The 68,060-nt window shown below is 51.4% G+C and overlaps 4 protein-coding genes across 9 annotated transcripts; 2 read left to right on the forward strand and 2 right to left on the reverse strand.

The window, feature by feature from the left end:
* The first annotated feature begins 3,779 nt into the window (after positions 1-3,779).
* On the forward strand, positions 3,780-12,044 carry EFEMP2 (EGF containing fibulin extracellular matrix protein 2). The gene is made up of 12 exons (XM_064364729.1): positions 3,780-4,312; positions 4,600-4,659; positions 4,980-5,097; positions 5,318-5,366; positions 5,963-6,169; positions 6,667-6,789; positions 7,075-7,191; positions 7,333-7,452; positions 8,672-8,791; positions 8,880-9,006; positions 9,260-9,455; positions 10,555-12,044. Exons 3-12 carry the CDS (start codon positions 4,987-4,989, stop codon positions 10,714-10,716), a joined length of 1,332 nt encoding a protein of 443 aa, XP_064220799.1. The 5' UTR covers positions 3,780-4,312; positions 4,600-4,659; positions 4,980-4,986; the 3' UTR covers positions 10,717-12,044.
* On the reverse strand, positions 11,197-17,440 carry MUS81 (MUS81 structure-specific endonuclease subunit). 3 transcript variants are annotated; one of them, XM_012462948.3, is made up of 16 exons: positions 16,997-17,440; positions 16,783-16,912; positions 16,450-16,535; positions 15,537-15,635; positions 15,303-15,371; positions 15,053-15,138; positions 14,383-14,523; positions 14,111-14,203; positions 13,890-14,011; positions 13,702-13,799; positions 12,991-13,107; positions 12,793-12,888; positions 12,496-12,624; positions 12,318-12,421; positions 11,755-11,838; positions 11,197-11,664 (listed from the first exon to the last, which is right to left on the reverse strand). In XM_012462948.3, exons 1-16 carry the CDS (start codon positions 17,129-17,131, stop codon positions 11,598-11,600), a joined length of 1,656 nt encoding a protein of 551 aa, XP_012318371.1. In that variant the 5' UTR covers positions 17,132-17,440; the 3' UTR covers positions 11,197-11,597. The 3 variants fall into 3 exon arrangements, with proteins under 3 accessions (XP_012318371.1, XP_012318370.1, XP_021528735.1); XM_012462947.3 differs by having other exon boundaries at positions 13,702-13,802; XM_021673060.2 differs by lacking the exon at positions 16,997-17,440 and having other exon boundaries at positions 13,702-13,802; positions 15,303-15,635; positions 16,450-16,605; positions 16,783-16,860.
* On the forward strand, positions 16,513-22,983 carry CFL1 (cofilin 1). 2 transcript variants are annotated; one of them, XM_064364730.1, is made up of 4 exons: positions 16,513-16,719; positions 21,564-21,871; positions 22,057-22,133; positions 22,338-22,983. In XM_064364730.1, exons 1-4 carry the CDS (start codon positions 16,528-16,530, stop codon positions 22,448-22,450), a joined length of 690 nt encoding a protein of 229 aa, XP_064220800.1. In that variant the 5' UTR covers positions 16,513-16,527; the 3' UTR covers positions 22,451-22,983. The 2 variants fall into 2 exon arrangements, with proteins under 2 accessions (XP_064220800.1, XP_012318375.1); XM_012462952.3 differs by lacking the exon at positions 16,513-16,719 and adding an exon at positions 19,623-19,729.
* Positions 22,984-23,895: 912 nt separating this feature from the next.
* Positions 23,896-45,715, reverse strand: SNX32 (sorting nexin 32). Of its 3 annotated transcripts, none has more exons than XM_012462955.3 (13): positions 45,551-45,715; positions 28,156-28,260; positions 27,693-27,803; positions 27,453-27,574; positions 27,169-27,292; positions 26,858-26,962; positions 26,553-26,658; positions 26,329-26,404; positions 26,057-26,096; positions 25,195-25,281; positions 24,957-25,116; positions 24,794-24,879; positions 23,896-24,027 (listed from the first exon to the last, which is right to left on the reverse strand). In XM_012462955.3, exons 1-13 carry the CDS (start codon positions 45,584-45,586, stop codon positions 23,986-23,988), a joined length of 1,200 nt encoding a protein of 399 aa, XP_012318378.1. In that variant the 5' UTR covers positions 45,587-45,715; the 3' UTR covers positions 23,896-23,985. The 3 variants fall into 3 exon arrangements, with proteins under 3 accessions (XP_012318378.1, XP_012318379.1, XP_012318377.1); XM_012462956.2 differs by lacking the exon at positions 23,896-24,027 and adding an exon at positions 24,060-24,479 and having other exon boundaries at positions 45,581-45,715; XM_012462954.3 differs by lacking the exon at positions 23,896-24,027 and adding an exon at positions 24,060-24,479.
* Between the last annotated feature and the right edge of the window lie 22,345 nt (positions 45,716-68,060).

Raw genomic sequence — 68,060 nt, forward strand, 5'->3', positions numbered from 1 at the left:
GTGGGTCACGTCTGTAATCCCAGCATTTCGGGAGGCCGAGGCAGGTGGATCACCAGAGTTCAGAAGTTCAAGACCAGCCTGGCCAACATGGTGAACTCCCCATCTCTATTAAAAATACAAAAAAAAAAAAAAAAAATCAGCTGGGCATGGTGGCAGGTCCCTGTAATCCCAGTTACTCGGGAGGCTGAGGCAGGAGAATCACTTGAACCCAGGAGGCTGAGGTTGCAGTGAGCCGAGATTGCCCCACTGCACTCCAGCCTGGACGACAAGAGCAAAACTCCATCTTAAAAACAAAAACAAAAATAAAAACAAAACAAAAAAACCCAGGAAATTGCAGAGTTCAGGAGCAGCAAGTGGCAGCTAGTGCCTCCCGTTCCTCATCCCTCGCATGGTCTAGGGATGCGGATGAGGGGGCTGAGGAGCCAGAAAGATAACAGGGTAAGCATCACAGACAGAGGGAGGTCAAAACCTGACTTGAGGTCAAGGGCTGGGCAGCGGCATTGACACTCATTCCTGCTGCCTTTGTTCTAAGTGGGTCCTTGGGCTAGGGACCTCCCCTATAGGCCTCCAAGCTGAGAACTGGTGACCAAGAGAAGGGTGTGAGAAGCTGGCTTTCTAGGATTCCATGGGGTGGGAGACAGAGGACAACTTTGATCCTGGGATTTATTCACTCATGTGCTCACTACCTCGTTTATTTATTAGGATTCCTCCTAGAGTCATAAGGCTCCACTTTGTCACCCTGCCCGCAGAATAAGCCAAGGGGCCTCTCTATTTGAAAAACGTGGTGCTGCCTTTATTGAAAGGCTGTGGACAGACCATCCACAGAGTGGTTCCTGGCCCTGTGGTTCCAGAGCCCAGTTATGGGCCCCAGTCAGTCTTGTCCTGTGTGTGGCTGATGGTTAAGGCTCCATGTCAGCCCTCAGAGACGGAGGTCCCAGTGTGGGCCTCTTGTGGTGGAAGAGGATGGTGGGAGGCCAAGGGGAGAAAGGACTGTAGGTGTGGGACTCAGCAGCCTTCCTCCTTGATCCTTTCCTTCCTTCCCGTGATCGAGAGCTCCCCGAAGCCAGGAGGTTTGGGTTTGGTTTGGGTCAGTGCTGTGTCCCTGGTGCCTAGCACAGCACCTGGTTCACAGTGGCCACTCAGTAAACGTTTGTTGAGTGAATCAGTGAACTTCGTCCACCTGCTCACTCATTTGTTCATTCACCTGCCTACCCTGCAGATCCCGGCTGGCACTCAGTAAGGGCTGGGCCATGGGTACGGAATGTCACCGGGGTTGCAGAGGCTAGGGGAGGAATCCTGAGGAGGCAGCTGACTCGGGCCGGATGGTGCAAAGATGGAGTTTCGGGTCCAGGTGTGTGGTAGCTGTGCATTACGTCATCCCCCCTGGGCCTCAGCTCTTCATCTCTAATTGGCAATGACAATTCTCAGGCTGAGGCTTGAGTGGAATGATACTCGGTGGAGCACGCACCACTGTGGCTAGCACAGAGTAGGTGTTCGCAGGGTGGGTTCTTAACGCTCTAATACGGGGCAAAGAGCCCAGAGGGTCACGAAGCCTGTGAGACTTGACTTGAGTGCAGGTCCATCCTTACTACTCTGGCTGCACCTGGGACAAGTCTCTCAGCCTCCTTGCCTGTGAAATGGGGTGGTAGCAGCACTCCTTTCCTGCCTTGTGGGTTTTTTTGTTTGTTTTTTTTTTGAGACAGGGACTTGCTCTGTCATCCAGGCTGGAGTGTAGGGCCACAATCTCTGCTTACTGCAACCTCCACCTCTCAGGTTCAACTGATTCTCCTGCCTCAGACTCCTGAGTAGCTGAGACTACAGGCGTTCACCACCACACCCAGCTCATTTTTGTGTTTTTAGTAGATATGGGTTTTCGCCATGTTGGGCAGGCTGATCTCAAATTCCTGACCTCAGGTGATCTACCCACCTTGGCCTCCTAAAGTGCTGGGATTACGGGCGTGAGCCACGGTGCCCGGCCTCTTGTGGTATTATTTACATACTATAAAATTCACCTTTTGGAAGTATACAATTCAGTGAGTTTTAGTATATTTGCACAGTTGTGTGACCATCACTACTATCTAATTTTAGAACATTTTCATTATCTCAAAAGAAATCTCAGAACCATTAGCAGTCACTCCCCATTTCCCACCTTCCTCTGGCAACCATTAATCCACTTTCTGTCTTTCTGGGTTTGCCTATTCTGGTTATTTCATATAAATGGAATGTGTGGCTTTTTGTATCTGGCTTCTTTCACTTCACATAATATTTTCAAGAATTCACCTATATTGCGGCATGCGTCTGTACTCCATTCCTTTTTATGGCTGAATAATGTTCCACTCTTTGGATGTCCTGCATCTTGTTATTCTTCAGTTGACAGACTTTGGATTGTTTCTGCATTTGGCTCTTATATACAGTGCTGCTATAAACATGTACAGATTTGTGTGTGTGTACATACCTTTTTTTTTTTTTTAAGAGACAGGGTTTCACCATGTTGGTCAGGCTGCTCTCGAACTCCCGACCTCAGGTGATCCGCCTGCCTCAGCCTCCCAAAGTGCTGGGATTACAGGCGTGAACCACCGCGCCCGGCTGTACATATCTGTTTAATTATCCTAGGTATGTATACTGAGGAATGAGATTGCCGGGTCATGTGATAACATTTTGAGGAACTGCCAGACCCTTTTCCAAAGCCACTGCACTATCTTACTTTCCCACCAACGGTGCATGAGAGCTCCATTTCTCCATATGTTTGTTAACATTTGTTATTGTCTGTCTTTCTCATTTTAAAGAGCTATTAATATTAGTAGTAGTAGTAATAGTATTTTGAGACGGAGTTTTGCTCTTGTTGCCCAGGCTAGAGTGCAGTGGAGCAATCTTGGCTCACTGCAACCTCCGCCTCCCAGGTTCAAGTGATTCTCCTGCCCCAGCCTACTGAGTAGCTGGGATTACAGGAGCGCGCCACCACACCTGGCTAATTTTGTATTTTTAGTAGAGACAGGATTTCTCCATGGGCTGGTCTCAAACTCCCGACATCAGGTGATTCGCCACCCTCGGCCTCCCAAAGTGCTGGAATTACAGTCGTGAGACACTTTGCCCTGCCTTATTATTTTTAAAGCTGGAGTCTCACACTGTCACCCAGGCTGGAGTGCAGTGGTGTGATCTGGGCTCACCGCAACCTCCATCTCCCGGGTTCAAGCGATTCTCCTGGCTCCTGAGTAGTTGCGACTACAGGCGCCACGACCCCTGGCTAATTTTTGTATTTTTAGTAGAGACCGGGTTTCACCATGTTGTTCAGACTGGTCTCGAACTCTTGACCTCAAGTGATCCACCTGTCTCGGCCTCCCAAAGTGCTGGGATTACAGGCGTGAGCCACTGCGCCCGGTCCCTTAAAGAGCTATTATTTAACCCCCTGGGCCCAGCGGCTGGGAAGGATGATGGTGGCAGAGTGGCGAGGAGGGGGCACTGCGCAGTTCACCTGAACCCCAGGCGCTCACCTCGGCACCCACCAGCAAGTTCCCTCCTGGGCAGGTTCCCTTCCCGGGATCACGTTGAGGGCAACTGCGGGGATTAGCGTGGATGGGAAGGGCAAAGGAGGAGCAAGTACCCAGGCGGGGGATCCCCCGGACACGCAGTGCCTTCCTGCCTGGCCCCGCCCAGAGACGTGGGCAAACAGTGACCACGCCCCTTCCTGGGAGCCAGCCCCGCCCAGACTCCGCCCCTGGGACACGCCCCCACTTGGGGCGGAGGCGGAAACCGGGCGGGGGACGCGGGTGGGAGGAGGTTGGGGAGGTGCGTGGACACCCGACCTTGGCATCCTGCACGTCCGACATCAGCCCTGCCCTCCTTCTCAGGGGCTTCCATTCATTTTGTGCCAAAAGGGAACTGGCGCCCCCGCCCCAAAACTTGTAGCTTTGTGGGTGGAGGGTGTGGGGAAGGCAGTGCGCAGTGAACGGACCACCGGAGTGAAGATGGTCCCCGGGATGGAGGGCAGGAGGGAGCGAGAAGGACAGTTTCTCTCCTGGGAGCCTCTCGTTCCTGGGCAAGGGTCTGCGGACGCTGGATGAAGTTTTAAGATATTTTAGAATGACGGTCTGGGGCAGAGAATAAAATTCTGCAGGGAGTAGATTGAGGGTCTGTCTAGAGGACTGGTTAGGTGGGCTCTGGGTACCAAGGGCGATCTCAGGAGGCGCAGAATGTGAATCTGAGGGCTCCAACATTACGGTGTGGGTGCACAGGATGGAATTCTGGGGGTGCAGATTAGGTAGGATCTAGGTGCGCAGGATGACATTTTTGGTGAGCGTCTGGGGGACCCCGGGTGAGTCTGGGGTCCTGGCATCAAGGTCGAGCGCTGGGGGACCCTGGACTGGCTCTGGGAGGAGGCTCCGGGCGGCGCCGCGGGGGACCGGGTGGGGGCCTGTGGCTGGCCGGGGGCGGAGAAGCTGGGGGTCGGGGTCCCTCCCCCTGGCGCGGGCTCAGGAATCCGCCGAAGGGCGGGCGGAGGCGCCGGGGTGGGCCGCGCCGCGGCAGGCGGGCGGGCGGGGGGCGCTTCCTGGGGCCGCGCGTCCAGGGAGCTGTGCCGTCCGCCCGTCCGTCTGCCCGCAGGCATTGCCGGAGCCAACCGAGCCGCCAGAGCCTTGGGCCGCGGGGGCGTCGCGGGCCCAAGTGAGTGGCCGTGGCCGTCTGTGGGGGAGGGCGCGGGCCGGAGTTTCGGCCGAGTCCGCGGCAGCGTAGCGTCCAGAAACCAGCGTTCCTCGGCCTTCTCCGCAGGGGCACAGGGCGGGGGTGGGGTGGCTGGGGTGAGTGGGCCTGAGACCCGGGCCGGGGACCTGGGGCTGCGAGAGGAGTCGGCCCCCAGCCCTTGGAGGCCCCGGGGCCCAACCACGGTCCTGAGCGGGCCACGGCGGGGGCTGGGCTCGGGCTCCCGGTATAGGGAGTGGGGGTGCCGCGGCAGAGGCCCCTGACCCGTGTCCACCACCTCGCAGCCCCAGGATGCTCCCCTGCGCCTCCTGCCTCCCGGGGTCTCTACTGCTCTGGGCGCTGCTGCTGCTGCTCTCCGGGCCAGCGTCTCCTCAGGATTCCGAAGAGCCCGACAGCTACACGGTGGGGACAGTGGAGGCCAGTGGCCTGGGACGGGATAGGCAGGGAGGAAGAGACCGGGACCCCGGGGTGTCTACTGTCGGGGAAGAGTCTCCCTCCGTGGCTGGTGGAGGGCTGGGGGCCATTGTTGGAGCGGGTGGAGGGTGGCCAGGCTCAGGCCCTAGTCTTGGCTGGCCAGTTGGAGATCTGGGGTGACCACTGGCCACTTCTGATTCCCTTCCAGGAATGCACAGATGGCTATGAGTGGGACCCAGACAGCCAGCACTGCCGGGGTGTGTGTGCCTGGGGGACCAAACACCCCCAGGAACGGGGAAAGGGATTGATAGCTGCTTTCCAAGGGACAGCCCCACCTCCAAGAGCTGCAGCGGGTCCTGTGCCCAGCTCTGCTGCACTGAGGCCAGCTCTGGTTCTCTGGAGGCCAGTTCAGCTAGGGGTGGCCTCGCCCTCTCCCAGAAACCCAGGAAACCTTGCCCCATCCCTCAGAGGAGCTGGATCCTGTACGCCTTCTCTGAACTACTCTCCTGTCCCAGCTCTTTTCTCATCACAACCTGGGAGGGCAGTGTCCCCAGGGGTGGGTAAGGAGGTCCCCCTCTTGGGCTGAGCTAGGGCCAGGGCTGTGGGGAGGGATAGAGACCCACTTGCAGGCCAAAAATGAGGGCAACAGTGGGAACTGCCGCCCCACTCCAGCCCTGGCCGACCCTGGGGAGGGGTCCTGGGCAGGCAGCCTCAGCTTGCTGAGTAGAGTGGGAAGGCTTTGCTGGGGCCACGCATCTCAACATCTCAGAGAAGGCCAAGCTGGGCTCCTGCCTCCACTCCCTCCAGGGCCAGCCCAGGAGACGGGCTGTGCCCAGCAGGCCCCTCTCTGCAGATGTCAACGAGTGTCTGACCATCCCTGAGGCCTGCAAGGGGGAAATGAAGTGCATCAACCACTACGGGGGCTACTTGTGCCTGCCCCGCTCCGCTGCCGTCATCAATGACCTACACGGCGAGGGACCCCCGCCACCAGTGCCTCCCGCTCAACACCCCAACCCCTGCCCACCAGGCTATGGGCCTGACGATCAGGAGAGCTGTGTGGGTGAGTGGGGCCTGCTCTGGCGCCTGGCTTCCAGTCCTCTCATGAAGCTTCTTAAACTCAGACCTCATGTTCCTTCCCGGCTCAAAAGGGCCACTAGTGATGTCCACACCCTCATCCAGACACTCAGGTTGTTTGGGACCTGCCACAGGTGCCCCCAGCTCATGTGCCACTGTTCCAGCCAGCTCCGGGCCTCTCCTCTCAGTTGCTGTAGAGACACTGCAGGAACTCTGCCTTCCTGTGTCTGTCCCCTGGGAGCCTCAGGCCTTGGAGGAAGGAGGGTGCAGGAATCGGTCTTGCTGGGGGTGTGTGGACAGGACCTTACCCCTATGCAACCCCCAACATGCGGTGTTGGAGGTTAGGGGTGCCTTTGCTGTTGGCTCACGGGTACTGAACTCTTACGTGTGCTGCTGAGAGGACTGAATCCAAGTGTGGGATTTATCTGTCACACTGGGTGGTGTGCAGGATCCCAGGCAGGGGCTGAGTGGTGTCTCTCACAGATGTGGATGAGTGTGCGCAGGCCCTGCACGACTGTCGCCCCAGCCAGGACTGCCATAACTTGCCTGGCTCCTATCAGTGCACCTGCCCTGATGGTTACCGCAAGATCGGGCCCGAGTGTGTGGGTGAGTCCAGGGAGCGGCTTCTCTAGTCCCGGCTCTGTGCCCCTGGTCTGGCCCTTGCCCTAGCACCTGACCCCCATTCAACCCAGGCTTCACCCCCACCCCTGTCACCTCTACCCTCCTGTCATCAGACACAGAGGATTGTATGGGGGTGTGTTTGGGAGGTGTCCTGGCTGACCCTGCCCAATTCAGCTCCCCGGCCACAGGCAGGATCATGGGTGGTGAAGCCTTGAGTCCCGGCTGGCTTGGGCCCACCTGCTCTCTGCCCTCTTTCTGCCTCTATCCCAGACATAGACGAGTGCCGCTACCGCTACTGCCAGCACCGCTGTGTGAACCTGCCTGGCTCCTTCCGCTGCCAGTGCGAGCCGGGCTTCCAGCTGGGGCCTAACAACCGCTCCTGTGTGGGTGAGGTGGGGCCGGGCCAGGCTCCTGGGTCCTGCGCAGGGAGGTGTGAGATGGGGGTGCCCCCTTCCTGACCAGCCCAGGTAGAGTGGGGGCTCTGGGCCGCTCCTCGGCTTTCACACCTGTTTCTCCTGGCACCCCCAGATGTGAACGAGTGTGACATGGGGGCCCCATGTGAGCAGCGCTGCTTCAACTCCTACGGGACCTTCCTGTGTCGCTGCCACCAGGGCTATGAGCTGCACCGGGACGGCTTCTCCTGCAGCGGTGAGGGCTGTACCCCTGCTGTGTGCTCCTCTGTGGGTCCCCAGGCCCTACCTATGCTGTGCCTCCTGCCACACAGTCTCCATCTGAGGCCTCCGAGTCGAGCCACTGTGCATCCAGCTGCCTCCTGGGTACTCCACCCTGCCGGCTGTGGAGCACTCCCAGGCTGGTGGGGAAGGCACAGGGAGAGGCAGTGAGGTCCCTACTGAAGCCTACTGGGGAGAAAGGATGTGGGCACCACTCTTCCCACATGTCAGGCTCACCTGCATTTGAATTTTGCAGTAGGACAAGTCACTCTTCTCTGAGCCTGTTCTTCTTCTATAAAATGGGGTGTCTTGAGGGTTAGATGAGACAGTGTGATAGAGGGGCTCCAGCAAGTCTCAAGCTGCAGTGCTTGAAAGTGAATGAACTGCCACTTAATGAGACCCTCCCCTCTCGGTGTATTCCCTGACATACTTGGCCTCCTTCCTCTCAAGAATCCTAGGAGGTATGGTTTTTTCCTTCCTCTACAAAATGAGGACATTAATATCTCCCTCCACATTTGTTGAGAGGATTACATAAAAATAAGCACAAAATCCTGGGTAAATGGTGACTTTCACTATTCAGCTAAGAGAAGTTAATGACCTGGCAAAGTTCATACACCCAGGATGAGATGGGGCCAGGGCTCCATCCCAGACTTCTCTCACCCCGTGAACTGGCATGTACCTCCTACGTTATGCTTTGCTGCGGAATGAGGCCTCATTTCTACGTGGCAGCATGAGGGGAACAAGAGAAGGGATATGGTCTGCCCGTGCAGCTCACAGTTGGCTGGAGGTGATCACTGGGTGCTCGGGCTGATTGTGGGCTGCAGGACTTGGGCAGGTTACAGTACAAGCCTGGCCCACAAGACTCATCTAGTCTAATCCACCCATTTTACTGATTGGGAAAGTGAGATTCCCCCAAATCAGCTGGTAGGATTCACACCCAAGCCTCTAGATTCCCAGTGCTTTTATTTAGTGCTTTCTTCCAGTCCTGGGCAGAGAGAGGTCTGTGAGCTGGGGCAGCCCAGGCAGAGCTTTCTCTGAACCCTCCATCTTCCTGCTGAGCCTTGCAGGACTTGTCTCATCCCCCTGTCTTTCTGCATTCAGCCTAACATGGGGCTGGGCCCTCTTAGGAAGTGTCTGTGGGACTGAATGGTGAGGACTGCCCTTGACCTGGGGTCCCCATCCCCATGCTTCCTCAGATATTGATGAGTGTAGCTACTCCAGCTACCTCTGCCAGTACCGCTGCGTCAATGAGCCAGGCCGCTTCTCCTGCCACTGCCCACAGGGCTACCAGCTGCTGGCCACACGCCTCTGCCAAGGTACAGGTTACCCAGGTGGGATGGGCAGGATGGTGTCAGGAGCTGGCAGCCTGACGCCCTGGATTCCAGCCCCTCTCCCCTGGCACAGACATTGACGAGTGTGAGTCAGGTGCACACCAGTGCTCTGAGGCCCAAACCTGTGTCAACTTCCATGGGGGCTACCGCTGCGTGGACACCAACCGCTGCGTGGAGCCCTATGTCCAGGTCTCTGACAAGTGAGTCATTTCAATGCTTGGCTCCCACAGAAACTATGTCTCCCAGGGGGCTTTGGGGCTGACTGGCATCTATTTGGGCCAGTGAGTGCCCTTGAGGGCTGATGGGAATTGTAGTCCTCCATGACAACCAGTCACAGGGGTGGGAGGATCCTTTTGGGATTCCTTCCCTTTGTAGGGTAGGTGAAATTGGTGGTGGTGGTTGGGGGGGGACAGGCAGGGACCTCATTTGTGTCCCCCACCTCGGGGTCTCTAGCCGCTGCCTCTGCCCAGCCTCCAACCCTCTGTGTCGAGAGCAACCTTCGTCCATCGTGCACCGCTACATGACCATCACCTCAGAGCGGAGCGTGCCTGCCGACGTGTTCCAGATCCAGGCGACTTCCGTCTACCCTGGTGCCTACAATGCCTTTCAGATCCGTGCCGGGAATTCGCAGGGGGACTTCTACATTAGGGTAAGGCTTCTGCAACCCTCAACTGACATGCACTCCAGGAAGCCTTAAGGGGGTACTGGGCCAGGCTATGCCCCGCCTCTCCTCTCAAAGCCCGCCCCTGGGAGTTGGGGTTTCTGAAGGAAGACAGGGTATTCTAAATTCACGTGGTACGGAGAGATTGTTAAATGCAATTCTAACGAAGCACTCGGACCCCAGGGTTTGAATCCCAGTACTGGTTTCCCATATCTGATCTCAATTTCTTCACCCACAAACCAAGGGAACGGTGTGTGCAGGGGCCCGGGGTCAGAAAGTCCACTCCTTGCTGGTGGAGCTGTTAAGGTGGGAGGGGCCAGGAGTGGGTCACAGTGAGTGGCAGCGGCTTGCTTGGGTCTCAGCAGGAGTTTGTCTGGTACCAGCGCTTCTTTCTTTTTGAAATTGAATGCTCTGGGCCATTAATGCTCTGGGCACAGTGGCTCAAGCCTGTTATCCCAGCACTTTGGGAGGCCGAGGTGGGTGGATCACCTGAGGTCAGAAGTTTGAGACCAGCCTGGCCAACAAGGTGAAACCCCACCTCTACTAAAAATACAAAAATTAGCCGGGCATGGTGGCATGTGCCTGTAATCCCAGCTACTTGGGAGGCTGAGGCAGGAGAATCGCTGGAACCCGGGAGGCGGAGGTTGCAGTGAGCTGAGATCGCACCATTGCACTCCAGCCTGGGGGACAAGAGGGAGACTTCATCTCAAAAAAAAAAAAAGAAAAAGAAAAAAAAGAAATTGAACGCTCTGAAGGGAGTCTGCTCACTTTGGGTCACCAAAGGTCCCACCACTCCCAAGAGCAACATGTGGCCTTGAATCATCAGTTAGCCTGGGTTAGACAGACTGAGCTGGAAAGGGTGGGAAGAGCCCCAGTGGGAGATTTCTAAGTCAGGGAGTGGAGACGGGAGCAGAGATGTCAAGGGTGTCAAGGAGCCAGATGAGAGCCCGGACGAGAGCCTGGGGTCACAGCCTGGCCAGGGCTGTCTCTCCACCTCACCGCCATGGGGCAGGGAGGTGACACTGGGGCAGAGGCCTAGCACACAGGCTGACACAATAAATATGTCCCCCCACCCACTGCCCTGCAGCAAATCAACAACGTCAGCGCCATGCTGGTCCTCGCCCGGCCGGTGACAGGCCCCCGGGAGTATGTGTTGGACCTGGAGATGGTCACCATGAACTCCCTCATGAGCTACCGGGCCAGCTCTGTACTGAGACTCACCGTCTTCGTGGGGGCCTACACCTTCTGAGGAGCAGGAGGGAGCCACCCTCCCGCAGCTCCCCTAGCTGAGGAGCCTGTTGTGAGGGGCAGAATGAGAAAGGCAATAAAGGGAGAAAGAAGGAGTCCTGGTGGCTGAGGTGGGAGGGTCACACTGCAGCAAGCCTCAGGCTGGGGCAGGCTGGGACCTGTGGGGGGCAAGCCAAGTCCACCTAAGTGGGGGTCTCTGTGTGCTCAGGCCCAGGGGGCCCCATTGACAGGAGCTGGGAGCTCCATACCACAGGCTTCAGTCACCCTGAGAGCAGAGGAGGTAACGAGGAGGGCAGACTCCAGGCCCTGGCCCAGAGATCTGGACTTGGCTGCTTTGCAGGGGTCCTAAGAAACTCCACTCTGGATAGCGTCAGGAGGCCCTGGGTTCCAGTCCTAACTCTGTCTCAAGCTGTACATTTTGATAAGTCCTAGTGGTTCCCTGGGCCTGGTTTTCTATAAAATGAGGCAACTGGACTGTTAGTGGTTTTTGAGCTTTTCTTTTAGGAAGTTTTATTTTTATTATTTTTATTTTCCCAGTAAGTTTCATTTATTTTATTTTCCCTCTGCACTTCTAAGGAAGCTTTATTTGATAAGGAGCAACTGATGATATAAAGTCGATCCAAAGCTGCAATGCCCCACTGACTCCATCTCCCTGACAAGGGAATCCCAGGCCCTAAGCAGCTTGGTTAAAAACCACTGGACCAGATGGTATCTCTGGGTCCTGCATATTTCACAAGGCCCCCAGGGCCAGGCATCTCCTATATAATACATATGGCTACAAACACTTAGATTCTAATTTTACCCCAAACGATGCTGGCTGAAAGGCTGATTAGCCTGGGTTGGGGGACAGATGGGAGCTGGGGGCTGCTTCGTGGCATAAGCTCAGGTCAGGGGGCTGTAGCTGCAGTAGAGCTGGGACAAAGTCCTGCTCAGAGCAGGCCCCAGATTCCTGCAGGAAGAGAGGCAGTGAGGGTCACGCCCTGGGCCTAGGGCAGCCCCGGCCCCCCGACTCCCTCCAGGTTGTGCCTCTTGTCCTCACCTCTGCAGACGCCCACACTTAATGGTGCTCAGTAGTGTCTCTTGTTCCCTGGGGGTTGCACAAGCATCATAGGCGGCCAGGAGGCTGGGGGGCAGGGGTTTGAGTTTCTGAGGCTGACAGTGGCCCACACCAGGCCAGTACCATGAGGAGCCAGGCAGAGGGGTCAGCATGGGATAGAGGATTCGGGCCACTGCCCTACTTCCTGAGCCCGCCACACAAGGCCCCACACCAGCCTGTCTATCCTCCTTCCCTGTGGGAACTCTGATGCAAAACCAGCAAGGGCTCCAAACTGTTACCCTACTCCCCTTAATGGCTCAGCCCCCTTCACCAGGAAGCCTCTGCTCCACCAGGTGGGATGTCTCCCTCCCTCCTGTGGCCTCCACTGCCTGCGACGCTGTGTGGGCCTGCTGGCTTCCTCCCCATTTGACCTCCACGAGCACCCTGGACTTCAGCCAGATCTGTCCATCTCTGGGTCTGCACAGCCCACACAAGGCATGGATTAAGGTGAATTCCATGCATGGAGGGCAGGGGCTGAGGACGCCTAAGGACCCTCGGGGGCCTACCTGGCAGGGGTGCTGTATCGATCTACCAGGGCTGCTGCCTTCTCCCCACTCACTCCGCGCACCTGCATCAGCTGCCGGGCAAACACTTCTCGCACCGACTGGGCCTGGGTTTGGGGAAGGGCTGGATCAGGGGTGATCTGGGCCGGGCCCTGTCAGGGAAGCAGGGAAGAGGCAGTACCTTGTTCTTGATGGCTCCTGCGTTGAAGTCACTGAAGGTGAGGAGTGAGCAGAGAGGGTTTGGAGAGGGCATGGCCCCTGATTCAGGGTTCCCAGGGGTTCCCCAGGGGCGGCTGCGTAGGGTGTGGCCCTGAGGGAAGAAGGAACTGAGGCCAGGCTGGAGCTCGAAGGGACAACTCCAGCCAGCTCCTGCCCAGTACTCGGCCTCAGGGGGTCAGCCTGAGAAATGGGGATCTCACCCACCTTGCTTCTCTTGGGGATGCACAGGCAAGGCGAATTCCTTGTGGGCCCTGCTCACCTGGTAGAGTCTCTGCAAGCCCCGTGTCAAGAGGGCCAGGTAGGCGGCTGACTCCTTAATGTCTGCTGTGCGCTTCACAAAAAAGCCATCAATGACCTGGGAAAGAAGACCCAAGAGAGGGAAGGTGGCTCCTGGCCCAGACCACGAACCACAGACCACAGGGGCCCCTGCCTGCCTGGCTCTGCCCTCCCAGCTCACCTGAGTGTTGGTGACAGCCTGCAGCAGCGTGCTCTCAGGAAGGCTGAGGTTGTGGACTGAGCCATGCTCTTCCACCAGGTATACCCGGCGCTCCAGGCCGCAGCGCTTCAGCCGGAACTGGGGAAGTGGACAGAGTAGGCAGGGAGGGTCCGGCTGGATGCCCATGTGCCTGGGCATCCATCATGTCACACTCAAAATGGTGCTGTGACCCTGGTCCCAGCAGTTAGCCTCTGCACGCTCCCTAGCCTCTCCCCCTGCCTCAGAAGGGCCTCTGTGGCTTTGCTATACTGACACTCTTGCCTAGAAAGCCCTTCCTCCATCTCTGAATGCTGCCCATCCTTCAAGCCTGCCCTGGGCCTATACATGGCCTCTGTAACTATGGGGTCCGCCCAGCAGCAAGTACCAAGGTACAGCGTCTGTATTTCCAGTCCTGGAGATTTGAGCCTTGTTTATCCAAAACGGAGGAACTGGGTACCCAAGGGATCTTTCATCTGCTCCTGAGCTCAGCCCAAGAATGCAGGTACCCTGCCTTCCTACTGTGCGCCTGGATGGCCCTGTGGGGGTCTAATCCTGGAACAGCCACAGGGTGGGTATGGCGGGAGTCCAAAGGGCTCTGCCTCAAGGAGGCTGCCAGAAGTGCTCCTGGATTGCTCTGGCCTGAAAAGGGGGTCCCAGAGCAGGCAGAGAGCCTGGCAAAGCCAGCGAAGTTACCTTCTGCTCCCGGAAGCGGCCGTCAATGATGCTGCTGCACAGGTCATCCAGCCGCTTGCGCTCCACAATGTGGTCCAGCACCAACTCCCCAGGGCTTGCTGCTGAGGAGCCAGGAAGGGTCCCATTAGCTTGCCATGCCCCACCCACCAGGCCCTGCCCCTGGCGCCAGCCTGTCCCTGGCCCTTCACCTGGATCTCTAGGATTGGTCTCCTGTGCCACCCACACAAAATCCCCAACATGCAGCTTGCGCACTGTGTGGGTCACGTGCAGCCGCTGTAGCTCTCGGAGCAGCTCTGGCCTGTGCCCCGCCCTGGAGTGGCAAGGAAGGAAGCCTAGATCAGGGCAGGGCAGGGCGGTGCCTACACCCCAGCTTCCTCCGATAGTCTCTGTTTCTCCCCACCTCACTCACCCCCGGGTCTCGCCGATGTCCACACACAATAGTACCCTGTACTCTCCAGGCCTCAGCTCCAGTGGCGGCTGCTGGACCCCCGCTTCACTGGCACTAAGTGGGGGTGGTGTGTGAGGCCAGATTCCCTCATGCCAGGGCAGTTGCCCTGTACCCACACCACCCAACACCCACCACCCACCCACAGTAGGGGCAGCCACAGCTCAGCTGCAGGCTTTTGGCCTCATTTCCCATCCCCTTCTCCCCGTTTTCCCCTCTTCCCCCCTCCTCCTCACAGCTCTGCTGAAGCTGCTCCTGGCACTGCTATCTCCTCCCCAGGGGGCTCCTCGGGCCTGATGCCCACATTCAGCAAGCTCAGGCCTTCTGATTCAGCCAACTTCTGGGCCAGCTCCAGGCCCTCTGGGGTCAATGAGTACCTGGGAAGCAGAGGGGACAAACATAGCTCTCCCTTTTTCATTCATTCCTGGCAGGCTCTCCTGCCTGCCCCCAGCTGGGCTAGCCTCACTGCCCCCTTGGCGCCCTGCACAAATGACCCCAGTGGCTCCTGCTCCTCCCAGTCTTCCTGGCTCTTAGAGCAGTTCCTTGGACCTGCTCAGTGCCATTCTCAGGTCTGCAATAAGTCAGTCGCAGACAATTTCCTTTCTCCTGTCTTCGCTAATGCTGTTTCCTCTTCCTCAGAATACTTATCCTGCATCTCTACCTGCCAAATCCTGAAATGTGTCAAATGCTATCTCCTCTGAAAAGGTGCCCTCCCACTCCCCCTGTTGCAGGGTTGGACTCTTCCCTCCAGGTACTCCAACAGTGGGAGCTCCTGAGGGAAGGTCCACGTCCCCCAGCCTCAACAGTATCAGCTCTGGGAGTTGTTGGGTGATTCTAAGCCCCCATTAAGAAGGTCATGCATGCTCTCCCATCCCTGCCCCCTGTATCTCCTGCAGTTGGCCCCACCTGGCTGGCTGGTGTGTCCTGAGGACCAGGTTCCTGTGGAGGAGGGAGCGGAGGGCTGGCCAGGGTCGAGCACTCCCAGGGGCTACCTGTGGATCGGAAAAGAGACCTTCAGAGAGCACCTGTTGCCACCACGAGTCCATGTTCCCTGTGTCCCCAGCCATGGGCCACACATGTGCCCATTGCAAGAAAGGGCAGTCTTTGGTGGGCTCCAGAGCCGCTTGGGCCTGTCCTCCCTGACCCCTGTGCTCACCCTGGGGGCCTTCTGAGCACACCTCTTCAGCAGCTCCTCCTTGGTTAAGAACTGGTGGCCGTTAGGATTCTGAAACCATGGTAGAAGAGACAGGGTAGGCTCAGTGCCAGGGCCCCTCCTCATCCTGCTCAGGTGGCTGGGAGAATCTTTGCCTGTCTTGTCCTGGCCAGGCATCTCTGGGAACCTCCCACTCCACTGCCTTGGTTCCATCTCCCAGTGTAGCTTGGTGCTCACCAGGTGCTCCTGGTAGAGCAGCAGCAGTATCACTCGGGCTCCTGAGTGCCGAGCTGGCCAGTAGCTGCCAGAGCCTCCCACTTTGGGCCGGGCAGGAACCTGAAAGGAACAGAGGAGCTCTGAACATGAAAGCCAGCCAGTCATCTTCCAGTAAGTCCCTGGCAGGGCTGAGGTTTCACAGGCTTCGTGGCACTGGGCAAGTCACAGTTGAGTCTCAGTTTCCTTCTCTGTAAAATGGGCCAGGTGATGCGATGACCCCCTGCAAATCTGGGATGAGACAGCAGGCAGTTTGGGGCAGCCGGTGGGGGTGTCTGCCCAGCCTGGCTTCAGGTCTATGACTCGGGGCAAGACAGGAGTGAATGACGATGACCCTGTAACTAACTGAGCCTCGCTCCCTAAGTAGCTTGATCATGGAATTCTCTCATTGGCTGTAACCAATATTCCCATTCACAGGTTAAAATACTAAGTCGAGGCCGGGCGCGGTGGCTCACGCCTATAATCCCAGCACTTTGGGAGGCCGAGATGGGTGGATCACGAGGTCAAGAGATAGAGACCATCCTGGTCAACATGGTGAAACCCCGTCTCTACTAAAAATACAAAAATTAGCTGGGCATGGTGGCGCACGCCTGTAGTCCCAGCTACTCGGGAGGCTGAGGCAGGAGAATTGCTTGAACCCAGGAGACGGAGGTTGCGGTGAGCCGAGATTGCGGCATTGCACTCCAGCCTGGGTAACAAGAGCGAAACTCCGTCTCAAAAAAAAGAAAAAAAAAAAATACTAAGTCGAAAAGAGAATAAGTCATTTGCCCAAGGCCAGGCATCGCTAGTGAGATTTGGACTCAGGTTTGCCAAATCCCCCAAGCCTCATACTCCCGCTCTCCCACTTTGCCTTCTACTCCCCTTGCCCCTTCCTCACTGGCATGGAAGAGTCCTGGACTTCTGCAGGTCGCCCCTGCGGTGCTGGACTGTTCTGTCCAGATGGTGAGCCTGGAGCATGGTCACCTGCGGGAGCAGAAGAGAGTCAACTCCCCACTCCATGGAATCCGGCAGCTGCCAGGGTCTGGGATGCGACCTGCTCAGATGGTACATGAGACCGGTGAGGGTGGCTCAGGGAGCTCCAGCCACTAGCCCGAGGCCGAACAGCAACTTGGACAGGAGTGGGGAGCTTGAAGCCAAGGGATCCCAGGTGAGTACGGAGGCTGCACCTGGGGGAGGCAGGGGATCACCGACCCCTTTCCGAGGCGCTCACCGCCCGATGTTTGGTGCCGCTGCAGCCGCTCGTCCAGCATCCGGCAGAGCCCGTCTCCGAAGTGCTGCAGAATCTTAGCTTCCTTCCCGCTGCGCAGAGGCAGTGGGTACCGCCGGAGGGAGCGCAGCGCCTGACAGGGCAGGGGTAGGGTACCTGGTCAGGGCAGGCCTGACCTGGCCAGCAGCTGTTCCCATCGGGCCGCGCAAGGACCCACCTTCTGAAACACGAAGCGCGTGCGGCGCCCGCTGCGGGTCGCCTCGTCCCGCCACTCGGTCAGCCAGCGAACGAAGAGCGGGTTGGGACAGGCAGGCAGCGGGCGCTTCCGACCCAGGCGGACTGGCGCCGCCATGAGCCCGAGGGCGGGTCCTCCGGCGGGACTAAGACGCCGCCAGTTCTGGAGTCGGGATTCGAACACCTGGTCCGGGGCGGGGCAGCAGAAGAGGGAAGCTAAGGGCAGGACCGCTGAGATCACGGGCCCCCTTACGCAAGGGGCACTAACGAGATAACTTGCCCTCCCGCCCCTGCGCTGCTCTAAGTGGTTGGTGCGCGGCGCTGTCTCTAACAATATTCCACCTCGTCCCCGCTCCGGCCAGGACCAGCCTTTGGGACGCGCCCCACCCCAGCCCCCGGAACCTGGACCTGCTCCTTCCAGTCACCTCAGATTCGAGAGCGGGGTCATCTTTGTGTAGGTTAGAGGAAGACGGACAGCGCCCCCTGTGACGGGGGAGGACTGGCTGGGCGGTGCTTAACGGCCCAACCTGAACTTGGCCGCTCTAAGGTCTCTAAGATTGTCAGTTTCAGCCTCAAGTTGAGGAGGAGGCTGAAGATGGAGACTGGGCTTGAGGAAGAGTCCAGAAGAGGCGGGGGCTGGGAAACAAACGGGTGCAAACATACTGGTGGGAGGGACACCCAGAAACGGGCGCCGGGGATGAGGCCACAAAGGTAAGGCAGGAGGAGCTGCAGCACCCCTGGAGGAAATGGTGGCCCTCATCCCCGGGATACAGGACAAAGAGTGTGTGGTAGGGAGAAAATCGGGGACGTGCCGAGAAGGCCCAAAATAGGACCTGGGGGGTCCGGGGCCAGAGGCCTAGTGGAAGGAGAACTGTAAATTAAGAGGTGCTTGGGCACCTAGGCAGTTGGGGAGACCTGAGGTGGGCACGTGGTTGGGTTCGGGGGCGGGGGAAGCAGGCCGCGGGTTAAGATGCCCAAACACAGGTAGACGGGAGAACACTTAGTCGTTTTTGTGGCTAATCGGATGTGGGAGACCCTCGGGGAGGTTGCAAATGGAAACCCTACAAAAGGTTTCAACCTGACAATGCTGAAGGACACGTATAGCTGAGTTGGATACAGGCAACTCGCCAGGGTTTGAAGCAACACCCGGCCTCTAGCTGTTATGCCGGAAGTAGCGAGACGCAGGTCTCGAGCCTGCGAGGAAGAGAGAGGTGGGCGCCAGCGCTCCAGGCCCGCCCCTCCGGACTCCGCCAGCCGGCTCCAGCTCCCGCCTCCCTCCCGCCTCGGCCTTATAAGGAGCCTGAAGCCGGCTGTCGGGCTGGCCCCGCCCCCCTCGAGTCTCTTGTCCTAATAAGGACATCTAGGGCATCTCGCGGCTAGGGGCGGGCAGGAGCGCGTCTCCAGGGTAACTGCGAAGCCCCGTGCCCCTCCTCGTTGCTCTTGGAAACTCTAAGACTCGAAAAAGGTGGCGCTAGCCTCGTCCTTAGGCAGGGGCGCTCGCGGGAGGCAGGGGTCAAGCTGCAGTCTTCACCTGGAGTGCTGGGAGCCTGGGGTGGGGGGCGGTGCTGTGGAACGTCCTCGACTACAACCCCCGGCATGCTCTGCAAGGTACCCCACTTCCAAGCATCGCTCTCCGTTTACAACCTTAATTCCGTTTATGGGATTAAGGCCCCCAGATCCATTTCTGGGTTTGACTCTGACTTGTTTGCGACCCAGTCTTCTCTTCCTGAGCGTGAGGCTGTGGTCACTGTTCTAGGACAACGAAATCATCCCGCAGTCCCCCGCTCGTTTCTTTTTTTAAGGAATATACCACCACAAAACTTGTCTCAGTTTTTACAGGTGTTAGAAGAGCCATATGCCTGGCTATAAACTCGAGAGCTGCGTTCAAGTCTGGTTTAATATCTGTTCCTTTTCACTGGCACATAAAAGGCACGTAAAGAGGCCTTGAATTAAATGTACAATTCCTCGTCTTTACCCTTTATCGCCTCATGACTTTGCCAAACATCTTTAAACAAGAACAAAGCTCTCAGAGATTTCCCTGTAGCCTTTCCCCTGTGCCTTTTTCTCCTACTTTTATTTTACGGACGTTGCACGTGGCCTTTTTTCAGAAGACGAGAGTGGCTTTGCACATGCAGAGTACTAGTGTTTGTCGGCCTGACAATGTCTTCATACTTGTGATTTTCTTTGCTTTAGGACGGGACTCCAGACTAATCAATAGTTGCTTCAATTCAGAAAAGCAAAACCCTAACCTTACTAAAAAATTTTAGACCAAGGAATCCAGATAATATCAGATGGGTCTTAAGAAAGCCGTGTTGCTGCGGGATAAAAAGCCGCTTAATCCGGGATCGTTTTAGGGTCATTTTTACTGAGCGCCGCCTCGCAGGACTCAAAGCAGTTCCTGTTAAGCTGGACAAATGGGCTCGCGCTGCGCGCTGCGGCCCCGGCCTACATTTCCCCGCATGCACTGCGGCGCGGGGCCGGCCGGCGGGAAGACTCCGTTACCCAGCGAGCGCGGCGGCGGCGCAGGGCCCTCGGACTCCATTTCCCGTCGGCCCGCGGAGGGAGCGCCGGAAGCCCGCCCCGCCCCTCATTGTGCGGCTCCTACTAAACGGAAGGGGCCGGGAGAGGCCGCGTTCAGTCGGGTCCCGGCAGCAGCTGCAGCGCTCTCTTCTTCTGCGGCTTTCCGTGCTCTCTCTTTTTCGCTTCCGGAAACATGGTAAGCGGCAGGCCACGGCGCCCGAGGGAGGCGGCTGCGGGTCGGTCGCCTGCGCGCGGGAGGCGACGGGGGAGCAATGTCCGCACCCCCTCCCCCAGCGCCTGGGGCGGGATGAGGGTCTCGCACGGAGGGGCGGGCGGTACCGGAATGCGCGTGCGCGCCTGGGGGCGCCGGGGAGGGCCGGCCTGGACGTCGCTCTCGCGCTCCCCGGGCTCCTCTCCCTTCCCCCACCCGCTGGTGCGCCCGCGCGGACGGACAGCGGCCGCGGGGGGGAGGGGTCTGGGTCGCGGGCGCGCCCCTCGCGGAACGGCTGGCGTCGTGCGTTGTTTCTTAAGGGCGCGCTCTCGACTGGAGCACGCGGCGTCCAAACCCTGCCCGGGGGCGGCGAGGGAAAAGCGCGCGAGAGGTCTCGGCGCGCGCGCCCCACCCAAGGCTGTTCCTGTCTCCGCGTCACCCTCCCTCGGCAGCCGGGTCCGTCTCGGGAGCAGGTGGCAGAGATGCCTGCGCCGGGGAGGGGCGAGCGCTGTCGCGGCGGGGGGGGATGCTGGGACAACAGAGTCCTGGTTGGGGTATGGGTGCCTGCGATTAGGGCCTTGCATCGCAAGGCTTGGAGGGGGCATCGCAGAGACCGTGGCCGGCTTTGGAGCGCACCCCATCGAGCTGCGTTCTCACCCGTGCATCGTGCGAGGGCTGGAACGGCGCTGTTCGCCGGCGCGTGCGCGCACTCTCAGGCCCGGCCGCCGATGTTGAAGCGCTGGGCGAGCGGGGCCTTCCCGGATGGGCCTGAGGGTGGAGCCGAGTTTAGGGAAGTGACCCAGGCGGGCACCGCCCGGAAACCATCCCGCCCCCTGCATACGGCCAGAGGGCTGAGAAAACCGAAGGTTGTGTAGCTTGCCCAGGCTCCTGCCTGCCGCAGATGGGTCTGATACGCTGGTTGGTTAAGGCGATTCCACAGGGTTAGGGACCTGGAGGTGCTGCTGCCTTTAGGGTACACGTTTCTCTACTGGGGAGGGGGCCGAGCCTAGCCAATCTCTTTTCCCCGCCCACTCCGGAAGCGGCTGGGTCACGTGGCTGGTTTCCTCTGCAGTTCCGGGGAGTTTGGGGGAGCAGATTTACCGTGGTCAGTCCCTCCGTCTCCTGTCTCGGGCACCGCGAAGCACGGTGCAGAGTAGGAGTTTAAAGAGCTCTCGAGGCCTCTAGGCACTTGAGTTTGGCATGTCAATTTCTACCAGCGACTTCTGGGGCCCATTCCCAGAAGAAAGAAGTTGTCGGGCAGGGTCTTTAGTGGGGGTTGTGATTCTTGTTTTGGTTGGGAAAGACCCTAGCAGGGAACAGGCGTCGTTTGTGTAATAACTGTAATAACTGCATTAAGCAGTTCTGGTGGATTTGTTGCAACTGTTCAGTGTCGTTGGGTCCCATCTAGCATTGTGGGGTCTCGGCTCTTTCTGAAGAGGAGTCTTGCTTCGGGTATTTGGGTCCTCCTATCTGTGAAGTTCGAGGTCACCATTTTTATCTAAAGGCTGAGAGCAAATACTGTGAGTAGCCAGTGGATCTTTTAATTCTGGGTCCACATCTCGGTCAAGGCTCTGCTTTTCACGAGTTTTCCATTTCCTGTAAAATAAGGGTAGGGGTGGTTGAACTAGGTGATCAGAAGCCATGGCTGCCGTTCTGGGATTGTGTCCCATCTGGTTCTTTGACAGTGACCTGGGTTGGGAACACCAGTGACTTGCCTTGGGAAGGGCACTAGTGCCGGGCGCGGACTGAGAACTGAGAAATCAAGGGGCAATTCCCCAGAATCCTTTTTTTGAGGAGGGATATGTGGCATGTCTCCTAGGCCTCTGGTGTGGCTGTCTCTGATGGAGTCATCAAGGTGTTCAATGACATGAAGGTGCGCAAGTCTTCAACGCCAGAGGAGGTGAAGAAGCGCAAGAAGGCTGTGCTCTTCTGCCTGAGTGAGGACAAGAAAAACATCATCCTGGAGGAAGGCAAGGAGATCCTGGTGGGCGATGTGGGCCAAACTGTCGATGACCCCTACGCCACCTTTGTCAAGATGCTGCCAGATAAGGACTGCCGCTACGCCCTTTATGATGCAACCTACGAGACCAAGGAGAGCAAGAAGGAGGACCTGGTGTTTATCTTCTGGTGAGCTCTTCTTCATCCTGGCACTTCTTTCTATCACCTTCCCCCTTTCTCATCTCTGGCTCCAGAGGTGTGGGTTTGGGGTAGGGGTTGTAACAAAAGACTCCGCACTGCCAGCCCAAGGGTTTCTCAAAGTCATCTGTGGCTTTGCTGTTGCCATGAGTTGCCTCATGCATCTTTCTGTTCAGGGCTCCTGAGTCTGCGCCCCTTAAGAGCAAAATGATCTATGCCAGCTCCAAGGACGCCATCAAGAAGAAGCTGACGGGTAAGGGCCAGCATTGGTACTGAGTGCCCTTCTGCTCTGGCCTTGGCTGCAGGGTAGGGTGAATGGCACTCAGAGGGGGTCCACCACCTTGTCTTTGCCGCTGCTTGTTCCTTCCATCTGCTTTGATTGGCTCATTCCCAACCACAGAAACTGCCCCCACCCCAGTGCTTCCTGCTCACAGATGCACCCCCTTCTTCCCTACAGGGATCAAGCATGAATTGCAAGCAAACTGCTACGAGGAGGTCAAGGACCGCTGCACCCTGGCAGAGAAGCTGGGGGGCAGTGCCGTCATCTCCCTGGAGGGCAAGCCTTTGTGAGCTCCTTCTGGCCCCCTGCCTGGAGCATCTGGCAGCCCCACACCTGCCCTTGGGGGTTGCAGGCTGCCCCCTTCCTGCCAGACCGGAGGGGCTGGGGGGATCCCAGCAGGGGGAGGGCAATCCCTTCACCCCAGTTGCCAAACAGACCCCCCACCCCCTGGATTTTCCTCCTCCCTCCATCCCTGACGGTTCTGGCCTTCCCAAACTGCTTTTGATCTTCTGATTCCTCTTGGGTTGAAGCAGACCAAGTTCCCTCAGGCCTCCTAGTTGTGGGGGGAGCCTGTATTTTTTTTAACAACATCCCCAATCCCCACTTGTTCCTCCCCCTTCCCATGCTGCCAACTTCTAACCGCAATAGTGACTCTGTGCTTGTCTGTTTAGTTCTGTGTATAAATGGAATGTTGTGGAGATGACCCCTCCCTGTGCCGGCTGGTTCCTCTCCCTTTTCCCCTGGTCACTGCTACTCATGGAAGCAGGACCACTAAGGGACCTTCGATTAAAAAAAAAGACAATAAAAAGACTCATTAATGAGATGTGTGTTTCAAGGTTGGGGCCCAGGAGACCTTAGGGAGTGGGGGTGCACTGGGAAAGTGGTACTATCTCTGTTCTCTGTACCCCATGCCCAGCCAGCCCCGACACACCCTTATCCGGCTTGTGACTGGCTGAGACGCTCTTCCCATGTTCACCATTATTTCTGTTGGTGCTGTGATTGACACCAGACTGGCTGTTGAAAGAGTGGGTGTGTCTGCTGCTGGCTACAGGGGTTCTCCAGCAGAAGTGACTTAATGCCTGAATTGGCTGCTCTGTAGCTTTGCCTAGTTGGGCAGTGAGGCCCATCTGATACTCTGTTCTGTCCCTGCCTGGGTGTGGGCTGATAGGCACGTCACAGGTATCTGTAAGGTTCGGTTAGGTCTGTCTTCCCTGGATGGCTGACTCAAATTTATGAGGGTCAGGTCCAGTGGCTGCTGTGAGTAAGAGGCCAAGTTGAGCTTTTGACCTGTAGATGTGGCTAGAGTCCGTTGAGGGTGAGGCCACCCAGGTGGAGCCCAGGACTTCAGACCCAGGTGTCTTACACACCGCCTCCCTATGTTTAACCAAAAGGGTGTTGCCGGTGCCTTTTGCCAGCATTGCCATGGGCTGTTTTCCAGCTTGTACTTTGGGCTTTCACCTACCCAGCAGGCAAAGACATCCAAGAAGTCTGGCCCTGGGACGAGGTGAATTTGGGGTGCTAACGTGGGGTCTATACCTCTGCCCTAGTCACCTGAACTGAGAGGAGAGGCCACATCCTGACAGAGCTGGCTCCTTAACTCCTGGGAGCTCATGAGTGGTTCTGGGAGGAAGGGCTAGGTCCCTTTTCTGGTTAGGAAACAGGTGTGGAGAACTTGGGATTGATCTTGGTGCTAGGGTTTATGGGGTGGGGGCAAACCTGGAAGACTTCTGGGTGTATTGCCTTCCCACAGGGAGCCTGCTGCCACTGGAGAGAGGGCTGAGGATGCTGCAGGGGTGCCCTCTGTGGTGTCCCCAGGATCTGATCTTCATACTGCCTTGGCAGAGGGTGCGCCTGGTGGACCCTTGAGCTGTGGGAAGTAAGGACAACAGGCCCCCTTGCTGCAAAACCAGGGTTTTTATTTGTGAAGAACAGGCTGGGATCAAGTGAGCTATGATTCCTTCAAGGCCACGGGTGAGGGTAGAGGCTGTCCTTCAGCCTGGTGGTGGGGGGATGTCAGGGTCCCTGGGGCTCTGCTGACCTGTGGCCAATTATGATGCCCATGCTGCCCTGTTTCTTGCAGGGCCTGGCACCTTTGGTGGTGGTGGGGGTAGAAGGTTCGGGCTTTCCCTGGGAGGATGTGGGGCACAGTGACAATGTGGCTAGTGGTGCTGTGCTAGGGAAGGAGACATCTTGCTGGAGAGGGGTCTGGGATACCCCGTTTATACTAGAGATCCCAGAGCAAGGTCTGGCAGAGGTCTGGCTGCTCTAAGGCTCCCCCTTGAGGGCAACAAGGGTGTTCCGGAGAATCAGGGTGCTGGCCTGCAGAGGAGAAACAGGTCCTTGAAGTCCCCTGCTCCCTGAGTCAGAGTGCCATTCTTTCTGCACATTAGATGCCCCCTTGCTCCCCACGCCTCTGCTCTCTGCAATAACAGGTGCGGTTAACTGGGGCTTCTTACCAAGAAGGTAAGGGTCCTGAGCCTTAGCTGGGGCTACTCATGGACGGCCCCTCCTCTCACCCTGTGCGTACGCACACACTCATGCATACACACATGCACGCATACCCTCGTGCCTGTTGGGGGAGGGAGGTTGGAGGTGGGAGGCGTCACAAGGGCCTGTGAGGTGGGAGGGCTCACCTTGGCATGTTTGAGCTCCAGCTCTGCCAGCTCAATGAGATTCTTTCGAAAAGAGGAGACCCGGCGGGACTTGAAGTCCATGAGCTCTGGAGAGGAGGGGAAGAGGCATGGGGCCCTGGGCAGGGCAGGACAGGTGGCTCTGGGCTGGGGGCTGCGGGCTCACCTTGCTTGGCAGAGTCGGAGAGGCGCTCGAAGCGTTGACAGCACAGCTGCTGGTGGCTCTCGGCGGGCCGAACCTCCCGGTTCCTGGTGCGTGCCTTGTCCAGCGCCTTGTTGGCATTCTCATAGTCAGCCAGTGCCCGCAGCCGCCGGTATAGCAGGTCCTAGGACCACAGGCACAGGGTCATTGCTGCCCTGTCCTGGTCTCCAGGCCTGAGCACCGCTCTGGGGCTTCCTCTCACCTTGGCTGCCTGTGAGTCACGCATGTAATACCTCAGCATGTCTGACAGCTTCAGGTCCTCGTCGGAAGCCACCCGGCCCTCCAGCTTCTGCATCAGAAATGTGGGCACTGGGAAGGGAGCTTGTCAGAGGGGCAGCTAAAGGGTGGGAGGCGCATCTTCATCTAAATATCCAGCAAAGAAGCCTTAGGTAACTGCTCCAGGTCAGACCTGGTGTTCAGGGGAGCAGGCCAGGGAAGGCTTCACAGAGGAAAAGGCATCTAGTCTGGATCTTGGGCACTAAGTAAAAGCCAGACAGAGGGAGCTGAGGGCTTGGCAGCTGTGCAAGCCTGGGTATAACCTGGATTAAACCTGGGTTCAAAGAGGGCACTTGGGCAAAGCAGGGAATGGAGGCAGAGGCTGGAGCACAATAGGCTGAAAATGGAAGCTCGGGACTTTGGGCTTTGGGGCTTGGGGAACTTCCAGAAGAGGCAGGGTCCCTGAAGGGCCTTGAGCAGGAAGAAATGCCGTCTAACAGACATTTTAGGAAGATGGAGACACTCCAGTGACTTTCTTGGGGAAGAGGGGGGAAAGCATGTACCCGGGCAGTGTGCTGGCAGCTGGGTGCAGCCTGCCAGAGGTTTGGACACTCCCTGTGCCTCCCACCCGTCCCCTGCCACGTGTGTGTGCACATGTGTGCACACACACACACGAGGCTGGATTCTCATCTTCACCCCACCTCTTATTAAACTAGTGTGGAGTGTGAGCCCAACTTGCCAGTGGGCCCAAGTTATCACTGAACATCCCAAGATGATCCTGGAGCTCTTCCTCTGCCAGGGCTCATTTTCCCTCCAAAGCTCACCAGAAAAGAGAAGGCAGTACTTACCCTCAGCCGTTCAAAGAGCTCTGCCAATTTGAGGAAGCTCCTAGGAAACAGTGGGGAGGAGTTAGGGTAGGGGGCTGAGACAGAGCTCAAAGCCTCTCTGCCTCAGCTTCTCAGGAATCTCCCTCTCCCCTTTCCCTCCCAGCACCCTCCCCCAACAAGAGAGCCTACACCTCCCACCTAGAGCTGACAGTAGACATCTACAGAGTGACCCCTCATGGGAAGACATGGTATTACAGGCTTAGGGAGAGGGTAGAGGTGGGAGGAGTCCTCACGTCCTTAGCTGGTTGACTTCCTGTGATCCCAGACTGCTCAGTGCAGCTGAGATAGGGATATAATCGTCTGCCAGGCCTGTTGGGGAACAACCCCCATCAGAGCCCCTACATCTGCATGTCAAGCCCTGGTGCTTGTGGCATGCCCTGCGCTCTTCTCTCCCCCAAGGAGTTGAACCGCTGGGGAGAGGGGCAGGGGGATCCAGGACCCCTTGGGCCCTGCGTACACTTGTGGGAGCGCATGACGCGGTCGGCCCGCAGGCAGGCATCTCGGATACGGGTGTGATACTCCAACAGGAAGGTCCTCTCATGCTCAAAGAAGTCATCCACCTCCTAAGGGAGCCAGGTAGGAGCCCATTTACACTGGGTCACCAAGGAGCTTGGCAGCATAAGCACCCAGGGTTGGCGAAATCTCTTTCCAATCCAGGCCAGGCCCTACCACTGGCTTCCCTCCCACAGCCAGCCTGGGCCTCAGTCTGTGCTGTGGACTTGAGGCACTGGGTTGAATCTAGAGAGGAGCCCTGAGGGTTACCTTGAGCCCTGACACGCCAGTGATGAGGGCTTCATCCGCGGACTTCACGATATTCCTCAGAAACCCTCCCAGGAGCTCCTTCCTATTCTTCCCCCGGACACTCAGCTGAGGCACACAGGGAGGGTGTGATGGTGGGGTGGGCGTTCTTGCCTCCCAGCCCATGTCACAAGCCACTCACGGAGCTGAGACACAGGTTTGGGCCCGCTTGGGCCCACTTGGGCCGCTTGTCCAGCCCTGCCAACCCTGGGGGCCTCCCGACCCAAGCTAGACTCCTGCCCCAGGGGTGATTTTAGGGATTCAGCCCAGCTCACATCCTGTCCATATTCCAAAAAGACAAAGAAGTTGTGGTCTCGGCGCAGGGTGGGGTGGGCCGCCAGGCGCTGCAGAAAGACTTCGTGCATCGCAACTGTCTTCTTAAAGATGGCCAGGTACTCCCTGCGAGAGCAGCAGCAGCTCACAGGCCCTGCTCAGCTCCCATCATCCTGCCTGCCCCCTTTCTGGGGTCAGAGGTCAGGGTTGCTAAACATTCACTGGGGGAATAGCTGAGGAAGACAGCTGGGCTCTGGGCATAGCAGGGAAAAGAGGTGGCACTCACGCTTCCAGCTCCTGCTTCATCTTGGCAAACTCTTCCCGAGTGACAGAGCTGTCCCCCTCACCCAGTTTCTGCAGCTTTTCTCTCGAAGCCTCAAAGTCTGGCCTTGGAGGGGCTGGGGGGATCTGCTCAAAGGAGGGACGGAGCTGGGAGGCCTCTCACTGCCGAGGCGGCCGTCACAGCCTTTGGTCCTCACCCAATGCTCTGCCTGTCCCTCCCAGCCCCTGCCCGGCCCCTCCTCACGATGAGGCCGGCGTACTCCTCGTTCTCCACGTAGGCGTCATGCAGCCAGATGAACTCCTCGTGCTGCCGCACGACTGAGAACTCAGTCTGGGCAAAGTGAGGGAGGCAGCTCTGGAAGCAGAAAGGCTGTCTGAGGTCCCTCTCTCTGCCCCAAGCCCTGCCTCAACAAGTCTCCTGGGCACCTACTTTTGGGTTCCCCTCATCCCACTTTCCAGGGAGGACCCAGTTAGAGCTCAGGTGTCCATGATTTCATTCAGAATGGTGGATGGGGATGATTAGGACTCAGGGCCTCAGGCAGAGACACCCAGAGCCTAGCCAAGATGCTCACTTTCTAGAAGGGACTGAGGGCAAGTGCCAGGTGGAGGAACCCCCACAGGCTGTGTTGGCACGTGCCTACCACCCCTGGGGGAGGCCTCCTGCAGGCAGCCACCAGCAGCTTTCCTTGCGGCCCGCACTGCCTCACCTTGGTTTGAACAGTGAATTTCACCTTGTCCCGCTCACTCACTGCATCAGAGATCTCCACCTGTAAGGAGCTGTCTCCCTGCAGTTCCACCAATGCGCAGGAAGGCTGTGGAGGAAAGGAGGTCTCTGGCCTGGCTGAGCGTGGCCCCTGTGCCCTTCCTTGCCCTGCAGGCCTGGTCCACCTACAGAATGCTTTTCAGCAGCACTGCTTCCACAATGCCCCAGGTCACCAGAGAGGGGTCGTGATAAGGCACTGACCTGAGTTTGGGAACTGCCAAAACATTTTAACCCTCCCATCCTTGGAGGCAGGCAGAATGCTTCCCATTTTACAGATGTTGAAGCTGAGACCACCAGAGAGGTAATTTGTCTAAGGTTATGCAGCTGCAAAGCAACAGTACCAGATTGAAACCCAGTTTTTTGTTTTGTTTTGTTGTTTGTTTTTTTTAGATGGAGTCTTGCTCTGTGGCCCAGGCTGGAGTGCAGTGGCGCGATCTCAGCTCACTGCAACCTCCGCCTCCTGGGTTCAAGCAATTCTCCTGCCTCAGCCTCCCGAGTAGCTGGGACCACAGGCGTGCACCACCACACCCGGCTAATTTTTGTATTTTTAATAGAGACGGGGTTTCACCATGTTAGTTAGGCCGATCTCAAACTCCTGACCTCAGGTGATCCACCTGCCTGAGCCTCCCAAAGTGCTGGGATTACAGGTGTGAGCCACCGCGCTGGGCGAAACTCAGTTTCTTAATTCCCAACCCCATGCCCTTTCTCAGTTACTTGCCCACCCCTTCCCCAGCTGGCTTCCTCAGGCATTCCTTAACCAAGGCTTCAGGTGAGTTGGATGAGATGTTCCCACCTCTTCTGCTAGGGTTGCCAAAACCATTCCATTTACTACTTTTGGTGCCAAGAAGCAATGGCTTACATGCAAAGCATGTGTATTTCTCCAAGTAAAAAGGTCCACGAGACACTGAGCTACTAGCTGCTTCTTGCATTGAGCTATTCAACATGTATTTATTTATTTTTTTTTTGAGACGGTCTTGCTCTGTCACTCAGGCTGTAATGCAGTGGTGCCATCATAACTCACTGCAGCCTCGAACTCCTGGGCTCAAGCGATCATCCTGCCTCAGCTTCCCGAGTAGCTGGGACTACAGACATGTACCACCATGCCCAGCTATTTTTTTTTTTAGAGACAGGGTCTTAATATGTTGCCCAGGCTGGTCTCCAACTCCTGGGCTCAAACAATCCTCCCACCTTGGCCTTCCAAAGGGCTGGAAGCAAAATGCATTTATTGAATACCTACTGTGTCCACATCATTGTGGCAAGTGATATTAGGGGGAAGGGAAGAGGTTTAGGAATCACTCTGTCTTTCAGCATTGCTCACCAGTATACAAAAGGCACCTGTCCCACCTCTCAATCTGGAGGCCTCCTCACTCTCTCCTCTCTCTGGTTTTGGCACACTTTGGAGATGGTCCCTGAGATGGGGCTTGATGGTATGTGGGTCCAGAAACAGGTAGGCCCCTGCCTGATGGTGGCCCATCTGCAGCTGGTCTAGTGATGTCTCCTCCCTGCATGGAGATGCCTGCATCTCTCCCCTCCTCCTGGCTGTCCAGCATAAAGGAATTGACCCTGAGGTCGCTGGTCACTGTTCACAGAGTTATCTCTACAGTGTTTCTCGCCTTTTTTTTTTTTTAGGTAGAGTCTCGCTCTGTCACCCAGGCTAGAGCGCAGTGTCATGATCTCGGCTCACTGCAAACTCTGCCTCCTGAGTTCAAGCGATTTTCCTGCCTCAGCCTCCTAAGTAGTTGGGATTACAGGCACATACCACTACTCCTGGCTGGTTTTTGTACTTTTAGTAGAGTTGGGATTCTGCTGTGTTGGCCAGGCTGGTCTTGAACTTGTGGGCTCAAGTGACCCGCCTGCCTCGGCCTTCCAAAGTACTGGGATTACAGGCGTGAGCCACCACACCCAGTCCCCGCCCCCCGTTTTTTTTTAAATTGAGGCATAAGTTACAGGAAAGTGCACAAATTTTAAGTGTAAAGCACCAATTAATTTGTAGATATATATACAGCTAGGTAACCATCACCCAACTCAGATCATTATATATATTTTCTTTATTTATTTGGAGACAGGGTCTTGCTCTGTCACCCAGGCTGGAGTGTGGTGGTGCCACCGCAGCTCACTGCAGGCTTCATATCCTGGGCTCAGGCAATCCTCCTGACTCAGCCTTCCTAGTAGCAAGGACCACAGGCATGTACCACCATGCATAGATAATTAAAAAAAATTTTTTTGGCCAGGCATGGTGGCTCACGCTTGTAATTCAAGCACTTTGGAGGCCAAAGTGGGTGGATCACCTGAGGTCGGGAGTTTAAGACCAGCCTGACCAACATGGTGAAACTCCGTCTTTAAAAAAAAAAAAAAAAAATTTTTTTTAAGTGCTGTAATCCAGCACTTTGGGAGGCCAGGGCAGGAGAATCGCTTGAGCCCAGGAGTTTAAGACCAGTTTGGGCAACATGGTGAGACACCCTCCAACGTCTGCCTCCACACAAAAAAACCCCAACAATTGACCAGTCGTGGTGGCTCACACCTGTAATCCCAGCACTTTGGGAGGCCGAGGCGGGCAGATCACAAGGTCAGGAGATTGAGACCATCCTGGCTAACATGGTGAAACCCCGTCTCTACTAAAAAAAGAAAGAAAAAAAAAAAATTAGCCGGGCATGGTGGGCGCCTGTAGTCCCAGCTACGTGGGACGCTGAGGCAGGAGAATTGCCTGAATGTGGGAGGCGGAGGATGCAGTGAGCCAAGATCGTGCCACTGCGCTCCAGCCTGGGCTACAGAGCAAGACTCCGTCTCAAAAAAAAAAAAAAAATTAGCTGAGTATGGTCACATGCTTGTGGTTCCAGCTACTTGGGGGGCTGAGGTGGGAAGATTGAGCTTGGGAGGTTGAGGCTGCAGTGAGCCAGGATCTCGCCACTGCACTCCAGCCTCCAGCCTAGGTGACAGAGTGAGAAAGTGTCTCAAAAAAAAAAACAACAACAACAACAATTATCCCCCACCCCAGAACCGACCACCATTCTGACTTCTATCACCATATATTATTCTGGCCTATTCTTTTTTTTTTTGAGACGAAGTCTCACTCTGTCGCCCAGGCTGGAGTGCAGTCACGTGATCTCAGCTCACTGCAACCACTACCCCCCCAGGCTAATGGGATTCTCCTGCTTCAGCCTTCTGGCAAGTAACTGGGATTATAGGCGCCCACCACCACACCCCGATAATTTTTTATTTTAGTAGAGACGGGGCTTTCACCATGTTGGCCAGGCTGGTTTTGAACTCCTGACCTCAGGTGATGTGCCCGCCTTGGCCTCCCAAGGTGCTGGGATTACAGGCATGAGCCACTGAGCCCAGCCCATTCTGGCCTATTCTCAAACTTCTCAGAAATGCAATTATGCGTTATGTATTCTTTTGTGCCCCCATTCTTTAGAGAGCTCTCTCTATGTTGTTGAGAGAAGTAGTTGTTTTCATTCCTGTGTCTTATTTCATTATATGATTATATCACAATGTATGTATCCACTCTACAGTTGATGGTCATTTGGATTATTTCAAGTTTTTGGCTATTATGAATAAAGCTGCCATGAACAATCTTTTTAAAATTTTTCCTTTTTTTTCCTTTTTTTAAGCAGGGGGGTGTTCTTGCTATGCTGCCCAGGCTGGTTTGAACTCCTGGCCTCAAGCCATCCTTCCACTTTAGCCTCCCAAATAGATGGATTACAGGTGTGCACCACTGTGTCTGGCTTCCATGAAAATTCTTGCAGACGTTTTTTGAGGCCCTTTTTTTTTTTGAGACAGAGTCTTGCTGTGTCACCCAGGCTAGAATGCAGTGACATGATCTTGCTCACGGCGACCTCTGCCTCTCAGGTTCAAGCCATTCTCCTGCCTCAGCCCTCTGAGTAGCTGGGATTACAGGTGTCCACCACCATGCCCGGCTAATTTTTGTAATTTACTAAAGATAGGGTTTCTCTTCGTTGTCCAGGCTGCTCTTGAACTCTGGATCTCAAGTGATCCACCTACCTCGGCCTCTCAAAGTGTTAGGATCACAGGTTTGTGATCTACCGCACCCAGCCATCTTTCGAGGACTTTTGACCTAAGTCCCCATTTCTGTTGGGTATGAGAATTGCTTGGTCACAGGGAAGGCATATTGTATGTTTAAAACGCTTTAGTAAATACTGCCAAACAATTTTCTAAGGTGACTAAACCAATTTACACTCCCAGCAGCACTGTGCAGGAAAGTTCCAGTTGTACTACATCCTTGCCAACACTTAAGAATTGTTAGTCATTTTAATCTTTTTCTTTCTTTTTTTTTTTGAGACAGAGTCTCACTTTGTCACCAGGTGCTAGGCTGGAGTGCAGTGGCGAGATCTCGGCTCACTGCAACCTCCATCTCCCAAGTTCAAGCAATTCTCCTGCCTCAGCTTCCCAAATAACTGGGACTACAGGTGCGCGCCACCACGCCCAGCTAATTTTTGAATATTTTGGTAGAGACAGGGTTTCACCATGTTGGCCAGGATGGTCTCAATCTCTTGACCTCGTGATCCACCCGTCTTGGACTCCCAAAGTGCTGGGATTATAGGCGTGAGCCACCGTGCCTGTCCTCTTTTTTGTTTTTAAAGAAACAAGAGTCCCACTAATGTTGTCCAGGCGGGCCTTGAACTGGGCTCAGGCAATCCTCTGGAGTAGCTGAGAGTTGCTTTTGTGTACACATATCAATTGACCTATTAAGTATGATAAACTTTGGACTCTCTACTCTGTTCCATTGGTCGATATTTTTGTCCTTATGATAATATCTCACTGTCCTGATTACTGTAACCTGACAGGTGAGACTTGAAATCCGATAGTGTAAGGGCTCCACCTTTACTCTTTTTTTCCAAAATAATTTTGGCTATTATACATCATTTGCATTTCTGCACATATTCTGCTTATTAATTTCTACCCCTAAAAAATGTACTGGGGCCGGGCGCGGTGGCTCACGCCTATAATCCCAGCACTTTGGGAGGCCGAGGCGGGTGGATCACGAGGTCAAGAGATCGAGACCATCCTGGTCAACACGGTGAAACCCCGTCTCTACTAAAAATACAAAAATTAGCTGGGCATGGTGGTGCATGCCTGTAGTCCCAGCTACTTGGGAGGCTAAGGCAGGAGAATTGCTTGAACCCAGGAGGCGGAGGTTGCGGTGAGCCGAGATCGTGCCATTGCACTCCAGCCTGGGTAACAAGAGCGAAACTGTCTCAAAAAAAAGAAAAAAAAAATGTACTGGGATTTTGATTGTGATTGCGTTGAATATATAGATGAATCTGGGCACAAACCACTGTGACAGCTCAGAGTTGTTAGTCTTTTTTACTTTTGCCCTGTTAGTTGAGGCCTGGGGAGTGTCACTGATGCTACCTGGTGAGGAATGATGCTGAGCGGCATTTTCTGCATTTATCAGCCATCTGCATATCTTCTTTTGTGAAGTGCCTGTTCAGGTCTCTGGTTCTTTCCTTCCACCTCTTTGAAAGATCAGATTATCTGTTTCTCAGTAATTTGTAGGAACTCTGTTCCTGGAGATAAACCCTTTGTTGATTATATGTGTTGTCAACATCTTTTCCTAGTATATAGTTGGCCTTTTGACTCTCTTAATGGTTCAAATGTTAAATGTTACAAGCTCAACATAACAGTTTTTTTTTTTTTTTTTTTGAGATGGCGTTTCACTCTTGTTGCCCAGGCTGGAGTGCAATGGCACGATCTCGGCTCACCACAATCTCCGCCTCCCAGGTTCAAGTGATTCTCCTGCCTCAGCCTCCGAGTTGCTGGGACTACAGGCATGCGACACTACACCCAGCTAACTTGAATTTTTAGTAGAGATGGGGTTTCTCCATGTTGGTCAGGCTGAACCACCGCACCCAGCCTAACAGTCTTTTCTTCTATGGTTAAGGCTTTTTGTGTCCTGTTGAAGAAAACTTTGCCTACCCCAAGGTCATGAAGATATTCTATTTATTTTTCTAGAAGCATTATAGTTTTAGCTCTTGTGTCTATGATCCATTTTCTTTTTCTTTTTTTTTTTTTTTTTTGAGACAGAGTATTGCTCTGTTGCCCAGGTTGGAGTACAGTGGCACGATCTTGGCTCACTGCAAACTCTGCCTACCAGGTTCAAGTGATTATCCTGCCTCAGCCTCCTGAGTAGTTGGGATTACAGACACCTACCACAATGCTTGGCTAATTTTTGTATTTTTAGTAGAGACAAGGTTTCACTGTGTTGGCCAGGCTGGTCTCAAACTCCTGACCTCAAGTGATCCCCCCACCTTGGCCTCCCAAAGTGCTGGGATTGGAGGCGTGAACCACCCTGTCCAGCTATGATCTATTTCAATTCATTTTTTTTTTTCTTTTGAGATGGAGTTTTGCTCAGGTTGTCCAGGCTGGAGTGTAATGGCATGGCTCACAGCAACCTCCACCTCCCAGGTTCAAGCGATTCTCCTGCCTCAGCCTCCTAAATAGCTGGGATTACAGGCAGCTGCCACCACGCCCAGCTAATTTTTGTATTTTTAGTAGAGATGGGGTTTCACCATGTTGGCCAGGCTGGTCTCGATCGCCTGACCTCATGATCTGCCCACCTTGGCCTCCCAAAGTGCTGGAATTACAGGCATGAGCCACCGTGCCTGGCCTTTCAATTCATTTTTTTAATTTTAATTTTTTGAAATAAGAGTCTTGCTTTGTCACCCAGGCTGGAGTGCAGTGGCAGGATCTCGGCTCACTGCAGCCTCTACCTCCTGGGTTCAAGCGATTCTCCTGCCTCAGCCTCCCAAGTAGCTGGGACTATAGGCGTGTGTCACACACCTGGCTAATTTTTGTATTTTTAGTAGAGATGGGATTTTACCATGTTGGCCAGGCTGGTCTCAAACTCCTGACCTCAAATGATCCACCTGCCTCAGCCTCCCAAAGTGCTGGGATTATAGGCATGAGCCACCATGCCTGGCCATTTTCAATTCACTTTGTATATGCAGTGTGAGGCATGGGTTGTGATTCATTATGCCATGTGGCCTGCTACTTCAGCACTATTTGTTATAAAGACTTTTTTTTTTTTTGCTATTTAATTGCTTTGGTGTACACGTATCAATTGACCTATTAAGAGTGACAAATTTTGGACTCTCTACTGTGTTCCATTGGTCTAAATGTTTATCCTTATAATAATATCTCACTGTCTTCATTATTGTAACTTGACAGGTGAGAGTTGAAATCAGATAGTGCAAAGCCTCCAACTTTAAACTTTTTTTCAAAATAATTTTGGCTATTATAGGTCATTTACGTTTCTACAGATATTCTGCTTGTTAATTTCTTTGCCTGAAAAATGTACTAGGATTTTTATTGTGATTATATCAAATATATAGATCAATCTGGGAAGAATTGATCTCTTTATAATTTTATAATTTATAATTTTTAATCTTCCAATCTAAAAACAAATAATATTTTTCCAATTATTTAGATCTTCTTTGATGTTTTGTAGTTTTCTGTGTAAAGGTCTTGCATGTCTTCTATGATATTTATTCCTAGGTATTTGATGATTCTCTTTTTTCTTTGCTTTTCATTTTTATTTTTTATTTTTAGATAGAGTCTTGCTCTTGTTGCCCAGGTCAGAGTGCAATGGCTCGGTCTTGGCTCACTGAATCCTTTGCCTCCCCGGTTCAAGTGATTCTCCTGCCTCAGCCTCCCAAGCAGCTGGGATTACAGGCACCCACCTCTCCTCCGCCACCAACACACCTGGCTAATTTTTGTATTCCTAGTAGAGACCAGGTTTCACCATGTTGGGCAGGCTGGTCTCAAACTCCAGATCTCAGGTGATCCCCTCCTCTACCTCCCAAAATGCTGGGATTACAGGCATGAGCCACTGCGCCTGGCCTTTCTTTGCTTTTTAAATACTTTTTAAAGTTTCATCTTATAATTGTATATAGAAACACAATAGGCTGGGCATGGTGGCTCATGCCTGTAAACCCAGCACTTTGGAAGGCTCAGGCAGGAGAATCACTTGAGCCCAGGCGTTTGAGGCCAACTTGGGCAACGTGGCGAAACCCTGTGTCTACAAAAAAAATACAAAAGTTAGCCAGGTGTGGTGGCAGCTGCCTGTAGTCCTAGCTACTTGGGAGGCTGAGGTAGGAAGATCACTGGAGCCCAGGAGGTCGAGGCTGCAGTAAGCCATGATCACACCACTGCACTCCAGACTGGATGATAGAGCAGGACCCAGTCTCAAAAAAAAAAAAAAAAAAAAAAAGCCAATCATGCCTGTAATTCCAGCATTTTGGAAGGCCAAGGCTGGCGGATCACCTGAGGTCAGGAGTTCAAGACCAGCCTGGTCAACATGTTGAAACCCCATCTCTACTAAAAATACAAAAATTACCTGGGCATGGTGGTGGGCATTTGTAATCCCAGGTACTTGGGAAGCTGAGGTGGGAAAATCGCTTGTACTGGTGAGGTGGAGGTTGCAGTGGGCTGAGATCGCTTTATTGCACTCCAGCCTGGGCGACAAGAGCAAAACTCCATCTAAAAAAAAAAAAAAAAAGAGTCTGGGCTCGGTGGCTCACACCTGTAATCCCAGCACTTTGGGAGACCCAAGTGGGCAGATCACGAGGTCAAGAGATCAAGACCATGGTGAAACCCGTCTCTACTAAAAAATACAAAAATTAGCTGACCGTGGTGGTGCACGCCTGTGGTCCCAGCTACTCGGGAGGCTGAGCCAGGAGAATTGCTTGAACCCGGGAGGTGGAGGTTGCAGTGAGCCAAGATTGTGCTACTGCACTCCAGCCTGGCATCTGGCGACAGAGCAAGACTCTGTCTCAAAAAAGAAAAGAAAAGAAAAGAAAAAGAATGAATGAAAGAAAGAAACATAATAGATTTTTATATATTTACCATGTGTCCAGGCAAATTTACTTTTTTTTTTTTTTTTTTTGAGACGGAGTTTCGCTCTTGTTACCCAGGCTGGAGTGCAAAGGCGCGATCTCGGCTCACTTCAACCTCCGCCTCTCGGTTTCAGGCAATTCTCCTGCCTCAGCCTCCTGAGTAGCTGGGATTACAGGCATGCGCCACCATGCCCAGCTAATTTTTTATATTTTTAGTAGAGACGGGGTTTCACCATGTTGACCAGGATGGTCTTGATCTCCTGACCTTGTGATCCACCCGCCTCGGCCTCCCAAAGTGCTGGGATTACAGGCGTGAGCCACCGCGCCCGGCCTTACTTTTTAATTTTAATAAATTATTAAAATATCTTGCTGAATTCACTTTTTTTAATTCTAGTCACATAATCAATGAATTCACTTATAAATTTAATTGTTTGTAGATTTTTTTTTTTTTTTTTGAGACAGGGTCTTGCTCTGTCATCCAGGATGGAGTGTGGTGGTGCCATCTTGGCTCTTGGCAGCCTTGAAGTCCCAGGCTCAAGGGATCCTTCCACTTCAGGCTCCTGAGTAGCTGGGACTACAGGCATCTGCCACCATGCCCGGCTAATTTTTGCATTTTTTTGTAGAGATAGGGTCTCACTATGTTGCCCAGGTTAGTCTCGAACTCCTGGCCTCAAGAGATCTCCTAACCTAGGCCTGCCGGCGTTCAGGGATTACAGGCCTGTGCCACCTTCCTGTTCTCTTGGATTTCCTACATATACAGTCCTATAATCTAAAATAATTACAGTTTTAGTTCTTCCTTTCTAAACCTTCTACCTTTATTTCTTTTTACTGCCCTATTACACTTGCCAGGACCTCTAGGACAATGTAGAAGTGATGATACGATGACATGTTCCTGATCTCAGAGGGACTTCATTCAAAACTTAACCCCAAAGTTTTTTTAGATATTTTTTAAATCAAGGATATCTTAATGAAGCTTAATGGAACTCCCTGCTATGTCTAATTTGAGGAGAGTGTTGATTTTTATCAATTGTTTTTCCCTTGATTGAGATAATCATATGAATGTTCTTGTTACCTGTTTATGTGCTGAATTTTACTGATTGATTTGCAAATGTTAAACCACCTTGCGTTCCTGGAAGAAGGCCTTGTTCATGAAGTATTATCCTTTTCTATATTGCTTATTCAACTTGATATATATTTTTTTTTGAGACAGTGTCTTGCTGTGTCATCCAGGCTGGAGTGCAGTGGTGTGATCATGGTTCACTGTCAGCTCAACTCCTGGGCTCAAGCAATCTTCCTGCCTCAGTCTTCCAAAGTGCTGGCAGTATAAGCATGAGCACCATGGGCAGCCTCACCCTTCTTTTTTAAATTTTTGAGACAGGGTCTCACTCTGTTGCCCAGGCTGGAGTGCAGTGTTATGATTACAGCTCACTGCAGCCTCAATCTGCCGAGCTCAAGTGATCCTCCCGCCTCAGCCTTCCAAGGAGCTGGGACTACAGGCATGTGCCACCATGCCTGGCTAATTTTTAATTTTTCTGTAGAGATGGGGGTCTCTCTATGTTGCCCAGGGTGGCCTTGAACTCCTAGGTTCAAGCAATCCTCCCGCTTCGTCCTCCCAAAGTGCTAGGATTATAATCATAAGCCACCATGACTGGCCCCCAGCTGCAACTTGATAATATTTTATGATTTTTGCATCTATGTTCATTATGTTCATGAGAGATAGTAACATGAATTTTTCCTTTCTTATAATGTTCCTAACAATTTTTTATTGTGATAAAATATACATAATATAAATTTTACCATTTTAACCATTTTTTTTGAGACGGTGCCTTGCTCTGTTGCCCAAGCTGGAGTGCAGTGGTGGAGTCTTGGCTCACTGCAACCTCTGCCTCATGGGTTCAAGTGATTCTCATGCCTCAGCCTCTAGAGTATCTGGGATTACAGGCACCTGCCACCATGCCCAGCTAATTTGTTTGTTTGTTTGTTTTTGAGATGGAGTCTTGCTCTGTTGCCAGGCTAGAGTACAGTGGCGAGATCTCAGCTCACTGCAATCTCCGCCTCGCGGGTTCAAGTGATTCCCCTGCCTCAGCCTCCCAAGTAGCTGGGACTACAGGCACGCAACATCACAACCAGCTAATTTTTTATATTTTAGTAGAGACGGGGTTTCGCCAGATTGGCCAGGATGGTCTCAATTTCCTGACCTCATGATCCGCCCACCTCGGCCTCCCAACGTGCTTGGATTACAGGCATGAGCCCCCGCACCCAGCCTAATTTTTGTATTTTTAATAGAGACAGGGTTTCACCATGTTGGCCAGGCTAGTCTTGAACTCTTGACCTCAGGTGATCCACCTGCCTCAGCCTCCCAAAATGCTGGGATTACAGGCCTAAGCCCCTGTGCCTGGCCTCATTTTAACCATTCTTAAGCATACAGTTCAGTGGGATTAAGTCCATTCACATTGTTGTGCAATCCTCACCACCACTGTATCTCCCCTTGACAGATATTTGTATCAAGGTTATGCTCTCCTCCTAAAATAAGACAGAAACTGTGCCTTCTATTTCTGTTTTTTGGAATAATTTATATAAAAATGATATTATTTCTCCTGTAATGTTTTGAAGAATTTTCATGTGATTTTATTTGTGCTAGAAAGAGATTTCTGGAAATGTTTTAAATTACAGATTCAATTCCTATAATATATATAGGACTACCTAGATTTTCTATTCTTGTTTCAGGTTTGGTAAGTTGCCTTTTTCAATAAATTTGTCCATTTCATCTAAATTACCTAGAGTTTGGCAAAAACTTGTTCATATCTACTCATTGTCTTTTTTTGTCTGTAGTATTTCTAGTGATGTCCCCTTTATCATTCCTGATAATGGTAATTAGTATTCTTCTTCCTCTCCATCTCTCTCCTGCTCTCTCAATCTCTCATTTGTCAGTCTTGCTAGTTTATTAATTTTATTAATATTTTTTAAAAAACCACTTTTGGCATTATCGATTTATTGATTTTCTCTATTTGTATGTTTATTTTCTATTTATTGAGTTTTGTTTGTTTGTTTGCTTAGTAGAGCGGAGGTCTCACTATGTTGCCCTGGCTGGTCTGAAACTCCTGAGCTCAAAGTGATCCTCCCCTTTTCACCTGGGCCTCGCAAAGGGCTGGGATTACAGGTGTGAGACACTGCAACCAGCCTTTATTGATTTCTGTGCTTATCCTCTTATCCTTCTATTTTCTTAGGGTTTAACTTGCTCTTCTTTTCCTAACTTTTTTTTTTTTTTTGAGACAGTCTTGCTCTTTTGCCCAGGCTGGAGTGTAATGGCACACTCTCGGCTCACTGCAACCTCTGCCTCCCGGGTTCAAGCAATTCTCTTGCCTCAGCCTCCTGAGTAGCTGGGATTACCGGTGTGTAGCATCACACCGGGCTAATTTTTGTATTTTTAGTAGAGATGGGGCTTCTCCATGTTGATCAGGCTGGTCTGGAACTCCTGACCTCCTGATACAACCGCCTCAGCTTCCCAAAGTGCTGGGATTACAGGCGTGAGCCACCATGCCCAGCCCAAAAGAATTTTTTTAAGTTACTTATTTTCCAACCAGCCATGGTGGCTCATACCTGTAATCCCAGCACTTTGTGAGGCTGAGGTAGGTGGATCATCTGAAGTCAGGAGTTTGAGACAAGCCTGGTCAACATGGTAAAACCCTGTCTCTACTAAAAATACAAAAAAAAAATACCTGGTTGTGATGGCATGCATCTATAGTCCCAGCTACTGGGGAGGTTGAAGCAGGAGAATTGCTTGAACCTGGGAGGCAGAGGTTGCACTGAGCTGAGATTGTGCCACTGCACCCCAGCCTGGGCAACAGACTGAGACTTTGTCTCAAAAAATAATAATAACTTATTCTCTTTAGTGTCATATACTCAAGGCTTTCTTCTTTTCTAAAATATGCATGTTGTAGTATAAATCTCCCTCTGGACACTGTGTGTATCTTATGAGTTTTGGTATGTCATATTTTTATAATCATCAATTTAAAAATATTTTCTATTTTTCATTATAATTTCTTCTTTGACCTATGAGTTATCTAGAAGCATGTTGCTTAATTTCCAATATTTTAGAATCTAGTTATGTTTTTGTTTTGATTCCTTGTTAATTCTGGAGCAGAGAATATGCTCTATATGATTTCAGTCTTTTAAATTTTATTGATACTTGCATTATAGCTGAATATATCATTAATTTTGGTAAATGTTTCATGTGCATTTTAAAAAATGTACTTTCTGTAGTTGTTGAGTATAGAGCTCTACATAAGTCAATTAGATCAAGTTGATTAATCATGTTAGTTAAATCTTCTAAATCCTTACTGATATTTTTGTCTGCTTGTTCTAACAGTTGTTGAGAGTTGTGTTAAAATTTCTTACTGAGCTGGGCATGGTGACTCATATCTGTAATTCTAACACTTTGGGAGGCTGAGGTGGGAGGATCACTTGAGCTTAGGAGTTGGAGACCAGCTTGGCCAACATAAAAAGACCCCTTTTCTAAAAAAAAAAAAAAAAAAAAAAAAAAAAAAACATAATTTCTTTACTATTAATTGTAGGCTTGCCTATTATTTCTTTTCGTTCTGTCATCTTTTACTTTGATGCTATATTATTAGGTGCATATACATTTAGGATTGTTTTATCTTTCTGTGTAATCAACTCTTTCATCATTATAAAATGTCCCTCTTTATTTCTTTTTCTTTTCTTTTCTTTTTCTTTTTTTGAGATAGTTTCGCTCTCATCATCCAGGCTGGAGTGCAATGGCGTGATCTTGGCTCACTGCAACCTCCGCCTCCTGGGTTCAAGAGATTCTCCTGCCTCAGCCTCCCAAGTAGCTGGGATTATAGGTGTCCGCCACTACTAATTTTTGTATTTTTAGTAGAGACGGGGTTTCACCACATTGGCCAGGCTGGTCTCAAACTCCTGACCTCAGGTGAACTACTCAACTTGGCCTCCCAAAGTGCTGGAATTACAGGTGTGAGCCACTGCACCTGGCCATCCCTCTTTATTTCTGATATACTTTTTTTTTTTTTGAGACAAAGTCTTGCCCTGTCACTCAGGATGGAGTGCAGTGACATGATCTCAGCTCACTGCAACCTCCACCTCCTGGGGTCAAGCTATTCTCCTGCCTCAGCCTCCTGAGTAGTGGGGATTACAGGCGTGTGCCACCATGCCCAGCTAATTCTTGTATTTTCAGTAGAGATGGGGTTTCACTATGTTGGCCAGGCTGGTCTCAAATTCCTAACCTCAAGTGATCTGCCCACCTTGACCTCCCAAAGTGCTGGGATTACAGGCATAAACCACTGTGCCCAACCCTCTTTTTCGTGAAATAGAACCAGCTGATTTTTTTTTTTTTTTTATAACGATGGGGTTTCACCATGATGGCCAGGCTGGTCTTGTACTCCTGACCTCAGGTGATCCACCCACCTCAGCCTCCCAAAGTGCTAGGATTACAGGCGTGAGCCACTGCACTTGGCCTTTTTTGTTTTTTTTTATAAGACAAGGTCTTACTCTGTCTCCTGGGTTGGAATGCAGTGACACAATCACAGCTCATTGCTCATTGTAGCCTCAAACAATCCTGAGCTGAAGCAATCCTCCCACCTTAGCCTCCCACATAGGTGGGACCACAGGTGGGCATCACTATGCTCAGCTCCCACCCATTTATGTCAACCTTTCTGTGTCCTTATATTTAAAATATGTCTCTTTTAACAGACTCTAGTTGTTTGTTTTTTTTCCAAAATACAATCTGACAATGTTTTTTTAAATTGGAGTATTTAGTCCATTCATAATTATTGTAATTACTGATGTAGCAGGCTACCAACTTGTCATCTTGCTTTTTTTGAGTAAGAACATGTGGTGTTTGGTTTTCTGTTCCTGTGTTAGTTTGCTGAGAATGATGGCTTCCAGCTTCATCCACATCCCTGCAAAGGACATAATCTCATTTTTTTATGACTACATTCCATGGTGTATATGTACCACATTATCCAGTCTATCATTTGATAGGCATGTGGGTTGGTTCCAAGTCTATGCTATTGTAAATAGTGCTGCAATAAACATATGTGTGCATGTGTCTTTATAGTAGAACTATTTATAATCCTTTGGGTTTATTTATTTATTTTTGAGACAGAGTTTTGCTCTGTTGCCCAGGCTGGAGTTCAATGGTGTGATCTCGGCTCACTACAACCTTTGCCTCCTGAGTTTTTTTTTTTGAGACGGAGTTTTGCTCTTGTTACCCAGGCTGGAGTGCAATGGCGCGATCTCGGCTCACCGCAACCTCCGCCTCCTGGGTTCAAGCAATTCTCCTGCCTCAGCCTTCCAAGTAACTGGGATTATAGGTGCGTGCCACCATGCCTGGCTAATTTTTTGTATTTTTAGTAGAGATGGGGTTTCACCATGCTGACCAGGCTGGTCTCGAACTTTTGACCTCAAGTGATCCGCCTGCTTTGGCCTCCTAGAGTGCTGCGATTACAGGCTTCAGCCACTGCACCTGGCCAGTATTTTATATTATTTCATTTTCTTCTCTATTGCATTTTTACTTATATATTCTTTTATGCCTCTATATTTAAAGAAGGATCTTAGAGAAGGCAATCTGAACCTAGAGGATAAGTATTGGTAGTGAACTTTCAGAGATTATGGCTCCTGCAAAGGCTGGGCAGTGCATCCATCTGTTCAATAGCTCAACACACCCTCAGAACATACAGCAATAATAATACAATAATAATAATAATAATATAATAGTTAACTCTTATGTTGGCCTTTACAATATGCTAGGCACTGCTCTAACCATTTCATATATATGTCCTAAGCATTTTATATATGTTAACTACTTTAACCATGAAGATGAACACAGATAAACATTGAAGCAGACATATTCTGTTCCAGCTTTGTGTCTCTCAGTCCCTCTTGTTCCTCCAAACCACTTGAACCCCACTCCTCATTTCTTGGCTTCTCTGACACTACCAAGGCAGGCTCTCCCACTTGCCCCAGACCCCAAACACATACAGTCTGGCTCAGTGGCGCAGCGGGTCCCCTAGTCCCAGCCTCCTCCTTGCTGCCTTAGTATCTCTCCTCTGACCTACACTGCTTGGTAGCTGCTTGAGGGGGCTGGGGCCTCAAAGATGGACCACAGCTGCTTCATACTCATTCTCAGCCACAGCCCACTAGACATATGCCTCCAACTCCCAAAAGGGGGCACCTCTCCATGCTGTAACCATCCTTGGCACAACGTGGATGCTCGACAACTCCTTGCTGAGTGAAGTCCAAAGGAAGAAATGGTCTTATGATTATATGAACTCAGAACACAAGTCAAGCCATTAGTGCTGAACAGGATTCCCTCACCTTGGGAAAGAAGAGGACGCCAGCCTCTGCTCAATCCCTAACATCCAGCCCTCCTCCCCCATTCACCCCCCCCACCCCCATCAAACCAGTGTGAGTTGGTTCTGAGGAGGGTAAGAGTGACAGTGATGGGTCCCTTTCCATCTGTCAGGACAAAGGCAAAACCCTGCCTCCCTTGGCATCCTCATCAATCCCCACGCAGGTGCCACAGAAGCTTCCCACCCCCTTGTTCAAGTCTCCCTTCTCTTACTTGTGCAGACACACACATACACACAGAGACACATGGGCACACATACATCCAGACACGAGACAAACACAGACATCCACACACACAGACACACATAGAAACACACACAGACACATGCACACACAGACACATAGAAACACACAGATACACAGACAAATAGACACACACAAAGACATACACAGATCATATACAGGGACACAGACACACACATGCACACAGACATACAGACACAGATACATAGACACACACAGAGACATGTACACACAGACACACAGAGACAGACGCAGACACATGCAGACACACAGACATACACATACCCACACAGATAAAGACACATGCAGACCATCACACACAGACACACACAGAGAGACACACAGACACACACACACAAACATAGACACAGACACAAAGACATGCAGACCATACACAGATACAGACACACAGACACACACACGTACACACAGACACAGAGACTCTCATGTGCACACACACACACAGACACATGCAGACCATAGACACAGAGACACACGACATGCACAGACGCACAGAGACACAGATGCACGCTCACAGACGCGCGCACACACACACAGACGCACACATGCACACACACAGACACATGCAGACACACACAAAGACACGCAGATACACACACGGATACAGATACACACTGAGACACACAGACACACAGAGACATACACACACAGACACACAGTCATATACAGACACACGGACACACACACACACATGCAGACCATACACACACAGAAACACAGACACAGGCGGACCACAGACACACAGACGAGCGCGCACACACCACCGCATGATTGGGCATCACGGACTCTCACGTAGTGAGGGGAGGCTGGCTGGGGTCTTTATCCTTTCTCTACCTTGCCCTCCTTCCCAGCCTCCGGATGCACCTCCATCGCTCTCCTGGGCTGCAGCACACACGGCTTCAGCGTCCGGCCACTGCCCGCGTGCTCCTGCAGGTCGACCCCGTAACTCGCCCGAAGAATCGACCGAGCTCGGATGCTCGCAGCTGACGGAGACGCTCTCCCCCGCCCGGCCAGGGAGTCGCCTAGAGTCGGGGGCGGTTCCCACCCGTTTCCCTCAGCCGCGCCTTTCGATTGGATACCGGGGCTACCGTGCGTGACGCCATTGGCTGGAATGTCTGCGGTTCCTGGCCCAGGCCTCAGCTTTTAAGGGGCACGCGGCATGGAGAGTAGGCCAGTGATAGGCGACAGTGTGGGAGCTGGGGTCAAGACAGCTCTAGGGTCGCAGAGGCCAAGTGCCGCGTCTCCCTCCTGTCTCCGGCGGACTAACACCCCAACCTCGTGCCGCTGTACCAGGCCCCTGCTTCCTACCGCCACGTGCGGCCTGCGCTTGCGCACTCGCCCAGTTTGGCTACCCCCAAGCGGTGGGGAAGGGGACGGGGACGGGGACGGGGAAGGGGAAGGGGGAGGGGAAGGGGAAGGGGAAGGGGAAGGGGGTGAGGGTGGCAGGGTGGGGACGGGGAATGGGGAGCGGGGGTGGGGATGTGGGTGGTGGACCAGGGGCGAGGGCAGGGGACTATGTCTGTGGAGAAGGGGATTCTGTTAAGTTTTACGCCCTTGGGCGGGAGGGAGCGACGGGGTAAGCAGCCCAAGAGGACTAGGGGGCTCCCCAAGGCCCGGGGCCAGGGCGCCCCTGGCAAGGCCGGTTCCACGGGCGGTCGCCACTGGAGCAGGGCTACGAGGGGGCGCCGATGCTGCGAGAGAAAACCTGGGGACCTTGGAATGGCCTCATGGTGATTGGGAAGAGAGTGGAGCTTCTGAGTAGAAACACTCAAAAGCCGAAGCTGGAGTCTGAGTACTGGAGACTGGAAGATGTGGAAAAGGAGGTCTTGAAAGAGAAATCAGGTCCGAGTCAGGAAAGGATGGCTGTGAAGCTGCTGCACCGTAGAGCAAGTGCATCACAAGCTTCAGTAGATTTGGGGAAAGACAGCCCAAGGGAGATTTGGGGAAAGCAAGAGGTCAAACACAAAATAAGTGCTAAATCTAAGAGTGCAGGGATGACAGCAGGGCCTATGAGGGGGTCTGGGTTTGAAGAGAGGTCAAGGTCTGCTGGGGAGAAGGTAGGGACCAGTGGAGAGGACTTGAGATCCAGAGGCTATAAACTGGGGCAGAATGAGAAGGAGCTGAGGCCAAGTGTGGACAAAAAGAGATCAAGTGTAGAGAAGCTGAAGTCTAGTAGTGAGAAGCTGGTGTCCAGGGAAGAGAAGTGGGAGTCCAGTGGAGTGAACCTGAGGTCCAGTGGCAGAAAGCTGAGATCGAGTGGAGAGAAGCTGAGATCGAGTGGAGAGAAGCTGAGATCGAGTGGAGAGAAGCTGAGATCGAGTGGAGAGTAGCTGAGATCGAGTGGAGAGTAGCTGAGATTGAGTGGAGAGAAGCTGAGATCGAGTGGAGAGAAGCTGAGATCGAGTGGAGAGAACCTTAGATCGGGTGGAGAGAACCTGAGATCAAGTGGAGAGAAGCTGGGAACCAGTGGAGAGGAGCTGGGATCAAGCAGAGAGAAGCTGAGGTTGAGTGGAGAGAAGCTGGGGTCAAGTGCGGAGAACCTGAGATCTAGTGAGGAGAAGTTGGGGACCAGTGGGGAGAAGTTGAAGGGTTCAAGAATGGGGAGCATAAATGAGAACATTGAAAAAGTGATAGAAGTTACTGGTGATGAAAGAGTGATGGCATTTACTGATGATGAGATGGAAATTCCTTTTGAAAGTGTCAAAGGGAGTGATGAACTGCAAGGGACTGAGGAAGGAGTGGGAGTTGAGGGGGCGTCTTGCATGAAGTGAGAGACATTACTGACGAATCTGTTTCTATGGAAAAGAAAGATGTTATAGGTGAAGGTACCGATGAATGAGGCAGATGAAGGGTTGACACCAAAGAAGGAAATAGAGGCAGACAGGGGAAGTACTGAAAGTCAGAGGAGAAATTAGAGCCAGGCAGAACGTTATTGACACCGAAGGGGTAAAGTTGAGAGAGGAAACGAGAGAGCCTGAGCCTAAAATAAAAGAGAGTGGAAGTGAATTAGAAGAGCTGTGGGGGCTGAAGGCAGAGGCCAGAATCAAAGGAAACAGAGGAGTGTGTGGTTCAGAGAGAAGTGGGAACATATGGAGGAGAAAGAGAAGACGTGGTGACGTGTTGACAGAGGAAACTTGGATATTGGGAGAAAAGCTGTAACTGGGGAACTCATAGGGAAATGTTTGAGAAAAGGATGGAGGATGGGCTAGAAGGATTTAGTCTGACACATGATGAGGTGTATGAGATGGAGGAGAATTGCACCAGGATAAAGGGTAGATTTTGAGGGTTGTGGAAGAAGGTGCAGGCTGAAGTAGGCAAAATTTCTGAGAGGATCCTGAAGAATGAAGGGCTCCCAAGTGACAAAAGCAGGAGGAGAGGAGATAAGAAAGAAGTGAGGAAAAAACATAAGAAGCCATATGCTATAATGGTGATTGTGTTTATTGGTATGTCCTTCACTATTTCTTTTCCCTTCCCTTCCTTCCTTCCCTCCCTCCCTCCATCCCTTCCTTCCTTCCTTCCTTGCCTCCCTCCCTCCCTCCTTCCCTCCCTTCCTTCCTTCCTTCCTTGCCTTCCTCCCTCCCTCCCCCGTCCCTCCCCTCCCCTCCCCTCCCCTCCCTTTTGGACAGTCTTGGTCTGTGACCTGGGCTGGAGTGCAGTGGCACAATCTCGGCTCACTGCAATCTCCACCTCCCAGGCTCAGGCAATTCTACTGCCTCAGCCTCCAAGTAGCTGGGATTACAAGCGCATGCCACCACACCCGGCTAATTTTTGTATTTTTAGTAGAGATGGAGTTTCACCATGTTGGCCAGCCTGGTCCCAAACTCCTGATCTCAAGTGATCTGCCTGCCTTGGCCTCCGAAAGTGCTGGGATTATAGGCGTGAGCCACCACCTGGCCTACTGTATTCTGCTTTATCAGTGGGGTTTTGTGACCTGTGTCCTGGGAAACTAGGCTTGCCCTTGGGAAAGGAGTCCTGCAGAATGCCTGTCAATATTACCTCTCTTTATTCTTCTGTGTTGCACTCCTACTGCCTGGATCTTAGATCTTCCTGTTTCTTGTTTTACTCTCTCACTTTGGTCAACTGCATCATCTAATAGCTCCTAGAGAAAGTAACTATGGGAGGTAAACTTCGGGACGCTGTCTGTCTGAAAATCTCAATTCTTTGTTCATAATTGACTGATAGTTTTGCTAGGTATAGAATTATAGGCTGGAAATATTTTTCCCTTAGATTTTTGAAGGCATTTCCTCACTATCTTCTTCCTTTTTTCCTTTAAATTTTATTTTTTTGAGACAGAGTCTCACTCAATTACCCATGCTGGAATGCAGTGGCATGATCTTGGCTCACTGCAACCTCCACCTCCTGGTTCAAGTGATTCTCATGCCTCAGCCTCCTAAGTAGCTGAGATTACAGCCATGTGCCACCATGCCTGGCTAATTCCCTTACTATCTTCTAACTTCCAAATATTGCTATTTGTAAGTTTTTTTGTTCTTTTCTTTTAATTCTATAGATAGTGTTTTTCTTCTCTATATAAATTACCTGTTTGCTACTGCTCCCTAACTCAACCTGCATCCTCATCCCATTTTTTCTGGCTTTACTAGAGGATCTTGGACCCTGAATTATAGCTGTTATCTTTTTTTCTCCTTTTGTCTTCCTCTTAGTGTTCTACTTTCTGGGCAATTTCATCAACTTCAAAGCAATTGATATATGATAGATGTACATATTTTGGGGGTACATGTAATATTTTGATACATTCCTATAATGTGTAAAGATCAAATCAGGGCAATTGGAATATCCATCATCTTAAATATTTATCTTTTCTTTATGCCAGGAATATTTGAATCATTCTCTTCTAGCAATTTTGAAATGTACGGTAGATTATTGTTAACTACAGTCACCCTACTGATCTATAGATGCTAGGTCCCATTTCTTCTATCTAACCGTACACTTCTACTCATTAATTAACATGTCTTCCATCCTTCCTGGCCTCCAGTAACCACCAATCTCATCTCTATTTTCATGAGATCCACTTTCAACTTCATTAAGTGTATCTTCCTATCCTTTCTGTTGAAATTTTACATTTTAACTTTCTTGTTCATAGATTGCTTCTTTTTTTATATATAGTATTTCTGTTCCTGTTTCATGAGCCTGTTCTCTTAGCTCTCCATGGACTTTTCCAGTTTTCTTATTGTTTTCCGTGAGTTTCCCTCCCCTGCTTTCCCCACCCCTCCTTTGTGTGTGTGTGTGTGTATATTGTTGGAAGTTTTCCTCAAATGTTTGATCTTCGGCTGTTCATATTTAAGAATGAGGCATTAAGCAGAGGCCATTGGAAGCAAAATGTGCATGGATGGGGCTTGTTTATTTATGGGCTTCACTCTGTGGTGACTGGAGCAAGCAGGATTTTTTACTGGGTACATCCAATATCAGAATCTCTAGATCTCATTGAAGGGACTGTCTGGTTTCTCCAGAGAATTCTCCAATCTGTCTAGTGGATATCTGCATGGCCCCTGCTATAGAGGTTACAGCAGCAGGGTGCAGGGAGAGGATTGTGGAGCCTGGCCAAGTATGCGTTTCTATTACAGGGTTTTTGTTTGTTTGTTTGTTTGTTTGTTTTGAGACTGAGTCTTGCTCTATTGCCCAGGCTGAAGTGCAGTGGTGTGATCTCGGCTTACTGAAACCTCTGCCTCCCAGGTTCCAGTGATTCTCCTGCCTCAGCCACCCAAGTAGCTGGGATTATAGGCCTGTGGCTAATTTTTGTATTTTTGGTAGAGACAGGGTTTCACCATGTTGGCCAGGCTGGTCTTGAACTCCTGACCTCAAATGATCCACCTGCCTCAACTTCCCAAAGTGCTGAGATTATAGGCGTGAGCCACCGTACTCATCCGGGTTAGTTTTCTTACTGACATTTCACATGCTGGATTTATCTGGTTGTGTCCTGATGGTGTCATTTAGTTCGTTCTTCTAACTGTTGTAGTTCCTGTAGTTCTTCAACTGGAAGTTGAGGCTAGAGGCCCTTTCTTCATCACATTCATCACCGTCTGACTCAGAGCTTTCCTACTGTAGCTGTTTACATTTATCTCTCCCCACTAGGATGTAAGTGAGCTTATACTGGCAGCAATATGTGTCTGTCTGGTTGCCCTCTCTAGTCCAGTGTCTAACCCGCGTGTAGTAGCACTCAGCATGTGTTTGCAGAATGAATCAACCCGTCATATTCAGTGACTTTATCAGTCTCAGTATTATTTAACATCTATTGAGAAATTGCTGTAATGATTTACCCTGTTTCTTAGAATATGTCACATTTTTTGAAGCCTCAAAAGCCTGAAACTGTCTTTGTTCCATACTTGTTCTTGAGGTTTCACTAGGTATAGAATTTCCCTCAGCAGCATGAAGACGTGTGCTTTTGTTTTCTTCCTTCCTGCGTGACCATTGAGAGTCCAGATCTATTTTTATGCTGAGCCAGTTGCACAACCAGGCATTCTCTGTATGAGACCTGTTTGCTTCTCCCTGACTCCGCTATTTCTGCTTCTTTATTGGGCAGAAGCTGAGAGCTTGCTCTTCCATTTTCTGGGAACTCTGATCCCATTGTTAGACAATAAAGTGGAGACACTGGATGTGGGCAGAGTTGTAAAGATTAACTATAGATGGCTCAAGCCTCCTAGTGGGATCTTCTTGACAAAAGATGATGACAGCTAACATTTGCTGAATTCTTGTAATAATCAGAGTAATTTACTCAGCACCATGCTAAGCACTTTACACATTCTCTATAATTTAGTCCAACAGCTCTTTGAGATAGGAATTATTACTCTATCAACTCTTCCCGGAGCCAGGCACAGACCCCAGGCAGCCTGACGCCAGAGCTGAGCTGGAAACTGCTCTGTCTGCTGAACAGCCTCCTCTGTTCTTACTAGACAAGCCCTGAACCTCGGCTTCCTCACCTGCCAGAGCAAGGCCTGGGATCCTGCATGGGGATAGGGAATGAGGCTGTGTAACAACCCTTCCATTCATTCAGCACGTGCTTGCTGGATGAGCACTTCAATGGCAAGTGTTTAAAAATATAAATATTATCTGGGCATGGTGGCTCACGCCTGTACTCCCAGCACTTTGGGAGGCCGAGGTGGGTGGATAACCTGAGGTCAAGAATTTGAGACCAGCCTGGCCAACGTGGTGAAACCTCGTCTCTACTAAAAATACAAAAATTAGCCAGGTGTGGTGATGTGTGTCTGTAATCCCAACTACTAGGGAGGGTGAAGCACAAGAATCACTTGAATCCTGGAGGTGGAGGTTGCAGTGAACCAAGATAGCGCCACTGCACTCCAGCCTGAGTGGTGAGTGACAGAGTGAGACTCTGTCTCAAAAAAGAAAAGAAATGAATATAAATGTCAAAAAAATGATGTTTATTTTCTTTCCTAGATCTCTGCCATCCCGAGATTATCACTCCTAGCCTCCTCTGGAAACTCTCTGGGTGCTGGAGAATCGCCTCTCTTAACAGAGGCCCACACAGGCATGAGGTCATACTTGGGGCAGTTTTTGGCTGTGTGAAAATTGCACCACACAGTATACAAATGATGAACCAAACAATTACATTCGTTCTTTGGCTGGATTGCATTTTCTCCTGGGATCTAGATGCATTTTACCAGGGCCACAGAAAGAAAAATGAAGACCAAGATACCGTGACAAATGCCAACTGCCTCGTAAGTGCAGATATTTTCAGTTATCTAGGTAGCTAGAGTTTTGCATAGGCAATACCCTTTTCTACTAAAATTAACCAAACGTACACATTCCAGGGCTCCAGAGTGATTTTATATACATATGTGTATTATTTAAATATACACACATACATGTATGTATATTTAATATATACAGTATACATTTATCTATGTATATAAATATATGTATGTTAAATATATATGTATATAATACGTGTGTGTGTATAGATATATTTACATATATTTTAAATGGAGAGAGTGTCTTGCTATGTTGCCCAAGTTGGTTTCAAACTCCTGGGCTCAAGCCTGGCCAATTTTATATATTTTTATTATTTTGTTCTTTGCATAGTCCCAGCCTTCTTTCTGGCAATAGCATTTGTTAAAGTAATCTTAACTTTTGGCTGGGTGCTGTGGCTCACGCCTGTAATCTCAGCACTTCGGGAGGCCAAGGCAGGAGGATCACTGGAGGTCAGGTGTTTGAGACTAGCCTGGCCAACATGGTGAAACCCCATCTCTACTAAACATACAAAAATTAGCCAGGTGTGGTGGTGTATGCCTGTAGTCCCAGCTACTTGGGAGGCTGAGGCAGGAGAATCGATTGAGCCTGGGAGGCAAGGTTGCAGTGAGCAGAGCAGAGATCATGCCACTGCACTCCAGCCTGGGTGACAGAACAAGACTCTATCTCAAAAAAAAAGCAACATTAACTTTTGGTTAAAATGCACTCTTAGTTGGTCCCATTAATTCATTCAGCAAGCAGTGTGCACTTACCATGTACCCTCCGGGAATGCAAAAAGTGTGTAAAACCAGGCTGTTGGCCTTGGCTTTTTTTTTTTTTTTTTTTGAGACAAAGTCTCGCTCTGTCACCCAGGCTGGAATGCAGTGGCACAATCTCAGCTTATTGCGACCTCTACCTCCCGGGTTCAAGCAGTTCTCCCACCTCAGCCTCCCAAGTAGCTGGGATTACAGGCATGTGCCATGACACCTGGCTAATTTTTGTATTTTTAGTAGAGATGGGGTTTCACCATGTTGGCCAGGCTCGTCTTAATCTCCTGATATCAGGTGATCCACCCGCCTCGGCCTCCCAAAGTGCTGGGATTACAGGTGTGAGCCACCACGCTCAGCCCAGAGCAGAGAGAATGTTAATGAAACTGGTAGGATATGAGCCTAGGGCCAGACTGGGGAGGGAACCTCAAAGGCAGGGTTAAGGAATTGCGACTCTTTTTCTGTAGGTGACAGGGAAGATGATGCCATCAGATCCATGCTTCACATAAAGTCCAAAGCAGAGATGGAGTCACCCAGGCATGGTGTGCAGGCACGCTTTGGTAAAGCAGAGATATGATTACTAGATTGTTATGATGAGTAGTTCAGGCCTGGAGTGGTAGCTCAAGCCTGAAATCCCAAGACTTTGAGAGGCCGGGCCAAGAGGATTGCTTGAGTCCAGGAGTTCCAGACCAACCCCATCTCTACAAAAAATAAAATTAGCTGGGCATGGTGGCACGTGCCAGTAGTTCTGGCTACCCAGGAGGCTGAGGTGGGAGGATCACTCTAGCCTGGGAGGTTGAGGCTGTAGTGAGCCTTGATCATACCACTGCACTCCAGCCTGGGCGACAGAGCAAGATCCTGTCTCAAACACACACACATACACACACACACACACACACACAATTTGTTCAGTGTAGATAGGATGAAGTTATGAATTACAGCAGAGAGAAGAAATAAAAACAAGACTTGAGAGCATATGAAAAGTCCTGTTTAACAGAATTGGCTGATGAATGTGAATGGCTGGTAAGGAAGGAGGCACCAGGCGCACGGATAGCAGCAGCTAACATGAAATGCTTACTCTGCGTTATCTCACTTAATCCCACAACCGTGCTATGAGCAGGATTGTATTACTATCCACATTTTATGGGTGGCATGGAAGCCCGTCAAAGTGGGCAATCAAAGTGACATAGCTAGTATGTGTTGGTGGTAAGTGGTGGAGTGAGGAGGATTTGGACCTATGTGGTAGCTCCACCAGCTGACCAGGTCTTCAGTGCCACGTTATTGGGAGGTGAAGCCACCGCCCTAGGTAGCAGTTAAGGAATGGCCGATTTGGGCCAGGAGCCTGCTGCAGCCATGTTCTGCTTCGGAGAGCTCCCAGGTGGCTGCAATGCCACGTCCCCTATAGACGTGTTGTGTTTACCCCATAGACTATTTTAAGACCATGTTTAGAATTAATTGGTACCTTTTCAAAGTGCAGAGATTCACATTAAAAAGTGTGTTTCTGGCTTTTCTTGGAAAATGAGAAGATCTGGCCACACTGGGTCCATTTGGGAACTGGAGCTGCCTCTCTGTGTTTCCTTCAGCTGGGGCTTGTACCCCCAGTTGGCCAGGCCCCACTGGTCTATGTGGGGTCTCCTGCCACCTCTGCAGGCATCTGGGTCTGCCCCTCTGCTGTTCTTTTTTTTGAGACAGAGTCTTGCTCTGTTGCCTAGGCTGGATCGCAGTGTCGTGATCTTGGCTCACTGCAACCTCGGCCTCCTGGGTCAAGCAATTGTCTTGCTTCAGCCTCCCAAGTAGCTGGGATTACAGGTGACCACCACCACGCCCGGCTAATTTTTGTATTTTTAGTAGAGACGGGGTTTTACCATCTTGGCCAGGCTGGTCTTGAACTCCTGACCTCGTGATCTGCCTGCCTCAGCCTCCCAAAGTGCTGGGATTATAGGCATGAGCCGCCGCGCCCAGCCCACCTCTCTGCTGTTCCGGCACGAGGTGTGCTGCTCAGCTTGGCTTTGACGCCAGGCTGTATTTGTTCATTTAATGCATGCCAAGCCCAGGCCTCCACTGATGGCTAAATACCTTTTCTGAATTTTAGGCAATGTAAGATAAAAAATATGCTGTGGGAATTGAGAAAGACTAAATGCCCACCCATGCTTGAATGCCCACAGGGAGGAGGGTTCTGCACAGGTAGTGCAGGAAAAAGGCAAATGGCCATAGTTCCTGAATCCAGCATAAATTAAAGCAAAATACAAATCATACCATGGCAAATGGCAAGTAACGGCCTATTGCCAATATGCAAATCATGTTGTGATTTTTTTTAAATTTGTTTTGTAATGAATAATTTGCTTGAATTTTGAGCTGTGTACTTTGGACATATGATAAGGAAGCTTTGGGGGAAGATTGTGTGTGTGTGTGTGTGTGTGTGCACGCGCGCACGCATGTGTACCTGTGCATGTTTGTTTACGGGGGCGTGGACCACACGTTACAAAGCTTGGAATTTTCTATAGAAATTCAGTTTCAGAGTCTGGGTTTAGTGGCTCACAGCTGTAATCCCAGCACTTTAGGACACTGAGGTGGGCAGATTGCTCGAGTCCAGGAATTTGAGACCGGCCTGGTCAACATGGCGAAACCCCGTCTCTACAAAATATACAAAATTTAGCGTGTCGTGGTGGCACATGCCTATAGGCCCAACTATTTGGGAAGCTGATGTGGGAGGATCACTTGAGCCAGGGAGGTGGAGGTTGCAGTGAGCCAAGATTGTGCCATTACACTCCAGCCTGGGTGACAGAGCAAGACTATGTCTAAAAAAGAAAAAAAAGAAAAGAAAGAAAATTTCAGTTTCAGAACATTGTTCCAAGACCAGCCTAGCCAACATGGTGAAACCCCGTCTCTACTAAAAATACAAAAATTAGCTAGGCTTGGTGGCAGGCACCTGTAATTCCAGCTACTCGGGAGGCTGAGGCAGGAAAATCACTTGAATCCGGGAGGCAGAGGTTGCAGTGAACCGAGATCGTGCCACTACACTCCAGCCTGGGCAACAAGAGTGAAACTCAGTCCACCCCAAAAAAGAATATTTTAATAAACTTTTATGATTTATTAAAGGGTGAAAACATGTTTCTGTACCGTTATGTTCAAGTGTGAGTCCCACACTGGCAAACAGGTATTTGTCTGTATTAAATATTTTGTTCCATTTAAAGTATAACAATAGTTCCCTGTGCCCATGCTCAGGTTGGACAAATGACCACGTTTCATGCCTGTGTGAGTTTTTTGTTGCAATCTGTATACTGCCCGTAGAGATACACGTTCAAACAGGTGCAGGAAGCAGAGCTGCCGGCAAAGCTGCAGGAGTTGACTCTTAATCTATGTTCTTTGAGTTATACCTGACAACTTTCCATCACACCTGGCTGCCTGGCTGAGGAACTGGAGGAAGGCGGCCACTGCTGGCAGGAATTTATCAGAGGCCACTGGACAGTATTATGGAGTGGCTACCGCCTCTCAGAGGCTCACTGTCTGTAGCACAGGGGTCATCCATCCTGTCAGGCCACGTTGACCCCACTCGCGAGAGGCTAGCCCTGCAGGTTCTCCCCTGGGAACAAGAAGTGATCCTGCAAGGTTCGCGTTGCAGATCAGCTTGGTCTCGGGAGCCATTTCTGCACAGATCATGTGGGGCTCACAAGGCCATGCTCTGCTGCTCCCTGGACTCTGACCCCTGCCCTGCCTGTCCTCCTTCCTCCTTCCTCTGGTCCTCAGAGACTCCTCCTTCCCTGCCATGTCCCCAACTAGGGTGGGACCAAGCTGTGCATTGTGGCCAGTTCTGTTCTCATTTGTGTGTTGCTCAGAATCCATTATTTCTACTGATGCAGACCAGTGCCTAATCCTAGGCGTGTAGCACCGTGCTGGGAGCTAGGGATACGGCAGACAGGTGCCTGCCCTGGGGGATACGGGGAGCACATGCAGCACATGACGGGTGAACTGGGTAGCACTTCGTCACAGGCCTCTCACAACTGCTATTTTATCTCCATCACATTACTTTTGTGGTGTGACCTAAAAGGCCTTGGCTCCTCCAAAGATCTGGCCAAGTTCATGGTAAAGTTACTCATTCATGTAACAAATTCATTCATGTAACAATATTTATTAAGCACCTATTGTTTGTCAAATACCATTCCGGATGTCAGGATTGTAACAGAGAACAAAATGACAAATACCTGTGTTCTCTTGGTGCTTACATTATCGTGGAAGGGGACACAAAGAAATCATGTCAATGTATAGTATGTCCTAAGAATTTTAAAGAAAAACTCAAGCAGGGTAAGGGAGAGAGAATGACAGCAGGGAAGAGGGTTGCTCTTTGAGGAAGGCCCTTCTGGTGACTCTTGAAGCAGAGCCCAGCAGGAGGCGAGGGGGAAGCGGTGGTTTGGAGGAAGTCCTTTCATAGCGGGGAGCCGCAAGAGCAGAGCCCCCTAGTGGGAGTGTGCCACTGATCTGCAATCCTGTTTTCCTCGTCTGCAAGTTAATGGGCTTGTTGGGAGGGACAAATGAAATCCTTTATATGAAAACGTTTATGTCAACCGTAGAACATTGTACAAAAGTTACTCTCTTTATGTTGACTTCATCAAGTATTTGTAGTGTCTAAATCAGGAAGGATCATAATGATTATATTACAATTCTGCCCTTTCATTTTTTTTATTGAGGTGAAATGCATATAACATATAATTAATCATTTTAAAGCGTACAGTTCAGTGGCATTTGGTGCAGTCACAGTGTTGTGCAACCACCCCCTCTTTCTGTTTAAAAACCTTTTTCATCATCCCTGCCTTTTATTTCTTTTTTACTTTTTGTTTTTTGAGACGGAGTTTCGCTCTTGTTACCCAGGCTCAGGCTGGAGTGCAATGGCGCTATCGCGGCTCACCGCAACCTCCGCCTCCTGGGTTCAGGCAATTCTCCTGCCTCAGCCTCCTGAGTAGCTGGGATTACAGGCACGCGCCACCATGCCCAGCTAATTTTTTGTATTTTTAGTAGAGACGGGGTTTCACCATGTTGACCAGGATGGTCTCGATCTCTTGACCTCGTGATCCACCCGCCTCGGCCTCCCAAAGTGCTGGGATTACAGGCTTGAGCCACCACGCCCGGCCTCTTTTTTACTTTTTTGAAATGGAGTCACTCTGTCGCCCAGGCTGGAGTGCAGTGGCACGATCTCGGCTCACTGCAACCTCTGCCTCCCAGGCTCAAGCGATTCTTCTGCCTCAGCCTCCTGAGTAGCTGGGATTACAGGTGCCCACCACCACGCCCGGCTAATTTTTGTATTTTTAGTAGAGACAAGCTTTCACTGTGTTTGACCAGGATAGTTCTGAGCTCTTGACCTCGTGATCTGCCCTCCTTGGCCTCCCAGAGTGCTGGGAATTACAAGTATAATCCACCGTGCCTGGCCTCCTTTTTCTTTTTAAAATAGAGATGGTGTCTCCCTATATTGCCCAAGCTGGATTCGAAACCTGGACTCAAGTGATCCCCCAACCTCAGTCTCCTGAGTAGCTGGGATATAGGCACTCACCGCTGAGCCTGCCCTTTCATTTTTATTGTATTTTATTTATTATTTTTATTATTTAGAAGCAGGGTCCTGCTCTGTCACCCAGGCTGGAGTGCAGTGGTGTGATCATGGTTCACTGTAGCTTCCACCTCCCAGGCTCTAGCAGTCTTTCCACCTCAGCCTCCCAAGTAGCTGAGACTATAGACATGTGCCACCATGCCTGGCTAATTTTTTTACTTTTTGCAGAGATGCAGTTTCACCTTGTTGCCCAGGCTGGTCTTGAAGTCCTTGGCTCAAGTGATCCTCCTACCTTGGCCTCCCCAGTGCTGGTATTACAGGCATGAGTCACTGTGCCTGGCCTTTAAAAAAAATTTTGACACAATGTCTCACTCTGTCACCAGACAGGAGTGCAGTGGTGCAATCTCGGCTCACTGCAACCTCTGCCTCCCAGGGTGAAGAGATTCTCATGCCTCAGCCTCCTCAGTAGTTGGGATTACGGGTGCCCACCACCACGCCCTGCTATTTTTTTCTATTTTTAGTAGAGACAGGGTTTTACTATGTTGGCCCTACTGGTCTCAAACTCCTGACCTTAAGTGATCCACCTATCTAAGCCTCCCAAAGTGCTAGGATTACAGGCATGAGCGACCGCGCCTGGCCTTTGGCCTCATTCTTAATATGAACTTGAGTTACCACTCTGGAAATAGGATTTTCTCTCATATCTGACTTTGTCCTTTCTGTTTCTGGCTAACCTCCACCAACTTATAGGCTTTACCCATGTGTGTTCAACAGCGATGTATCAAGCACCTACTGTGTGAGAGGCACTATGCTAGGCAGATTCTGGAAACACAACAGTGACAGTGACAGGGAGGTCCCTGCATCCACAGGACTCACAGTGTGGTGAAGGATTTCGACAGTGAATGGATAATTGCCAGAAAACCAATTTAAATTATGATACATGCTTATAAGAAACAATGTGGGCTGGGCGCGGTGGCTCATGCCTGTAATCCCAGCACTTTGAGAGGCTGAGGCAGGTGGATCACAAGGGCAGGAGTTCGAGACCAGCCTGACCAACATGGTGAAACCCTGTCTCTACTAAAAATACAAACATTAGCCAGGCATGGTGGTGCGCTCCTGTAATCCCAGCTACTCAGGAAGCTGAAGCAAGAGAATCGCTTGAACCTGAGAGGAGGATATTGCAGTGAGCCGAGATCACGCCACTGCACTCCAGCCTGGGACACAGCAGGACTCTGTCTCAAAAAAAAAAGAAAAAATTATTTGAAAATCATGTTAGCTGGGCGCGGTGGCTCACGCCTGTAATCCTAGCACTTTGAGAGATGAGGTGGGTGGATCACCTGAGGTCAGGAGTTCAAAACCAGCCTGGCTATCATGGTGAAACCCTATCTTAAAAAAAAAAAAGAAAAAGAAAATCACGTTAAATACATTTGTGGAGTTATCGAAGCTACTAGAAGAGAGATGCCACTCTTAGAACAACATGACTGTGATTTTTATAACTGTGCTCCTAGTTCAGACACGGGGGAGAAGCATGACCTCAGGGAGATGACCTGGATTTTGCTAGGGCCTAAGCAGGAGGCCTGCCCAGGGAGAAACAGCGAAGCTTCCTTCATTTGCTCCTGGTCACCCTCTGAGGGGTGCAAAGGCAGATAGTGTTGCCGTCGTTCCCATTTGAGAGATGTGGAAACTGAGGCATGGCTGGGCGTGCTTGCCACCTAGCGGGGCTGACGTCTGATACTTGCTTTAGTCAACGGTCAAAGCGTTTGTCCGACAGGGGGCAGCAGCGCGCCCGGCTGGAAGGACAGCGACGCGCGCGCGGGACCATCCGGCAATCGCGCGCGAGGCGCTCCCGGCCTTCCAGGAGGGGGCGCCGCTAAGCCGGCCTCGGATCGCCGCTCCTGCCCCCGGCCCGGCCTCGCCGCCCTGCCCTCAGCCCCCGCCCGGAGCCCGGCACTCGTGACCTCGCCAGCTCTCAGCTCCCTGGGGCATTTTCGTGCACGCTAATGTGCGCCTCTGTGTATTCTTAGATGCTGGTTTCTTCATCAAGCGGCGGAATAACGCATCAGGGCAGGTGACCCACGTCACCGGGGTGATGCTCTGGTGCTCGCCGGGGCGGGCGCGGTGCCTGCGGGAGCCGGGAGGCCGGCTGGGTGTCGGGGCGCCGCGTGGGGGCCGAGCCGCGCCCGCACGTCCCTCAGGTAGGCGCGACCCGAGTTTCTTTAGACAGGATGACCTGGCAGCGCTTCCACCCCACCCACGGCGAGTTTCGCTTTCCTAATGTGGTTAAAAAGTGCGTTCTAACTGAAGTAGGGTGGTTGAACAGGTTTCAACATTTTACTTAATTTTTTATTGTTTGTTTTAGATTTCTTCCTTCTGGTGGGTCTCTTTCTTTTTCTGTCAGGATGTCCAGAACTGTCCTCTTTGGCATTTGTTCAAAGTCCAGTTCTAATAGCTTTTGGACTATGGTTTAATTTTAACCATAAAGCCTTCTTTTGGGATAGTTACTTTTGAATCTGGAAAGAGCCAGCTAGATACAGGGCCATAAATACCAGCCTTCGGGGAATGTGCAGGCTGTTGCGTTCCTTTACTACTAGCATCTCTCTCTTTTCTTTCTGTTTTTGAGACAGGGTCTGGCTCTGTTGCCCAGGCTGGAGTCCAGTGGCACAATCACAGCTCACTGCAGCCTCAACCTCGTGGGCTCAAGCGATCCTCCCTTCTCAGCCTCCTGAGTAGCTAGCTGGGACCACAGGCATGCATCACTGGCTCATTCTTTTATTTTTTGTAGAGACAGGGTCTTGCTATATTGCCCAGGCTGGCCTCAAACTCCTGGTCTCAAGTGATCCTCCTGCCACAGCCTCCCAAAGTGCTGGAATAACAGGCCTGAGCCACCATGCCTGGCCTAGCATATCTCTTTTTTTAAAAAAAGGAGACTGAGGCCGGGTGCGGTGGCTCAGGCTTGTAATCCCAGCACTTTGGGAGGCCAAGGCGGGTGGATCATGAGGTCAAGAGATTGAGACCATCCTGGCCAACATGGTGAAACCCCGTCTCTACTAAAAATACAAAAAAAAATTAGCTGAGCGTGGTAGCGTGCCCCTGTAGTCCCAGCTACCTGGGAGGTTGAGGCAGGAGAACTGCTTGAAACCGGGAGGCGGAGGTTGCAGTGAGCCGAGATCGTGCCACTGCACTCCAGCCTGGCACCTGGTGACAGAGCAAGACTCTGTCTCAAAAAAAAAAAAAAAAAAGAGACTGATGGGGGTTGGGGGAATGCAAACTGTGAATAAATAGGTGGGTTTGGAGGAAAGTTTGAACATCTGCTTTAATCAGCTGAATGATGTCTTCTCAGAGCTGTCCTGCGAGCAACCAGGTAGCCTCAGATTTCTGGGACAATCTCAATTTCTGGGACAGAGACACACTGGCCCTTTGTCAGACTACGCATCAGACAGCCACCAATTCCCAGTTCTGAAAACGTGGTCACCAGAGAGACCTGTCAGCTGCCGTAGACATTATCTCCTTGGGAATGACCAGACCCAGGCAGCCAGGCAGAGCTGGGGTCCCGAGAAGTCCTGGTGCTAGCCGGAATATTTCCAGTTCCTCTTCTTCCCTTACAGCACAAGTCCTTTGGTAATAATTGCTTGTATTTGTAGAACCTTAGAGAATTTTTGTTGTAGCAGGACGGAAATTGGTTGTCTACCGTTTTGTGGCTCGGGTGGCATACTTCTTGTTTGGCAATTAAAAAAAAGATGAGAAGAAAATGGGATACGCAATGGAGACCAATTAAAGAAAAACTGATTTATGCCAGTCCTAGCTGAGGAAGATGAATTTGAGAAGACTTACTCATTTTCTAGAAATAGTCTTCACTTGACCAGAGATTCATGCTTGGGCATATTTAAATACAGAGGAGCTCTTCTTGGGCATTTGAGTAGGAAGACAGAAAACCAGAGACTAATTAACCAGCTGTTACCAGCAGAGATCCATTTTTTGAGACAGTCTTTCTCTCTCACCAGGCTGGAGTGCAGTGGCACGATCTCGGCTCACTGCAACCTCCGCCTCCCAGGTTCAAGCCATTCTCCTGCCTCAGCCTCCCGAGTAGCTGGGATTACAGGCGCACGCCACCACAGCCAGCTAATTTTTGTATTTTTAGTAGAGACGGGGTTTCATCATGTTGGCCAGGATAGTCTCCATCTCCTGACCTCATGGTCCGTCTGCCTCAGCCTCCCAAAGTGCTAGGATTACAGACGTGAGCCACCGCGCCTGGCCAAGAGATCAGTCTTGGGTAATCAGTCCAATTACCCGGTGGGTCAGTAAGAGATGAAACTTCCATTGAGAAAAATCAGAGCCTGTGCAGCTCTCCCGAGGGCAGATGCATAAAGCTGGGTGTGCCCCGTCAGCCTGTTGAGTCCAACAGAAGCTCAAGAGGCAGGGGCCGTGTCTTTCAACTGCTATGATTCCCTGTTTAGAACTCTCAGTGAGGGTCAGATCAGCACATTCATCCAACATACCCATGTGTATAAGAACAATCCATCCCTCCTGACCTGGTACAGCACAGAATCAGAACCTCTGGAAGAGGACCAAAGAAGAGAAAAAGTGGAAGTGTCACATGCCCAGAGGAAAACAGATGCTACAGAGATGAATACAACAAAACAAAACAAAAGGAAGAAAGCCGAGCTAATCTGGGAGTTCCATCACGGCTAAGAACGCAGTGTTGTTTGGTCACGAGGTCTCTAGCCCGGCTGAGACCTGGGCCGCGGCACCTCAGGCATCTCCTTTCATCTCTCGGTTCTTCTCGCTCCTGGGCGCTTCTCCAGACTTTGGACCTGCACTGGTCCATGGCAGAACACCTCTTTCCTGAATCCTCCCCAGGCATCTGCCCAAAGTAGGGGACTGGAGCGGCACGCTCGAGGATGCCAGGCTCCTCAAAAGAAGCCGGCACCCCCTAGGCTGTACTTGGAGTTGTCTCCAGGGAGCCTGGGGAGGTAACCGGTTGGTCGGGCACTGATTCACTTGGGAGGGAGTGAGTGCAGATTGCAGATGCTATCTAGTTGGGCCAAGTCAACCTGGGGAAGGGCAGGTCTGTGTCTCAACTGGTTTAGGGGTGGGAGGGTGGGATCGGAACTTTTACACCTTGCATTCTTCTTAGGACGTCACGATGGTTTTCCCAAGGCTTCCTTATCTGAGGGTGTTTACCCATCCAGCCAGCATACGCCAGGTCAGGACTTCCGCTTTGTCCGGGTTCCATCCTCGCAGGCACAGGAAAGCGAATGCGAACAACAGGGTCTGACAAACCATAGCTCTGAGATAAGAGGCTCAGGTTATTGGGGCAGATGCCAGAAGTCATGGGATCTTCACGGGGTGGCCATAGGCTGAGCAATCTCCCTCGGGACGTGAGGGGGGCCATTTCTGCATTGTTGGTCGTTGAGAAATTCCCTAATCTTAGAAAAGGAATGGAGCTAAGGGCTTGAATCAGAGTATATGTTGTTGACCTAATTATAAGGTAGTCCATCCGTCTGTTTAATAAACAGTTCCATGATGTGGGACGGCAAGGTCATGCATAGCCCTGGTTATTAACAACGTTTTCCTAGGGTTCCGGAAAAAAAAAGTGGTAACAGTGTGTTCAGCTGCAGGCTTGTTCTGTCTGTCTAAGGCTCCAGGCTGGCATGAATCAGAAATAGAGGGAAATGTTGAAGCGGCATTGCAAATATTAGTTCTAATAAACGGACTGAGAAGAGAGAGCGCCTCTAGATCCAGCTGTGGCCTAGCCAAGCCCCAGAAGAATGACATCACCCATTGTGCCTCGTGGGGAGCCCCTGAGGCCATCATGGATCTGTAGTATGTGGGACAGTGCTGCTGACGGGGTTGTTTCTTGCGCTAGACTTACCCTGTCAGCAAGACACTGTTTACACGAACTGAGTGCCAAGTGGCGCACAATATGCACAGTATCTTTTAAGGTCAATGAAATCAACGTTTAGAAGAATTGTAGATAGAAAAAGCGAAACAGCGTCATAGCAAACAATGATTACCCAGAGATGCAAGTGCTTTGAACTCGAGCGTTAGAGAACCTTGTGAATTTGTGGAAGTTAACCAGGACAAATATCCATCTCAGGCACATTGGTGAGGGAAGCTCGAGTTTAGGAGGCAGTTGGTAGCCCAGGGCAGACCAAGGAGGAAGGAGAGAGATAAGGTGTCAGAACCCAGAGTTGTTATCCCCTCCACAAAACACTGGAGGGCGAATTGTTTGGGTCAAATAGGTAGGATCATAAAGTGTGAGGAAAAAACCTGTGGAACATTCTGGAAGAATTGGTCAGAGATGAATACTCCATCACAGCCTCTTTGATTTCAAAGGTGAAATAGCTGAACCCCAGACCTCACTGTCAGATGTAAAGAGTCACTCCAAATTTATAAGCTCATTAAACTAGCATTTCTGACCGTTTACACATTTGGCTGTAGAGAAAATACACAGAATGCTGCCAGCCACACCTAAGCCTTCTCAAGCCACTTAGCTGACAGCTTTTTCTTCTAATTACTCAAGTGCGCGTCTCTGTTATTTACAAAGTTTGGTGAAGTCAGGGCAGGGGGAGTTTGCGGTTTGATACCCTTTCCAGCACAGAGGGGTGAAATTCAGCCCGTGTTTTGATATCAGTCTGAACTGTCAAACTCTCAGCTGAAGACCCCTCTCCCCAGATCAGGAATCTTTTTTATTTTCTCTGGCCATGGGCCAGAGTCAGGGCTTTGGAGTTCAATTGTATGCACCACCCCCATTAGTGCTATTGTGTGTATTTGCCGGCCTTGTTCTTCTTCACTGACCATGGGTGAACAGAGGCTGGTTCACCTAAAAGCTTCCACTCCGCATTCACTTTTGTTTTTGAGATGGAGTTTTGCTCTGTTGCCCAGGCTAGAGTGCAGTGGTGCGATCTTGGCTCACCGCAACCTCTGCCTCCTGAGTTCAAGCGATTCTGTCTCAGCCTCCTGAGTAGCTGGGATTACAGGCACCTGTCACCATGCCCGAATAATTTTTTGTATTTTTAGCAGAGAGAGGATTTCGCCATATTGGTCAGGCTGGTCTTGAACGCCTGACATCAGATGATCCACCCACCTCGGCCTCCCAAAGTGCTGAGATTACAGGTGTGAACCACCACGCCCAGCCCCCATTCACTTTCGTTTTATGAAATGAGAAGGCTCAGGGCGTGGTGGCCCACGCATGTAATCCCAGCACTTTGGGAGGCTGAGGTGGGTGGATCATGAGGTCAAGAGATCAAGACCATTCTGGCCAACATAGTGAAACCATGTCTCTACTAAAAATACAAAAATTAGCTGGGCGTGGTGGTGTGCGCCTGTAGTCCCAGCTACTCCGGAGGCTGAGGCAGGAGAATCCCTTGAGCCCGGGAGGCGGAGGTTGCAGTGAGCTGAGATCACGCCACTGCACTCCAGCCTGGGCAACAAGAGTGAAACTCCATCTCACAAAAAAGAAAAAAAAAAAGAGAAGGCTTCTGCCTTTTCTCTTTCCTTCCTTCCTTGGATGCTGGTGAGATCAGTGAGGCCGTGGTGATAAAGTACTTTGAACTACCTCAAGGAGAGCGCAGCCCAACTTGTTATTGTTTACCTAGGTCAGTTCCCAAACCCCCATGGTCTAGGGTTTCTGTCTCCTGCCCTGAGGATGGTGGCCGGGAGAAAGGAGATGCCACAGACCCAGTCCTACAGGGCGCTGTTGGCTGGAGTTGGTCATTCCTGACTTTGACATCAACGGGCTTATCTCCAGAAATAGGCTAAATGGTAGTTCAGACGCCTGTGTTGCCTCATCCTGCAAACTCTCAGGGAGGCTGCCTACTTCAGCCCCTGCTCTGGAAACTAATGATAGGTGGGACGAAAGGACTGTTTTCTCTGATGCGCTTTTACGAGATGTTTTCAAAGATGAGGTGGCAAGGACATGGTCCACCCGCTCCCTTGTGCAGGGAGATGTCAGAATGACAGGGCACAGGGAATCTCCCCCACACCTCCCGGGGGAGCTCTTGCCCAGGATGGCCCAGCTGTTAGACAACCAGGAATCAAGGCAGCCTCAAGCCCTGTAACCCAGATATCACTGGGCTTTTTCAGCTGATGTCGGGTAGAGTGTGGGTAGAGGACAGCTGTGGCTGGGGCAGGCAGCCCTTTCCACACCGACTTCTTGGGTAATGGCTCTTCTTAAGCCTGTGATATTTAGGGACTGTCAAACTTCTCTTTCATCCTGAGCTACTTTCCCTCATGGGTAGCAGAGGAGTTGGATTTCTTTTCTTTCTTTCTTTTTTTTTTTTTGAGACAGAGTCTCACTCTCTTGCCCAGGCTGGAGGGCAGTGGCACGATCTCGGCCCACTGCAACCTCCAACTTTTGGGTTCAAGTGATTCTCCTGCCTCAGCCTCCTCCCAAATAGCTGAGATTACAGGTGTGCACCACCACACCAAGCTGATTTTTGTATTTTTAGTAGAGATAGGGTTTCACCATATTGGCCATGCTGGTCTCAAACTCCTGACCTCAAGTGATCCATTCGCCTCAGCCTCCCAAAGTGCTGGGATTACAGGTGTGAGCCACCACACCTGACCAAGGAGTTGGATTTCTTATGAGAATAATATTATGGCTGTGTGTCCCGGAGAAGGCACTGTGTCCCCATTAGGGTCCTTCACCAAAAGGAGAGCCTTGAGGACAAAGAAATCTTCTAGAGACAACGTTGGGAGGGAGGAGTGGAGTTTGCAGGTGACTCTAGAGGACCCCCAAAGTCCAATGGGATTCATCACTTTGTTGTTGTCTGAGTGAGAAAAGGTGACCGGACTGAGGCTGAGAGGGGCTGGGAAGCTGCAGCAGCAGCGCTGAAGCCTGAGAGGAGGACATGTTCTATTATGCCAAGTAATTATACCCACTGAAAGAGCACGTCACATTTTCTGGGTGCCCAGAAGCCATTCTTAGCAGAAAAAAGTCTGTGAACTGCTGCACTGGCGATTGACAAAGGCTTGGTAGCCAACACATTGAAGAGGGAGAGCCAGCCTCACGCCTGGAATGGACCCCTCTGTGTTTCTGCCACGATTTGCCAATTTGATGCCAGTGGATGCTCACTGTTTATGTGTGCATGTCTATGTGTTAGGTTATCCTCTGAGTAATTTCGAGTTTTAAGACTATGTTGGCGAAGTCAACGATGAACAAGTCCGGAAGACTTGGTTCCCGGGCCCTGCTCAAGAAGATGAGGACCCCTCCCAACCCTACCCCTGCCTGTCCACATGGCCCTTCCTCCCCACCATCCGCCATGGGGGCCTCCTGTGCCACAACGCGGCTCTCATCCTTCTGCCTGGACACGTGCCCTGCCTCCTGGAGAGATAGGCTCCTGCC

The sequence above is a fragment of the Aotus nancymaae genome, unplaced genomic scaffold (assembly GCF_030222135.1).
Source record: "Aotus nancymaae isolate 86718 unplaced genomic scaffold, 86718_ANA_hifiasm-v0.15.2.pri h1tg000059l, whole genome shotgun sequence".
NCBI lineage: Eukaryota > Metazoa > Chordata > Mammalia > Primates > Aotidae > Aotus > Aotus nancymaae.

Bases quoted from the DNA above. Each gene is read 5' to 3' on its own strand.
- EFEMP2 (XM_064364729.1), top strand. From the start codon at position 4,987: ATGCTCCCCTGCGCCTCCTGCCTCCCGGGGTCTCTACTGCTCTGGGCG. The intron at 9,007-9,259 runs GTGAGTCATTTC...CGGGGTCTCTAG, and splicing joins TATGTCCAGGTCTCTGACAA to CCGCTGCCTCTGCCCAGCCT. The intron at 9,456-10,554 runs GTAAGGCTTCTG...ACTGCCCTGCAG, and splicing joins AGGGGGACTTCTACATTAGG to CAAATCAACAACGTCAGCGC.
- CFL1 (XM_064364730.1), top strand. From the start codon at position 16,528: ATGGTCACCTGCGGGAGCAGAAGAGAGTCAACTCCCCACTCCATGGAA. The intron at 16,720-21,563 runs GTGAGTACGGAG...CATGTCTCCTAG, and splicing joins TTGAAGCCAAGGGATCCCAG to GCCTCTGGTGTGGCTGTCTC. The intron at 22,134-22,337 runs GTAAGGGCCAGC...TCTTCCCTACAG, and splicing joins CATCAAGAAGAAGCTGACGG to GGATCAAGCATGAATTGCAA.
- MUS81 (XM_012462947.3), bottom strand. From the start codon at position 17,131: ATGGCGGCGCCAGTCCGCCTGGGTCGGAAGCGCCCGCTGCCTGCCTGT. The intron at 14,012-14,110 runs GTGAGTGAGGTG...TTGCCACTCCAG, and splicing joins GACATCGGCGAGACCCGGGG to GGCGGGGCACAGGCCAGAGC. The intron at 13,803-13,889 runs GTGAAGGGCCAG...CTGGCTCCTCAG, and splicing joins GACCAATCCTAGAGATCCAG to CAGCAAGCCCTGGGGAGTTG.
- SNX32 (XM_012462954.3), bottom strand. From the start codon at position 45,586: ATGGAGGTGCATCCGGAGGCTGGGAAGGAGGGCAAG. The intron at 28,261-45,550 runs GTAGAGAAAGGA...TTTCCTCCACAG, and splicing joins AGGCTGGGAAGGAGGGCAAG to CCTTCCTGCGCATTGGTGGA. The intron at 27,575-27,692 runs GTGAGGAGGGGC...TCCTTTGAGCAG, and splicing joins AGGAGTACGCCGGCCTCATC to ATCCCCCCAGCCCCTCCAAG.